We start from the raw sequence: 72,089 nt of genomic DNA, 5'->3' as shown, positions 1-72,089 counted from the left end.
AACACAGATAGGCAGTTAAATGAACTCAGAAACTCAATTAAAGAACAGCATGAGCATTTTACGAAAGAGATTGAAATTTTAAAAAAGAACCAAATAGAATTTCTGGAGATTAAGAACTCAATAGAAGAAATTAAGAATGAAATATCCAGCTTAGATAGTAGAGTTGACCAGATGGAGGAAAGAATCAGTGACATCAAAGATAGAAACCTGGAAATGACACAGATAGAAGAAGAAAGAGACTTGAGACTTAAAAGAAATGAAAGAACTCTACAAGAGTTTCTGACTCCATCAGAAAGAGCAATATAAGAATAATGAGCATACCAGAAGGAGAAGAAAGAGAGAAGGGAACAGAGAATATATTCAAACAAATTGTCAATGAGAACTTCCCAAATTTGTGGACACAACTGGACCCTCGAAGCCAAGAAGCAAATAGAACACCTAGTTACCTCAATCCCAACAGGCCTTCTCCAAGACACATTGTATTGAAGCTGTCTAAAATCAATGACAAAGAAAGAATCCTCAAGGCAGCCAGGGAAAAGAAGACGGTAACTTACAAAGGAAAGCCCATTAGATTATCATCAGATTTTTCAGCAGAAACTCTACAAGCCAGGAGGGAGTGGAACCAAATATTCAAACTATTGAAAGAGAGAAATCATGAGCCAAGAATAATATATCCAGCAAAGATATCCTTTAGATATGAAGGAGGAATAAAGACCTTTCCAGACATACAGAAGCTGAGGGAATTTTCTAATACACGACCTGCACTACAAGAAATACTAAAGGAGGCTATTCGACCACCATCAACAGGGACAATTTGTGGCAACCAAAACTCAAAAAGGGGGAGAGTAAAGGCCTGAACCGGAATATCAAACTTTTTTTTACATAAACTTAAGGGTAACCACTCAAAATAAATCCAGAACTGAAATATATACTGTAATAAAAGAAGAAACAGAGGGAAACATCATAGAATACCACCACACTAAATAATCGGCAACAACAAAAAGGCAAAGAAACAATGGAGACACAGCCTTCCCGGAAAACTAAAGATAGAATGACAGGAAATCCTCACATATCAATAATCACCCTAAATGTAAATGGACTGAACTCACCAATAAAAAGGCACAGAGTAGCAGATTGGATCAAAAAACTAAACCCAACCATATGCTGTCTCCAAGAGACACATCTCAGCTACAAGGACAAGCATAGACTCAAAGTGAAAGGGTGCAAATTGACACTCCAAGCAAATGGTATCCAGAGAAAATCAAGTGTAGCCATAATGATATCAGATGAAACAGACTTCAAGGTGAAAAAGATAACAAGAGACAAAGATGGACATTTCATAATGGTGAAGGGGACTGTACAACAAGAAGACATAACAGTCATCAATATTTATGCCCCCAATCAGGGACCACCAAAATACACCAAGCAACTACTAACAGAACTAAAGGGAGAAATTGACCAAAACACAATTCTACTAGGGGACTTAAATACATCATTGACAGCTATGGATAGATCATCCAAACAGAAAATAAATAACGAAATAGTAGCCCTAAATGACACATTAGATGAAATGGACATAATTGACATTTACATAGCATGTCATCCTAAAACATCAGACTATGCATTCTTTTCTAGTGTACATGGAACATTCTCAAGGATAGACCATATAGTGGGACATAAAACCAGTCTCAACAAATTTAAGAAGATTGAAATCATACCATGCATATTCTCTGATCACAAGGATTTGAAATTGGATATCAACTGTAAAAAGAAAGCGGGAAAAAACACAAATACATGGAGACTAAACAACATACTTCTAAAGAAGGACTGGGTCAAAGAAGAAATTAGAGGAGAGATCAAAAGATACATAGAAACAAATGACAATGAAAATACATCCTACCAAATTTTTTGGGATGCAGCGAATGCAGTTTTTTTGTTTGTTTGTTTGTTTTGTTTTTAAATTTTATTTTATTAAATTTATTGGGGTGACAATTGTTAGTAAAATTACATAGATTTCAGGTGTACAATTCTGTATTACATCATCTATAAATCCCATTGTGTGTTCATCACCCAGAGTCAGTTCTCCTTCCATCACCATATATTTGATCCCCCTTATCTTCATCTCCCACCCCCCACCCCCCTTACCCTCTGGTAACCACTAAACTATTGTGTGTCTATGAGTTTCTGTTTCTCATTTGTTTGTCTTTTTCTTTTGTTGTTTTTGGTTTAACATTTGTGACAACATTGATGGATCTTGAGAGTGTAATGCTGAGCGAAATAAGTCAGACAGAAAAAGCAGAGAACCACGTGATTTCACTGCTGATTCATTTCTACTAAGCCTCTACCTACACTTTACAAAGGAAGAGTCTGAGTCCAGGGAAAAGAAAATCAGAGTGAGCCTTAGTCCAGCCATCATTCTCTGTCCTGAACCACTGAAACCGTTGCTCAACCAGTTTTCCCTGTCTGTCTGACCATTATCTTCTCAAAATATGAATCAGATGATGTTCATACTGTTACAGTAGGCAGAAAGAATAGGACAATGGGAGAGAGGGGAGAGTAAAGGAATGAGGAAGTAAGGGGAGACAAAGGAAGGAAGAGATGAAGTCATTCTTAAGAAAAGGTGCAGCTACCAGACCAGCCAGGACTAGATCTTGGTAATAACTCAGGACACCATCTTGCCCCTCAAAGTGAACTCTAGCTAATTGTAATGGATTATAATGGTATATAAATTAACATTGCAGGCAGGGGATAATCTCTACCTCTTCTGTCACCATGACTGTTCTGACAAGGGCCAAATAAGGACAAAGGAATCCCACCTCCTGACAGGAAGGAATGCAAAGTGAGAACTCACCTAGGAATGCCTATAACACCACCCCTAAATCTTGAATATTTTGTGCCGTCATTGTAATAAAATCCTAAACCTCTTTGTTCTTCAGGGCAGTTGCTCTTCTCTGCACCTACCCGCTCTCACACCATCTTTTATTTTATTTTATTTTATTTTATTTTATTTTATTTTATTTTATTTTATTTTATTTTGTTTTATTTTATTTTATTTATTTATTTATTTAAAAGATTTTCTTGGAGAAGGGGAACAGGACTTTATTGGGGAACAATGTGTACTTTCAGGACTTTTTTCCAAGTCAAGTTTTTGTCCTTTCAATCTTAGTTTTGGAGGGTTCCATTCAGCTTCAAGTTGTTGTCCTTTCAGTCTTAGTTGTGGAGGGCGCAGCTCAGTTCCAGGTCCAGTTGCCCGTTGCTAGTTGCGGTGGGCTAGCCCACCATCCCTTGTGGGAGTTGAGGAGTCGAACTGGCAACCTTGTGGTTGAGAGGATGCGCTCCAACCATATGAGCCATCCGGGAGCTCAGCGGCAGCTCAGCTCAAGGTGCCGTGTTCAATCTTAGTTGTGGGGGGCATGGCCCACCATCCCTTGTGGGACTCAAGGAATCGAACTGGCAACCTTGTGGTTGAGAGCCCACTGGCCCATGTGGGAATCGAACCGGCAGCCTTCGGAGTTAGGAGCATGGAGCTCTAACCACCTGAGCCACCGGGCAGGCCCGACGATAATCTTTTTCGACAAAGAGTTTCAGAAACTAATACTTTAGTTCATAAAAACATAAAGCATTAAAACAGAGTGCTGTGCAAAACTGTTGCTGATTTTCCCATTAATGGGCAGCTAACAAAAAGAAACCAAACTGTCATGACTATATTAAGCACACAATTATAAGGAGAAAAATTATCAGCAGTCAGGATGGAAATTTCAAAGATAAAAGAAGATTGTAGAGATGTCATGAAATAAGGAATTGAAAAGTTAGGTTATACTGGCCTCATCAAGATATTACTAGCTTACTGACAAAAAAAAAAAAAAAAAGAAAGAAAGAAAGAAAGAAAAAAACCAAATAGGGGCAGTTTGGAAAAGAACCTGATAGTCCTGCCTCCCTGCTTCCACATGGTCATTGGTCACTCAGAGAACAACATCTTGTGGACTTCGTCTTCCACTCGGACGCTGAGGATTCACATCTAAAAGAGAAGCTGAGTCAATGAAAAGCTGTGTGGTTTAGTCCACGTGACCACTTCCCCTCTCATGTGACAGGTGGTGCCACCCCTGCACTTCCTTGGCCTTCCCAGTTCTCTACATTCTCCCTAGAGCAGCAGAATGAACACATCTCAAGGTATTACTTGATAGAAACTGAAGTGAACTTCAAGTTAGAACAAGAAGACTGATTGAGAGTAGAGGACAAATTTCTAAATGGGAGTTATTCAGGCAACACAGTATAACACTTATACCTGAGAAATCAAACAATCAACTTATATTTAACCAGCATAAAGTCAAGTATACAAGAAAGTTGAAATAGCAACTAAAATGGAAGTTTAACCCAAGGGAAAACAGAAGTAATATGCTAATTTGATCAGTGTTTGTGTAGTAAAAATTAGGTACTGCCCAATTAATAAATAATTAACAGAGTCATCATTGAAATGGCAGCGTGAGGTGAGGCTCTGTAAATCTCCCCAGGAATTTACAACTAATTGAAAAACTATAACTCCACAAAGGGCTCCCTGCACAGCAGACAAGCAAGACGAAGAGGCCCACTACTGAATTCACCTAAAGGTGGACGAATCACGAGAGCGGGGGTGGGGGGAAGGGAAAAGTGCAGAGACAAACCTGCGCAGGCGCAGGATGCAGACCTAGCTCAGTGCTCCAAACTTGCTGCATCCCGGAACTACCTCAGCTGCGGGAGAGGGGAGAACTCGGACTGCTATGGCTCCATTTATGGCCCACAGGGCTGAGGGGACAGCATATAACATGGCTGAATCCAACGCTCACGTCAGAGACCTCGAAGAAAAGACTGAGGTAAGAAGAGTTAAAATGGTGGTTTAAGCCCTCACTGATGAGAAGAGAACGGAAGCCATAGGCACTAAGACAAGCCGCCCCCTCCCAGATCTCACCCGGACACCACCTGCCCAGTGCTAGAAGCAGAACAGTAGCAGTGTCAGATCTAAAGACCAGAATATTTGTTGTTCTGAGAACAGTGGACTGCAGACACAGGTTCGCAGCCCAACTAGTTCCGGCAAAGGGAAGGGAGCTGTGAAAGCAAGACTGGTTGTGGTGGTGGTTGCCACCATTGCTCTGGGCCACCTCTCACAACTCACACCGCCCCTGGTCCCACCTATATGGGCAGATCCCTGTATGAGAAAACAGAATTGCTGAAAAATACGGGCTCTGAATCTGGAGCAGGAAGAGCTTTGGAACTTCAAAACCTTTCCGCATACTCAAACGGACACTGCGCCCTGTGACCCAGGCAAACTATTAACAGAGGAGAAGACCATCTCCCAAAGAATCCCCCTATTGTGTGAGAAGCTGGAATAGTGCAGAGAAAACATAGCACTACCATGTGGGAGAAGAAAAATAAGCTGCTGTGGGAGACAAAATAAAACATTCTACCAACACGTACTGGAAAACAAAAGAAAGACCGCTTCCTATCAACCTGTTGCAGAAGCAACTCCTGTAGATGTCTAGGAAGAGAAATAATAAATCAGTAATTGCCATGAATAACAAAGGCAACAAGACAGCTCAGAAAGAAAGTGAAAAGTCTCCAGAAAAGGAACTTAAAGATATGGACATATGTAACTTAAATGACAGAAAATTCAAGATTGCAGTTCTGAAAAAACTCAATCAGAAGGAAGACAACACAGAAAGGCAGTTTAATGAACTCAGAAACACAATCAAAGAAAAACATGAGCATTTTACGAAAGAGACTGAAATTTTAAAAAACAACCAAACAGAATTTGTGAAGATTAAGGCTCAATAGAAGAAATTAAGAATGAAATAGCCAGCTTATGTAGTAGAGTTGACCAGATGGAGGAAAGAATCAATGACATCGAAGATAGAAACCTGGACATTACACAGATGGAAGAAGAAAGAGACTTGAGACTTAAGAGAAATGAAACAACCCTATAAGAACTTTCTGACTCCATCAGAAAGAGCAATATAAGAATAATGGGCATACCAGAAGGAGAAGACAGAGAGGAGGGAACAGAGAATATATTCAAACAAATTGTCAATGAGAACTACCCAAATTTGTGGACAGAACTGGATCCTCAAATCAAAGAAGCAACTAGAACACCTAATTACCTCAATCAGAACAGGCCTTCTCCAAGGCACATTGTATTGAAGCTCTCTAAAGTCAACGAAAAAGAAAGAATCCTCAAGGCAGCCAGGGAAAAGAAGACAGTAACTTACAAAGGAAAGCCCATTAGGTTATCATCAGATTTTTCAGCAGAAACTACAAGCCAGGAGGGAGTGCATCCAAATATTCAAACTATTGAAAGAGATAAACAATAAGTCAAGAATAATACATCCAGCAAAGGTATCCTTTAGAAATCAACGAAGAATAAAGATCTTTCCAGACATATAGAAGCTGAGGGAATTTTCTAATACATGACCTGCACTACAAGAAATACTAAAGGAGGCTATTTGAACACCATCAACAGGAACAATTTGTGGCAACCAAAACATAAAAAGGGGGAGAGTAAAGGCCTGGACCGGAATGTGGGAATGGAGAAAGTAAGCGTGCTGAAGAAAATGGATTACTCTAAATATCAAACTTTCTTTTCTCCTTCCATCACCATATATTCGATCTCCCTTACCCTCATCTCCCACCCCCCACTATGTAATCTTACTAACAATTGTCACCCCAATAAATTTAATAAAATAAAATTAAAAAAAACAACTTACTTTTACATAAACTTAAGGGTAACCACTCAAAAAAACAAACAAACAAACAAACAAAACACACACACACACAAGAAAACCCAGAAGTGAAATAAATACTGTAATTAAAGAAGAAACAGAGGCAGAAATCATAGAATACTACCACACAGAAATAATAGACAACAACAAAAAGGCAAAGAAACAATGGAGACACAGCCCTAACAGAAAACTAAAGATAGAATGACAGGAAATACTCACATACCAATAATCACTCTAAATGTAAATGGACTGAATTCACCAATAAAAAGTCCCAGAGCAGCAGATTGGATAAAAAACTAAACCCAACCACATGCTGTCTCCAAGAGACACATCTCAGCTACAAGGACAAGAATAGACTCAAAGTGAAAGGGTGGAAATTGACACTCCAAGAAAATGGTATCCGGAGAAAATTAGGTATAGCCATACTGATATCAGATGAAACACACTTCAGGGTGAAAAAGGTAACAAGAGACAAAGATGGACATTTGATAGTGGCAAAGGGGACTATAGAACAAGAAGACATAACAGTCATCAATATTTGTGCCCCCTATCAGTGAGCACCGAAATATACCAAGCAACTACTAACAGAAATAAAGGGAGAAATTGACCAAAACACAATTATACTAGGGGACTTAAATACATCATTGACAGTTATGGATAGATCATCCAAACAGAAAATAAATAACGAAATAGCAGCTCTAAATGACACATTCGATGAAATGGACATAAATGACATATATAGAGCACATCATCCTAAAACATCGAACTATACATTTTATTCTTGTGTACATGGAACATTCTCAAGGATAGACCATATAATCAGGGATAGACCATAAAATCAGCCTCAGCAAATTTAGGGAGATTGAAATAATACAAAGCATATTCTCTGATCACAAGGCTTTTAAATTTCTTATCAACTGCAAAAAGAAATCAGGAAAAAACATGAATACATGGAGATAAAACAATACATTTTAAAGAACAACTGGATCAAAGAAGAAATTAGAAGAGAGATCAAAACATAGATAGATACAAATGACAATGAAAATACATCCTACCAAAATTTTTGAGATGCAGCAAAAGCAGTTTTAAGAGGGAAATTTATATCATTGCAGGCTTATCTAAAGAAATAAGAAAATTCCCAAATAAATATCCTCATGATACACCTTAAAGAACTAGAAAAAGAAGAACAAATGTAACCCAAAGTCAGCAGAAGAAAGGAATTAATGAAATCAGAGCATAACTAAATGAAATAGAGAACGAAAAGACAATAGAAAAAATTAATGTGACAAAGAGCTGGTTCTTTGAAGAGATCAACGAAGTTGACAAACCCTTGGATAGACTCACTAAGATAAAAACAGAGAAGACACTAATTAACAGAATCAGAAATGAAAAAGTGAAATTTATCACGGACACCACAGAAATACAAAGGATCATCCAAGAATAAAATGAAGGACTATATGCCACCAAATACAATAACCTAGAAGAAATAGACAAGTTCTGAGAAACATATAGCCATCCTAGGCCTAAACACGAAGAACTGGATAATCTAAACAGACCGATCAGCAGTAACGAAATTGAATCAGTCATCCAAAACCTTCCCCAAAGAAAAGTCCGGGATGAGATGGCTTCACTACTGAATTCTACCAAACCTTCAAAGAGGATTTAATACCAATCCTGCTCAAACTCTTCCAAAATATTGAAGAAAAGACCGTATCCCTAACTTCTTTTGAGGCCAACATTACCCTGATACGAAAACCTGGTAAGGACAACACAAAAAAAGAAAACTACAGACCAATATCTCTGAAGAATATAGCTGCAAAAATCCTAAACAAAATTCCAGCAAGTCGAATTCAACAATACATTAAAAAGATTACTCATCACAACCAACTTGGGTTCATCCCCGGGGCACAATGAATGTTCAACATCCGCAAAATCCATCAATGTGATACACCACATAAACAAAATAAAGGACATAAACCATATCATTGTATCAATTGACGCAGAAAAAGCATTTGGCAAGGTACAACATCCATTTATGATTAAAACACTTAGTAAAACAGGTATAGAAGACAATACCTTACCATAATAAAAGTCATATATGACAAACCCTCAGCTAATCTCATAATTAATGGTGAAAAACTGAAGCCCTTTGCTCTACGTTCAGGAACACAACAGGGATGTCCCCTATCACCTCTGCTTTTCAACATGGTGTTGGAAGTCCTTGCCAGAGCAATCAGCCAAGAGAAAGAAATAAAAGGCATCCAAATTGGGAACGAAGAAGTTGAATTGTCACTCTTTGCTGATGACATGATGCTTTGTACAGAAAACCCTAAAGACTCCACCAAAAAGCTAATAGAAACAATCAACAAATACAGCTAAGTTGCCAGCTACAAAATCAATGTAGAAAAGTCCATTGCATTCCTATATACTAACAGTGAAATCTCAGAAAAAGAAATACAAAAAACAATTCATTTTGCAATTGCAGCAAAAAGAATAAAATACCTAGGAATAAACTTAACCAAGGAAGTGAAAGACCTATATGCTGAAATCTATAAGACATTTTTGAAAGAAACTGAAGAAGACACAAAGAAATGGAAAGACATTCCGTGCACATGGATTGGAAGAATCAACATAGTTAAAATGGCCATATTACCCAAAGAAATATAAGATTCAATGCAATCCCCATCAAAATCCCAATGGCATATTTTAAAGAAATAGAACAAAAAATCATCAGATTTTTTTGGGAACCACAGAAGACCCCGAATAGCCAAAGCAATCTTAAGAAAAAAGAACTATAATGGAGGTATCACACTTCCTGACTTTGGCTTGTACTACAGGGCCACAATAATCAAAACAGCATGGTATTGGCAGAAAAACAGAAACATAGACCAATGGAATAGAATTGAGAACCCAGAAATAAAACCACATAAATATGGACAGATAATTTTTGATAAAGAAGCTAAAAACATACAATGGAGCAAAGATAGCCTCTTCAATAAATGGTGCTGGGAGAATTGGATAGCCACGTGCAAAAGAATGAAACTGGACTGCTATTTGTCACCATGTATCAAAGTTAATTCAAAATGGATCAAAGACTTAAGCCTAAGACCTGACACAATAAACTGTATAAAAGAAAACATAGGTACTAAACTTATGGACCTTGGGTTCAAAGAGCATTTTATGAATTTGATTCCAAAGGCAATGGAAGTAAAAGCTAAAATAAACGAATGGGACTATATGAAACTTAAAAGCTTCTGCACAGCAAAAGAAACCATTGACAAAATAAAGAGGCCACCAACTGAATGGGAGAAGATTTTTGCAAACAGTGCCTCCGATAAGGGGCTAATATCCAGAATATACAAGGAACTCATGCAACTCAACAACAAAAAAACAAACAACCCAATTGAAAAATGGGCAGAGGACTTGAAGAGACATTTCTCCAAAGAGGACATACAAATGTCCAATAGACATATGAAAAAATGCTCAACATCACTAATCATCAGAGAAATGCAAATCAAAACCACAATGAGATATCACCTCACCCCAGTCAGAATGGCTATCATCAACAAGACAAATAGTAACAAATTTTGGAGAGGCTGTGGAGAAAAAGGAACCCTCATACACTGTTGGTGGGAATGCAGACTGGTGTAGCCGTTATGGAAGGCAGTGTGGAGGTTCCTCAAAGAATTACGGAATAGAATTGCCATATTACCCAGCAATCCCTCTCCTGGGTATCTACCCAAAAAATCTGAAAACATTTAGAGATAAAGACACGTGTGCTCCAATGTTCATTGCAGCTTTGTTTACGGTGGCAAAGACATGGAAACAACCAAAATGTCCTTCGATAGATGAATGGATAAAGAACTTGTGGTATATATATACAATGGAATACTATTCGGCAGTAAGATAAGATGATATAGGAACATTTGTGACAACATGGATGGATCTTGAGAGAGTAATGCTGAGCGAAACAAGTCAGACAGAAAAAGCAGAGAACCATGTGATTTCACTGATATGTGGTATATAAACCAAAAACAACAAAAGAACAAGACAAACAAATGAGAAACAGAAACTCATAAACACAGACAATAGTTTAGTGGTTGCCAGAGGTTAAGGGGGGCGGGGGGTGGGGGTTGGGAGATGAGGGTAATGGGGATCGAATATATGGTGATGGAAGGAGAACTGACTCTGGGTGATGAACACACAATGGGATTTATATATGATGTAATACAGAATTGTACACCTGAAATCTATGTAATTTTACTAACAATTTTCACCCCAATAAATTTAATAAAAAAAAATATATATATAACCTACAGTAACATGTACTTTCCAGGAACGTACTATGTGCTAACACTTTGTGTATCTGGATATGCTTATCTTTGAGATTTTGAAAAATCTAAAATGCATTACGCTTATGAATTATCCTTTTTGAGATACCCACATTGAAAACATTGTTTTAAGACAATACTTGCACTGCCTTCTACTTTCTTCAGTGATATGCCACACTTTTCCACATACTATTTTGCAGAGCATTTACTCGCAAAGAATTTGTCACTGCTTTCATATTTTAGATATTGATTTACAGAAAATGTATACACATTTGGAAAGTTCTGGGCAAGGGTTGTAAACATTTGTTCAAATCTTTCTTAAATTAAATATGTGTGCATGATACAGAGGAAGTTAATTGTGTTGCATACAAAACACCATTGCAAGTTGCAAGGTGTTTCAGGGAAACGGGAATGCAGCTAATAAAAACATTCATAAATCCAAAATGTCAGATGAACTCTCAGGATTCTATTATAGAACCTTTGCATAGCAAAGCAAATTGAAACATTTAGATACATCAGTAATAAAAAATTCTAACACTATTTCACTGTGTGTCAGTAGCACAAAATAAGGGATCTTTATTAATTCCTGATAGAGACAAAAATCAGTGCCACAGAATCAGAGAGTGGGAAGAGATCTGAAGAGGTTAGGATGCCTAGCCTCAGGCTCTTAAAATAAATTGTACTCATCTGAGATAAAACTTTTGTACCACCATCATTATCTGAAGCATTATCAGCTAATTCAAATGGAAATACCTAATTCAGAATTTTTGATGATCAAAATGGATTTGGGACTGAAGTTTGCCTTTGTAATCACTGTGATAAAAGATTTTCTATGTAATTAAGGTTTTGAATAATCAGATAACAGGGAATGTTTGGGTTTGATAAGCAAGCACACTATTCAAGCCCTGTTTTAAAAAATCACTTTATTGTTTTTATTTCCCTATCATAACAGCACTATGGAAAACTTAGGGGGAAATACAAAAGCAGAAAAAGAAAAAGAAAAATATCCCATAATGAAATAACTCAGAGATACACACAAATAACTCAGAGATACACACAAATTAAAGAGCAGGGATCAACAAACTTTTTCTGTAAAGGGCCAGATAATAAATATTTTAGTCTTTGTGAGCCACATAAGTTCTCTATTTTGCTTGTAACAACTTTTTTAAAATAGAAAAACCATTCATAACTGAAAGGTCATACAAAAACAGACCCTGGGACTGGACTTGGCCCATGGGCTGCAGTTTGCCTACCACTTTTCAGTGTATATCCCTAACCATCATTTTTCTTTTACAGATTATTATTTTCTGTACAAAATATTTTAAATAGTCAAAAACAATACAGTTGTCCCTCAGTATCCTCAGGGAATTGGTTCCAGGACCCCCTCGGATACCAAAATCTGCAGGTGCTCAAGTCTCTTGTATAAATATGGTGTAGTGTTTGCATATATCCTATATACACCCTCCTGTATACTTTAAATAATCTCTAAGAGTATTTATAATACCTAATACAATGTAAATGGAATGTAAATAGTTGTTGTACTGTATTGTTTAAGGAATAATGACAAGAAAAATAGTCTGTACATATTCATTACAGATACAACCATTGTCAGCCTAACTACATAGTATATCTCAGCAACAACATAATATTTTTTAAAAAGTATTTTCAATCTGTGGTTGGTTGAACGTATGGATGTGGAACCACAGATATGGAAGGCTGACTGTATTTAGAATATTTACATTTTCACATTACCAATTTTTAGTATTAAACTTTGCCACATTTTATTTTAAATTTTCCTTCAAAAAGAATTCAATATTACAGATGCATCTAGTCTCACCCCCTTCCCAGCAACCAAATACTAGAGGTTTCATTATCCTGAAGTTATAAATATATTATTCCTGCACATTATTTTTAGGCTTTTACTACTTATATATGTACCCACAGTGATATTGTCTTGTGTGATTTTTAAATTTCATGAAATAATTGTATTATATGTACCTTGGTTTTTTCACTAAACATTATGTTTTTTAGATGTTTCCAAGCGTTTTCTCCCATTTAATCCCCTGGATAATGCTATGTGCATATGTATAGTTATTATAATTCATTCTAACCTATTTTAGAGAGCTTGCATTTGGCAATACTCTTAACAATTAGTCTGTATTACTGAATGCATTAACCTTACATCTTATATAACATAGTTTAGAGTTGCGGGGACTCAGAGACTATCTAGTCCAACTCCCTCATGTTACAAATGAGTAAACAGGCCCAATAAGAGTAACTGGAACATCTAAGATCACAAGCAAGTTATTATCATATTCAGAACTAGAACCTATATGAATATGGTCTAGGTTTGTGCTTGCCCATTCTTAAAAGAGTGATTATTACAACCCATGTGCTCCCATGACATGCAAATTTTGCATCATAATCAGGACACAATAACAATAACAAAGTACTTCTCAGGCCTTGCTGGCACTTGTAGAATTGCTGGAACACCTGCTCCCTTCAATTTGCTCCAATTTGGTAAGTCCCTGAAGAATATCTCACGTGAATTTGAACATGTTCATTGCTTAATTATCACATGGTGTCAACCATGTTCCTTTCAGATGCCCTCCAGATCATAGTCCTCTAGAGGATAATCTTTTTGGATAAGTTCTGCTATTTTCTTCCCCTAGCTGCGATAATTGATAGCTCTCACTTGCCATTACACATGCTCAAATGGGATGTTGTCCTCTATGGCTTCTTTATGCACTCTGTAAGCTGGTTTGGTTTGTTGTTCAGGGTGCTGTGCACATGTTGTATTCTAAAAGTGACCAAAAATGAAGAACATATCTGTCATATTATTTTTTCTCTGTCCTACAGAGATTTAGCGAAGTAGATGTTTTTTGCAGCTTCAAGATTGTTTAAATTAAATTGATTTGAGTGACAATGGTTAGTAAATTATATACCATACACATGGCCAACAGATAGATATGAAGTAGATTTTTAAGAATTTATTGCAGCTCTTCTCCTTAGGACTCTGGCAGAAGAACATGAATACTAGACTACAGAATAATGAAAACTATTACCAGAATAAACTAAAACAGAGTCCAATCACTTGGCACATTTATAGCCAAATAAACTGACACCAGGTCATAGTGAAGAAAAGAAGGATTTATTGTAAAGCACTATAGAGTGGAGAACTGGCAGCTTGTGCAGGAAAAACCCAAACTCCTCGTCCACTTATTGGCAGTTGCTTTTAAAAGGCGAAATTGGTAGTAGGAGTTTTAAATTTGTGTTCAGCTCATGAGTATCTCCTGATTAGTAAGAGCAGGAGTTAAAAATACTCTTTTAGGATTTCTGGTCATCAATCCTCTGGCACCATCTAGTCTGGGGTTTACGTGACTGTGGTCAGTAATTTTCTATCTTGTTGGGGTTTCAGGTTCCTGTTTAAACAACTCAAGTTATATGTCAATATGTTATCTGTGATTCCAGAGGGTGAAACAATGCCCCAGACCCTGATTTATGTCTCAGAAAGTTGACTTAGGTGAAGGTAAGGAAAAGGGACTAGTGTCTGGTTTCCTTCAAACAAGAAACTGGTATGGTCGGGGGGTGGGTGCTTTGTGGGAAGACATTCTGGCTGGGTTTCAAAGTGACAAAACCAGTTACCCATAGGAAACTGACTGTTGTCCTTTGGACAGATTTATTTGCCATAATTTTCTCTTTGCTAATGATGAGCCCCATCCCCACTCCCAAATCCAGGATACTCCACGATCCTTCATGAAAACAGTTTTCTTGCAAACCTATTCAACCAACCTTTCAGATATGGCCAGATAGTATAGCTCCTAGGATGATCAGTCTATTTCTCAAACTAAGATTTCCTGGTATATTACATTTAAAAATTTCTATAGAAACGTTTTTAAAAAATTAATTTAGTCCATTCTTCCTACATCTTTCTTATTCTGAAAGATTTAGAAGAGTACATTTACTTCCTCTAATCCAAGAACTACAGTCTGTCTCCCCACCCTCTGGCTTACTGGAGATAAAATTTACATATAACGTTGTGTAAGTTTCAGGTGTACAATGTGATGGTTTGATACACAGAGGGTGCCAAAAAATGTATACAATTTTCAGAAAACTATATTAAAATTGTAATACTCAAAATATACCAATAATGGATTATGTCATAGAATGGTGGCATGAAGTGAGCCTCTTGATATCCCCCCTGGAATTTACAACAAATTGAACAACTATAATTCCACTAAGGAATCCCTGCACAGCAGACAACTAAGATTAAGAGATACACAGTTGAAATGATCTAAAGGTGGGCAAATTGGATGAGTGTGGGAGGACTGAAGGGGGAAGTGTGGAGACACAGGCTGTGCACAGGCCACAGGACACAGATCAGAGCTCTGAGCTCCCAGATCCCTGCATTCTGGAGCTATAGCAGTGATGCGAGAGGAAAGAATTCACAGTCCTACCTGAAGGATCAGCATATAACACGGCTGAACCCAATGCTCATGGCAGAGACCTCAGAGCAAAGACTGAGGGAAAAAGGTGAAAACAATGCCTTAAGTCTTCACTGCCAAACAGAGGATGGAAGGCATAGGCACGGAGCCTAGCCAAACCCTCCCTACGCTTCCAGAGCTCGCCCGTCCCCACCAGCACAGTACTAGAAGGAGAATGGGCGGTCCAGAAAAATGGCGGCGTGAGGTCAGCCTCTGTAAAGCTCCCCTGGAATTTACAAAGAATCGAACAACAAAAACTCTACAAAGGACTCCATGCACAGCAGACAGGCAAGACGAAGAGGCCCACTACCGACTGAAATCACCTACAGGTGGGAGATTCGCATGAGTGGGGGGAGGAGGAAAGGGAGAAGTGTGCGGAGACGGAGCCGCGCAGACGCAGGATGCAGACCTAGCTCAGGGCTCCGAGCTCGCTGCTTTCCAGAACTACCGCAGCTGCAGGAGAGGGAAGAACTCGGACTGCTAGGGCTCCACCAGGGCTCCACAGGGCTGAGGGGACAGCATATAACACAGCTGAACCCAACGCTCACGGCAGAGACCTCGGAGAAAAGACTGAGGGAAAAAGGTTGAAAACGGTGGATTAAGCCCGCACTGCCAAGCAGAGAACGAAGCCTTAGTCACTGAGACTAGCCGCCCCCTCCCTCCCCTCCCAGAGCTCGCCCCGCCCCCACCTGCCCGGTGCAAGAAGCAGAACAGTAGCAGTGTCAGATCAAAACAACAGAATATTTGCTGTTCTGAGAACTGTGGACCACAGACACAAATTCGCAGCCCAACTAGTTCCGGCAAAGGGGAGGTAGCTGTGGAAGCAGGACAGGCTGTGGTGGTGGTCGCCACCATTGCTTTGGGCCACCTCTTACAACTCACACCTCCCCTGGCCCCACCTATCTGGGCGGATCCCTGCAGGAGTAAACAGAGCTGCTGAAACATACGGGCTCTGAATCTGGAGCTGGAAGAGCTTTGGAACATCAAAAGCTCTCCGCATACCCACCGGGACACTGCGCCCTGTGACCTAGATGAACTATTAACAGGGGAGAAGCACGTCTCCCAGGGAATCCCCCCATTGCGTCAGAAGCTGGAATAGTGCAGAGAAAACATAGCATTACCGTGTGGGAGAAGAAAAATAAGCTGCAGTTGGAGAAAAAATAAAACATTCTATTAACAAGTACTGGAAAACAAAAGAAAGACCGCTTCCTATCAACCTGTTGCAGAAGCCACTACTGTAGATGTCTAGGAAGAGAAATAGTAAACCAGTAATTGCCATGAATAACCAAGGCAACAAGATAGCTCAGAAAAAAAGTGAAGAATCTCCAGAAAAGGCACTTAAAGATACAGAAATATGTGACTTAAATGACAGAGAATTCAAGATTGCAGTTCTGAAAAAAATCAACAAGATGCAAGAAAACACAGATAGGCAGTTAAATGAACTCAGAAATACAATCAAAGAACAGCATAAGCATTTTACGAAAGAGATTGAAATTTTAAAAAAGAGCCAAATAAAATTGTTGAAGGAAATGGAATACTCAAATATGTAGCTTTTGTTTATATGAACTTAATGGTAACCACTCAAAAAGAAAATCCAGAACTGAAGTGTATAATATAAAAACAGAAGAAACAAAGGGAAAAATCGTAGAATACCATCACACTGAAATAACAGACAGCAATAAAAAGGCAAAGAAACAATGGAGACACTGTCCTACAAAAAACAAAAAAAGAATGATAGGAAATCCTCATAAATCAATAATCACCTTATGTAAATGGACTGAATTCACCAATGAGAAGACAGAGAGTAGCAGATTGGATCAAAATACTAAACCCAACCATATGCTGCCTCTAAGAAACATATCTCAGCTACAAGGACAAACTAGACTCAAAGAAAAAGGGTGGAAATTGACACTCCAAGCAAATGGTATTCAGAGGAAAGCAGGTGTATCCATACTGATATCAGAGGAAATAGACTTCAGGATAAAAAAGGTAATAAAATACAAAGATGGACATTTCATAATGATAAAGGGGACTATACAACAAGAAGACATAACAGTCATCAATATTTATGCCCCAAATCAGGGAGCACTGAAATATACCAAGCAACTACTTACAGAACTAAATGGAGAAATTGACCAAAACACAATTATACTAGGAGAGCTAAATACATCATTGACAGCTATGGATAGATCATTCAAACAGAAAAGAAATAAAGTAATATCAGCCCTAAATGACACATTAGATGTAGTGGACATAATGGACATTTATAGAGCACTTCATCCTAGAATATCAGACTATACACTCTTTTCTAGTGTACATGGAACATTCTCAAGAATATTTGGAAATAAAACTAGCTTCATCAAATTAAAAAAAAAAAAAGGAAATCATACCAAATATATTCTCTCATCACAAGGCTTTAAATTTGATATCAACAGCAAAAACCAAAACCAAAACAAAAACAAAAAAAGCAACCCACAAATATATGGAGATTAAACAACGTAGTTTTAAAGAACGACTGGGTAGAGAAGAAATAAAGGGAGATCAGAAGATACATAGAAACAAATGAGAATGAAAATGCATCCTATCAAAATTTTTTGGATGCAGCAAAAGCAGTTTTAAGAGGGAAATTTATATTATTACAGGCTTATCTCAAGAAAGAAGAAAAATCCTAGATAAATAACCTCACGTTACACCTGAAAGACTTAGAAAAAGACAAATATATGAAATCCAAAGTCAGCAGTAGGAAGTAAATACTAAAAATCAGAGTGAAAGTAAATGAAATAGAGAACAAAAAGACAGTAGAAAAAATTAATGCAACAAACAGCTGGTTGTTTGAAAAGATTAATAAAATGGACAAACCCTTGGCTAGACTCACCAAGCTAAAAAGAAAAAAGACACGAATAAACAAAATCAGAAATGAAAGAGGGGAAGTTACCATAGATGCCACAGAAATACAAAGGGTCATCCAAGAATACTATGAAGGATTGAATGCTACCAATTTCAACAACCTAGAAGAAATGGACATGATCTTAGAAACATATAGGCTTCCTAGGCTGAATCACGAAAAACTGGAAAATCTAAATCAACCAGTAAACAGTAGGGAAGTTGTTATCAGTCATCTGAAACCTTCCCAAAAGCAAAAGTCCAGGACCAGATGGCTTCAATAGTAAATTCTACCAAACATTCAAAAAAGATTTTACTTAAACTCTTGCAAAAAATTGAAGAAGAAACAATACTCTCTAACTCATTTTATGAAGCCAACATTACCCTGATACCAAAACCTGGTAGGGATAACACACACAAAAAAACATTCTAGAACAATATCGCTGATGAATAGAGATGCAAAAACCCTGAACAAAATTCTACGAAATCTAATGCAACAATGTAATAAAAGTATTATACATCACGACCAACTGGGGTTCATCCCAGGGGCACAAGGGTTGTTCAACATATACAAATCCATCAATGTGATACACCACGTAAACAAAATAAAGGATAAAAATCACATGATTAGGTCAATACATGCAGAAAAAGAATTTAACTAGATAAAACATTTACTTATGATTAAAACACTTAATAAAATGGGTATAGAAGGAAAATACCTCAACACAGTAAAGGCTATATATGACAAACCCTCAGCTAATGTCATAATTGTTGGTGAAAAATTGAAGCCCTTCAATCTATGTTCAGGAACATGACAGGCCTGTCCCCTATCATGTCTGCTTTAAAACATAGTATTGGAAGTCCTAGCCACAGCAATCAGGCAAGAAGAGAAAGAAATAAAAGGCATCCAAATTGGGAATGAAGAAGTTAAGTTGTCGCTTTTTGCAGATGAGATGATGCTATATATCAGGGGTGTCCAAACTGCAGCCCGCGGGCCAGCTGCGGCCCGCAATCCATTTTTTACTGGCCTGCAGCAAATTCCAAAAATATATTTAGTTTACTTAAATAAACCAAATGGGGCAATACATACTTCACCTCGAGTGAGTGGCCCAGGTGTTTGTGTATTTTACTGCCTTTGGCCCTTGGTAAAAAATGTTGAAAAATGTTTGGACACCCCTGCTATATAAGGAAAACACTAAAGACTCCACCAAAAAACTGTTAGAAACAATAAACGAATTTGTTTATTCGTCAAGTTGCCAGCTACAAAATCAATGTACAAAACTCCATTGTATTCTTATATACTAACAATGAAATCTCAGGAAAAGAATTTATTTAAAAAACTATTTTTTTTTGCAATTGCAACAAAAAGAATAAAATACCTAGGATTAAACTTAACCAAGGATGTGAAAGACCTATACACTGAAAACTATAAGACATTTTTAAAAGAAATTGAAGAAGACACAAAGAAATGGAAAGATATTCCATATTCATGAATTCAAAAAATCAACATTGTTAAAATGGCCCTATTACCCAAAGCTATATACAGATTTATTGCAATTCCCCTCAAAATTCCAAAGGCATTTTTAAAGAAATAGAACACAAAATCGTCAGATGTGTACGGAACCAGAAAATACCTGAAATAGCCAAAGCAATCCTGAGAAAAAAGAACAACACTGGAGGTCGCCAACTACCTGACTTCAGCTTGTACTAAAGGGCAATAATGATAACAACAATATGGTTTTGGCATTAAAACAGACACACAGACCAATGGAATAGATTTGAGAACCCAGAAATAAACCCACATAAATATGGACAGATAATTTTCGACAAAGAAGCCAAAAATATACAATGGAGAAATAGTGCTGGGAGAATTGGAGTCATGTGCAAAAGAATGAATCTAGACTGCCATCTGTCACTGTGCACCAAAATTAACTCAAAATGGATCACACAGCAAAACATAAGACCTGAAACAATAAACTGCATAGAAGAAAACATAGGTACTAAACGTATGGACCTTCGGTTCAAAGAGCATTTTATGAATTTGACTCAAAGGCCAGGGAAGTAAAAGCTAAAATAAATGATTGGGACTAAATCAAAGTAAAAAGCTTCTACACAGCAAAGGTAACCATTGACAAAACAAAGAGGCAACCAATTGAATGGCAGAAGATTTTTGCAAACCATGCATCCAATTTGGCTAATATCCGAAATATATAAGGAAGTCATACAACTCAACAACTACAAAACAATCAAATTAAAAAATGGGCAGAGGACCTGAAGAGACATTTCTCCAAAGAGGACATACAAACGGCCAGTAGACATATGAAAAAATGCTTAACCTCACTAATCGCCAGAGGAATCCAAATCAAAACTACAATGAGATATCATCTCACACCAGTTAGAATAGTTACCATCAACAACACAAATAATAAATGTTGGAAAGGCTGTGGAGAAAAAAGAAACCTCACACACTGTTGTTGCATATGCACGTTGGTGCAGCCGCTATGGAAGGCAGTGTGGAGGTTTCTCAAAAAATTAAGAATAGAATTAACATGTGACCCAGCAATCTCTCTCCTTGGAATCTACCCAAAAATATGAAAACATTTATCTATAAAGATATATGTACTCCAGTGTTCATTGCAGCTTTATTTATGGTGGCCAAGACATGGAAACAACCAAAGTGTCCTTCAGTAGATTGTTGGATAAAGAAGTTGTGGTGTATATATACACAATTAAGTACTATTCTGTCATAAGAAAAGATTAAATAGTGTCATTTGTGACAACCTGGATTAATGTTGATATTATCATTCTAAGCGAAATAAGTCAGACAGAAAAAGTTGAGAACCTTATGATTTCACTGATATGTGGTATGTAAAACTGAAACCAAGAAAGGAACAAGATAAACAAATGAAGAAACCAATACTCATAGATACAGACAATAGTTTAGTGGATACCAGAGTGTAAGGTGGGAGGGGGTGGTCGATGAGGGTAAAAGGGATCAAATATGTGGTGATGGAAGTAGAACCGGCTCTGGGTGGTGAACACACAATGTGATATATAGATGACGTATTACAGAATTGTACAGCTGAAATCTATGTAACTTTACTAACAATTGTCACCCCAATAAACTTTAATTTAAAATAACAGCAAAAGAAACCGATAACAAAAAAAATCAATACAAGTTGTGTTTGACTTCCGCAATTGCAAGAGGTTGTCAAAGTCGTTACCATCAGCATCTAGACACTTCTGATTAAGGTGAACTACTGCTTTAGCAACGTTGACCAAAATGTCCATTTGTATACATGTTTGTGGCACACTTGGTATGTATATATTGCAAAACGTTTGCCACAATAAGGTTAATTATCACATTCTTCACCACACATAATTACTATTTTCTTGTTGTGCTAGTGGTTGAAACATTAAAGCTCTACTCTTATAGAAACTTTCAAGTATAAAATACAGTATTATTATCTATAGTCATCATGCTGAACATTACATCATCTTATACCTGGAATTTGTTAACATTGATAAGTATCTCCCTATTTTCCCTGCCCCTCAGCCCCTGACAAACACCATTTTACTCTGTTTCTATGAGTTCAATGTTTTTAGATTGCACATATAAGTGTGATCTTACAGTATTAGTCTTTCATTGTCTGACTTATTTCACTTAGCATAATGCCCTCAAGCTCCATCATGTCACAAATGATAGGATTTCCTTCTTTTATATGGATGAATAATATTCAAATATATATAACAGAGGGTGTCAAAAATGTCTAAACATTTTAAGAAAGGAAAAAACTGTATCAAAATTGTAAATGGGATCAAATATGTGGTGATGGAAGGAGAACTGACTCAGAGTGGTGAACACACAGTGTGATATATAGATGATGTATTATAGAATTGTACACCTGAAACCTATGTAATTTTACTAACCATTGTCATCCTAATAAACTTTAATTAAAAAGAAGAAAAAAATTGTAATAATAAATACCAATAACAAAAGATAAATACATGTCATGTTTGATGTCTGCAATTATAAGAGGTGTCCAAAGTGATTACCATCAGTGTAATTTTAATACGGTTTTTTTCCTTTGTAAAATGTGTATACATTTTTTGGCACCCTCTGTGTGTGTGTGTGTATATATATATACACATATATATATAATTATATATATATATATATATATAATTATATATATATAATCACGTTTATATATATAATCATATATATATATATATATATTCACGTTTTCTTTATCCACTCATCTGTCCATGGACACTTAGTTTGTTTCCATGCCTTTGTTATTGTTAATAATGCTGCAAGAAACACAGAAGTGTAGCTGTCTCTTTAAGATAGTGATTTCATTCTCTTCAGATATACATCCAAAAGTAGAATTAGAGATCATATGGTAATTCTATTTTTAGTTATTTGCGAAACTTCAACATTGTTTTCAATAGTGGCTATACCAATTTACATTTCCTCCAACAGCAAGCACTCCATTCTTGATCCCTAGGAAATGTCATGTGAGAACTCAGTATTTAACTGCTATTATTATGAATGAAAATTTAACTGTGCTATGTTAAAATTTCTCCCTTTCCTTCTTAATAACAGGTCAGGATTAATGTAATATGCATAATAATGGTCCCCCCAAGGTATCCATGTCCTAATACCTGGAACCCAAGTATATGCTACCTTAATTGGTATGAAATACTTTGCAGATTTGATTAAGGGCAAGAATCTTGAGATGGGAGATAATCCTGGATTCTCTGGGTGGGCACAATATAACCACAAATTTCCTTAAAAGTGTAGAACCTTTCCAAAATGTAGTGAGAGGGAGATATGAGTACAGAAAAATTGCTGGCTATGTGTGATATTGCTTGCTTTAAAAAATGGGAAAAGGAGACACAAGCCAAAGAATTCAGGCTGCCTCTAGAAGTTGGAAAAAGAAAGTAAATGAATTCTCACCTAGAGTGTCCAGAAAGGAATGCAGCCCTTCTGGTACCTTGAGTACCAGAATGCTTGAATCCTATTGAGGCCTGTGTTGAACTTCTGACCCACAGAACTATAAGATAACTAATTTATATTGTTCAAATCATTGCACAAACTGTTATGGCATCTGTTATAGCAACAGTAGTTAAGAACCAATCCAGTTAACAACCTATTTACAGGCTATGTTTATTAATAACCTGCTTTGTTCTTAAAAGGCTAGCATAGAAGGATGTATACCATAAAACATAACAGGAAAAATTAAACGTAGACATGAAAGGGGAGAAAAGCAAATCAAAGATAGCAACATAAAATGAATCCTAAGAATGACGCTAACACAAAAACATGCCATATATACATATATTACAGGTAAGCTCTAGTTTTCTAGTATCCAAGCAAAGAGGAAAATCTGATCAGTTCTATTATTCATTTTATCATAAGTATTCATTTTATAACAATTGATGATTTGCTCAGAAAATCAACTTCACTTGAGACTTGGATCAGATATATATTATATATCTGATATATATCTGATATATATATATATATATATATATATATATATATATATATATATATTTATCTGATCTAATATATATATCAGATCTGGTATATATATATATATATATATATATATATATATATATATATATATATTATATATCTGATCCAAGATATATAAGATGTTCTTCTGATAATTTATAATATATTATGCAATGATAATATCCCCACCCAAATCCATGAGATAGATACAAGTCTATGTTAAATTGTAGTGTTATATTTTGATGAATACAATTTGGTTCACAATTTACCCAAATCAGTGTAACAATGATCTAAGTTACAAATCCTCACAAGCTTTATTTTTAATACTTGAATCATTTGGAATTCTAGTTCCTAAATTCAAGGAAATTTAGGGCCTACTAACCATAAATATCCATCTACTTTGACTCTATACCTCTACAGAAGAGGTAATGGAAAGTCAGAGTGACATATCCAAAATCACACCACACAGAGCTAGGAATAGAATGCAGGTACTTCCACTTTTGTTGTTTCCTTCCAAATTTACTTCCTTAAAAGATGAGGCACAGTGTTTTGTTTTTCAGTTTGTTTGTTTGTTTTTAATAAAGGCATAACTTCCCTATTTTGACATGTTCTTCATCATTATTTCAAAGGGTATGTTTTATTCCTCTAATTCAAGCACTGAATTCTTGATACACAGGCAACTCACAAACATTACCTGTGGTTCTTTCAAAAGTGGCAGAGTTAACTGGGAAATGAATTCTGTTCTTTAAGTAGACTTAGGTTCCTTCCACAGCGGAACAGAATTTCTTTTTCCCTGTATACTTCTTTTTCCCTGTATACTTCTAAAAGTAGAAAATTCAGTGTAGGTAGAAGAGACCACAGGTAGTAGAGGGGGAAAAAAGAAAAATGGGTTAACACTGAAGAAATGTTAGGTACTTATAACTCATTGAGAAAAATGTCTTTTAGGTCAGCAAAATCACTGTGTGGCTGCATTTAGTCATGCAATTCTGCCTGAAATCTTCCTGGTAAAATAACAATAGTAACAGATTGGCCTCAACCAGAATTCAGAAAGATCTCGGATCTTATCTCATGCATTATCTCCCATCTGAATACAGAGATCCTTTTAAAGACAATAAATTAATACATGGTAGAGAGAAATGAGTGACAGAGCAACAAAAAAAATGTAAAGGGTTGCTATTGATTTGTATTACTGGATGTCAGCCTTTGTTTTGATTATATTTGATAGATGAAAATTCATTGTTTTTATTGAATATTTAAATTCTATTGTCTATTTCAATACTATAAACAACTGAAATTTTTAAATAATGGGAATGGATAAATTAAAGTTAGGAAAAAGTTATTGCCTTTAAAAATATGCAGCTACATTTTCATACTCAGGGAGTTTCTATTATCTCTAAAACAGTGTATTCCATTGTTTAACATTCTAGAATCAGAAATATTGCATCAACCATGCAGATGAAGAAAGCACAATGAAATCGATAAAGAAAAAGTCGTAAAAAAAAAAAAAAGTCGTTATCAAAGAGCCATAGGGATGAATGAACACATAAGGGGCAGAACATGCTAGTTCAGAATTGACAGATTGCTAAGAATAAAACTAAGCAATAGCTGAGACAAGGGAATAACCAAAGTGTCCTTCAATAGATGACTGGATAAAGAAGATGTGGTATATATCCACAATGGAATATTACTCTACTGTAAGAAAAGATGAAATACTGTCATTTGCGACAACATGGATGGATCTTGAGATTATTATGTTAAGCAAATTAAATCAGACAGAAAAAGTCAAGAACCATATGACTTCACTAATATGTGGGATATAAAACTGAAAGCAATAAAGGAACAAGACAAACAAACAAAGAAACAAAAACTCATAGACACAAACGTCAATTTAGGGGTTACCAGAGGGTAAGGGAAGAGGTGAGTGGCAGAAGACGGAAAAGGGGATCAAATATATGGTGATGGAAGGAGAACTGACTCTGGGTGGTAAACACACAATGCAATGTATAGATGATGTATTATAGAAATGTATACGTGAAACCTATATAATTTTGCTACCAATGTTACTTCAATAAATTTAATAAACAAACAAACTAACAAATAAATAAATTGAGTAATAGCAATAAGATGATATTCTTTTCCAATAGTTTTTTCAAGTCATGTTTGTACTTATAGACTCTGAGACTCTGATATGTTTTGCATACACACTTAGCCACCTTCCCAGGGGCCAAACAATTGACCTTCTGGGACTATTCTGCCTTGTTTGTTACCAGATAACCTAGACCCCCCCCAATCGATTCCTAAAACCTCAGACAGTACCAAACCCTATAGATACTATGTTTTTCCTATACATGCATACTTTTTCATTTAAAAGAAGCACTTTACGGCTTCTCTTTGGCATATCCAAATTGCGAGCATCACTACTGTTGCACTTTGGGGTCATTATTAAGTAAAATAAGGGCTACTTGAACACAAGCACTGTGATACTAAAACAGTCTATTTGATAACTCAGAGGGCTACTAAGTAACAAATGGGCAGGTAGTGTATACACCTTGGATAAGCTGGACAAAGGGATGATTTTTGTCCCAGCCTGGAAGGAACAAGTTAGCGGGAGATTTCGTCATGTTTCTCAGAACAGTGTACAATTAAAAATGTATGAATTGTTTATTTCTGGGGTTTTCCATTTAATATTTAAAGACTGCGGTTGACCACGGGTAACTGAAACTGTGGAAAGCAAAACCATGGATAAGGAAAGACTACTGTATAGTTTTTATCTGATTCCTGAAAGAATATGTTACCCCCAAACCTTAACCATTATTGACTTTTTTGTGTTTTTTTTTTTTTTTTTTTTTTTTTTTTTTTTTTAATAAAGAGGGTGCAGCTCACAGTGGTCCATGTGGGGATTGAATCGGCAACCTTGGTGTTATTAGTATCATGCTTTAACCAACTGAGCTAACCAGCCACCCCTTAACCATCATTGATTTAGAGTCTATATATATATATACAGTTACTTGTACTTGACTTTGGAGATACAAAGATATAGAATAACGATTATAGTACTTACAATGCCTTATATACAATCACACACTAAATATCTTACAAACTACGTTGACACAAGGTTCTATCCTTAAAGAGCTTATATTTCACTTGGGACAAGAAACATACACTTCAATTGTTTAATTAATATTTATTGTTTCTATGCACCAGATTCTGTTCTAAGCACTAAAAAACACCAGTTAATAAAACAAAGATATCTGCCCTAGAAGATCATTATACATTCTGCATTTAACAAATGTAAAACATTAGTATGGCTCAAAGGCAATATATGCATGCAAAGTGAATAGCAAAATGCTTACAGGTAGCAGAGTAAAGAACTTCCAGTTAAAGCTTTACTCTTAAAAATAGCACTGTTGTATATATCAGAAATACCTTGCCTTGCACACTGCTTGCTACTTTCAAATAACGTTAAGAAATGAAGTTTGAAACTTGCCTTGCCCTCAATCCTAGACTAGCCTTAATAATCATGAATATTTTTCATTATGGATCTTCTCATTTAGATTGATTGTAGAAACATCTGGTCTATTTCAAGAGCAAAGCATAGAGGTGAAAGTGACAACGATTTATTTTTTCTTGCCTTTTTTCCTAGAAAAAATACATTATTTCATAGTGCTACAATCTTAGACCGTGTATATTATTGAGTATCTCTTCTGTTTGGACTTTATCCCCTGCTAGCACTGTGCCTAGTACAAGTGGTAATCGTTTTTTTGTGTTTTTTTTCTTTTCAATTAATCAGAAGTTACCGATTTATTTATAGGAGCACGGAAAATAGAATGTACATATTTATTTAAGTTGTGAATAATACCAAGAAAATAGCATTACCTGACAAAGCCTAAGAAATTTGGATGGTGATGTATATTAAACTATGAAAAAGAAAGAAATTTTAATTAACCATATTACTTATTCAATAAAGACATTCATGCCTGAGAAGGAAAAGCTGATATAGTAAAATATTATGATAATGTTTAATTATAAGTATTACATTACTAAATATTCTTACTAGTAGACTTTTGATCTCTTAGTCTGGACTAGTTAGTCTGCCTAATGGAAACTCGAGTACAGAATTGCCAATTTGTTCCTGTTATAAGCCATTTGACAATCAGAGAAAATCTCTTTTCCCTTGTTACAGGCTAACCCCTTACCAGCTACTGGACAAATGCATGTACTTAGGGGAATGTGGATGGCTCAAAACAGAGTATGCCTTTTCTTAGGAGAGAAACAACAGTACTCCTAATAAATGAGCCACAAATACATCTTCATATACAAAAGACAGTATGTATTGTCTTTGAACCACACTAAGGACTTTGAGGTTGCCAGAAACCTTGCCGCTTTTCTTCCTTCCATCCACCACTCTTCTACATAGAGTATGTATTCATTTAGCCCTGAATTCTAAATTCCTGTTATCACAGAAGGTGTTAATCTTTTACCTAAGGTTCATAAATCGTTATGGTAAATCATAAGGGAAGAATTGCTTTGGGAAGAATTGCTGTAACTGCTGTTCTAACAAAGTTTGTTGTGCCTTTGTATCAATGGAGGTAAGGGAAATTTTCCCTTTATAAATCGCATTTCCTTCTCTTTAGAGTAACAGTTTCATTTAGTAGGACTATTTTTTTCTTTTTTTTTAAATTTTATTTTATTAAACTTATTGGTGTGACAATTGTTAGTAAAATTACATAGATTTCAGGTGCACAATTCTGTATTACATCATCTATAAATCCCACTGTGTGTTCATCACCCAGAGTCAGTTCTCCTTCCATCGCCATATTTTCGATCCACCTTACCCTCATCTCCCACCCCCCAACCCCCACCACCCTTATCCTCCGGAAACCACTAAACTATTGTCTGTGTCTATGAGTTTCTGTTTCTCATTTGTTTGTCTTGTTCTTTTGTTGTTTTTGGTTTATATACCACATATCAGTGAAATCACATGGTTCTCTGCTTTTTCTGTCTGACTTATTTCGCTCAGCATTACTCTCTCAAGATCCATCCATGTTGTCACAAATGTTCCTATATCATCTTTTCTTACCGCCGAATAGTATTCCATTGTGTATATATACAACTTCTTTATCCATTCATCTATCGAAGGACATTTTGGTTGTTTCCATGTCTTGGCCACCGTAAACAAAGCTGCAATGAACATTGGAGCACACGTGTCTTTATCTCTAAATGTTTTGAGATTTTTTGGGTAGATACCCCGGAGAGGGATTGCTGGGTCATATGGCAATTCTATTTGTAATTCTTTGAGGAACCTCCACACTGCCTTCCATAACGGCTGCACCAGTCTGCATTCCCACCAACAGTGTATGAGGGTTCCTTTTTCTCCACAGCCTCTCCAACACTTGTTACTATTTGTCTAGTTGATGATAGCCATTCTGACTGGGGTGAGGTGATATCTCATTTTGGTCTTGATTTGCATTTCTCTGATGATTAGTGATGTTGAGCATTTTTTCATATGTCTATTTGGCATTTGTATGTCCTCTTTGGAGAAATGTCTCTTCAAATCCTCTGCCCATTTTTCAATTGGGTTGTTTGTTTTTTTGTTGTTGAGTTGCATGAGTTCCTTATATATTCTGGATACTAGCCCCTTATTGGAGGCATTGTTTGCAAAAATCTTCTCGCATTCAGTTGGTGGCCTCTTTATTTTGTCAATGGTTTCTTTTGCTGTGCAGAAGCTTTTAAGTTTCATATAGTCCCATTCGTTTATTTTAGCTTTTACTTCCATTGCCTTTGGACTCAAGTTCATAAAATGCTCTTTGAACCCAAGGTCCATAAGTTTAGTACCTAAGTTTTCTTCTATGCAGTTCATTGTATCAGGTCTTATACTTAAGTCTTTGATGCATTTTGAATTAATTTTGGTACATGGTGACAAATAGCAGTCCAGTTTCATTCTTTTGCACGTGGCTATCCAATTCTCCCAGCACCATTTATTGAAGAGGCTGTCTTTGCTCCATTGTAAGTTTTTAGCTGCTTTGTCAAAAATTATCTGTCCATATTTATGTGGTTTTATTTCTGGGATCTCAATTCTATTCCATTGGTCTATGTGTCTGTTTTTCTGCCAATACCATGCTGTTTTGATTATTGTAGCCCTGTAGTACAAGCCAAAGTCAGGAAGTGTGATACCTCCATTATTGTTCTTTTTTCTTAAGATTGCTTTGGCTATTCAGGGTCTTTTGTGGTTCCAAACAAATCTGATGATTTTTTGTTCTATTTCTTTAAAATATGCCATTGGGATTTTGATGGGGATTGCATTGATCTGTATATTGCTTTGGGTAAAATGGCCATTTTCACTATGTTGTTTCTTCCAATCCATGAGCACGGACTGTCTTTCCATTTCTTTGTGTCTTCTTCAATTTCTTTCAAAAATGTCTTATACTTTTCAGCATATAGTTCTTTCACATCCTTGGTTAAGTTTATTCCTAGGTATTTCATTCTTTTTGCTGCAATTGCAAAAGGAATTGTTTTTTGTATTTCTTTTTCTGAGAGTTCATAATTGGTATATAGGAAGGCAATGGACTTTTGTGCGTTGATTTTGTAGCCGGCAACTTTAATGTATTTGTTGATTGTTTCTAATAGCTTTTTGGTGGAGTCTTTAGGGTTTTCTATATATAGCATCATGTCATCTGCAAACAGTGATAATTTAACATCTTCGTTCCCAGTTTGGATGCCTTTTATTTCTTTCTCTTGCCTGATTGCTCTGGCAAGGACTTCCAACACGATGTTGAAAAGCAGAGGTGATAGGGGACATCCCTGTCATGTTCCTGAATGTAGAGCAAAGGGCTTCAGTTTTTCTCCATTAATTATGAGATTAGCAGAGGGCTTGTCATATATGGCCTTTAATATGTTAAGGTATTTTCCTTCTATACCCATTTTATTAAGTGTTTTAATCATAAATGGATGTTGTATCTTGTCAAACGCTTTTTCTGCATCCATTGATATAATCATTTATTTTGTTCATGTGATGTATCACAAAATTCATTTGCGTACGTTGAACCATTCTTGTGCCCCGGGGATGAACCTCACATGGTCATGGTGAATAATCTTTTTAATGCATTGTTGTATTCGATTTGCTAGAATTTTATTTAGGATTTTTGCATCGGTATTCATCAGAGATATTGGTCTGTAGTTTTCTTTTTTTGTGCTGTCCTTACCAGGTTTTGGTATCAGGGTAATGTTGGCCTCATAAAATGAATTGGGGAGTACTGTTTCTTCTTCAATTTTTTGGAAGAGTTTGTACAGGATTGGTATTAGATCCTCTTTGAAGGTTTGTAGAATTCACTAGGGAAGCCATCTGGTCCCGGACTTTTGCTTTTGGGAAGGTTTTGGATGACTGATTCAATTTCGTTACTGGTGATCGGTCTGTTTAGATTTTCCAGTTCTTCATGGTTCAGCCTTGGAAGGCTATATGTTTCTAAAAACTTATCCATTTCTCTAGGTTGTTGAATTTGGTGGCATATAGTCCTTCACAGTATTCTTGGATGATCCTTTGTATTTCTGTGGTGTCCGTGATAACTTCCCCTTTTACGTTTCTGATTTTGTTAATCAGTGTCTTCTCTCTTTTTATCTTAGTAAGTCTAGCCAAGGGTTTGTCAATTTTCTTAATATTTTCAAAGAACCAGCTCTTTGTCACATTAATTTTTTCTATTGTCTTTCTGTTCTCTATTTCATTTAGTTCTGCTCTAATTTTTATTATTTCCTTTCTTCTGCTGACCTTGGGTTTTACTTGTTCTTCTTTTTCTAGTTCTTTAAGGTGTAACATGAGGTTATTTATTTGGGAGTTTTCTTGTTTCTTGAGATAGGCCTGTAATGAGATAAATTTCCCTCTTAAAACTGCCTTCACTGCATCCCAAAAATTTTGGTAGGATGTATTTTCATTGTCATTTGTTTCTATGTATCTTTTGATCTCTCCTCTAATTTGTTCTTTGACCCAGTCCTTCTTTAAAAGTATGTTGTTTAATCTCCATGTATTTGTGTTTTTTCCCGCTTTCTTTTTGCAGTTGATATCCAATTTCAAAGCCTTGTGATCAGAGAATATGCATGGTATGATTTCAATCTTCTTAAATTTGTTGAGACTGATTTTATGTCCCAATATATGGTCTTTCCTTGAGAATGTTCCATGTACACTAGAAAAGAATGTATAGTCTGATATTTTAGGATGAAGTGCTCTATAAATGTCAATTATGTCCATTTCATCTAATGTGTCATTTAGGGCTACTGTTTCGTTATTTATTTTCTGTTTGGATGATCTATCCAAAGCTGTCAATGGTGTATTTAAGTCCCCTAGTATAATTGTGTTTTGGTCAATTTCTCCCTTTAGTTCTGTTAGTAGTTGCTTGGTGTATTTCGGTGCTCCCTGATTGGGGGCATAAATATTGATGACTGTTATGTCTTCTTGTTGTACAGTCCCCTTCACCATTATGAAATGTCCATCTTTGTCTCTTGTTATCTTTTTCACCTTGAAGTCTGTTTCATCTGATATCATTATGGCTACACCTGATTTTCTCTGGGTACCATTTGCTTGGAATGTCAATTTCCACCCTTTCACTTTGAGTCTATGCTTGTCCTTGTAGCTGAGATGTGTCTCTTGGAGACAGCTTATGGTTGGGTTTAGTTTTTTGATCCAATCTTCTACTCTGTGCCTTTTTATTGGTGAGTTCAGTCCATTTACATTTAGGTTGATTATTGATATGTGAGGATTTCCTGTCATTCTATCTTTAGTTTTCTGGTAAGGCTGTGTCTCCATTGTTTCTTTGCCTTTTTGTTGTTCTCTATTATTTCTGTGTGGTGGTATTCTATGATGTTTCCCTCTATTTCTTCTTTTATTTCAGTATATATTTCAGTTCTAGATTTATTTTGAGTGGTTACCCTTAAGTTTATGCAAAAGAAAGTTTGATATTTACAATATTCCATTTTCTTCAGCATACTTACTTTCTCCATTCCCATATTCCGGTTCAGGCCTTTACTCTCCCTTTACTTTACTTTTTGAGTTTTGTTTGCCACAAATTGTCCCTGTTGATGATGGTCAAATAGCCTCCTTTAGTATTTCTTGTAGTGCAGGTCGTGTATTAGAAAATTCCTTCAACTTCTGTATGTCTGGAAAGGTCTTTATTCCTCCTTCATATCTAAAGGATATCTTTGCTGGATATATTATTCTTGGCTCATGATTTCTCTCTTTCAATAGTTTGAATATTTGGTTCCACTCCCTCCTGGCTTGTAGAGCTTCTGCTAAAAAATCTGATGATAATCTAATGGGCTTTCCTTTGTAAGTTACCGTCTTCTTTTCCCTGTCTGCCTTGAGGATTCTTTCTTTGTCGTTGATTTTAGACAGCTTCAATACAATGTGCCTTGGAGAAGGCCGGTTGGGATTGAGGTAACTAGGTGTTCTATTTGCTTCTTGGATTCCAGGGTCCAGTTCTGTCCACAAGTATGCAAAGTTCTCATCGACAATTTGTTTGAATATATTTCTGTTCCTTTCTCTCTTTCTGGTATGCCCATTATTCTTATATTGCTCTTTCTGATGGAGACAGAAAGTTCTTGCAGAGTTCTCTCATTTCTTTTAAGTCTGAAGTCTCTTTCTTCTACCATCTGTGTCATTTCCAGGTTTCTATCTTTGATGTCACTGATTCTTTCCTCCATCTGGTCAACTCTACTACCTAAGCTGGTTATTTCATTCTTAATTTCTTCTATAGAGTTCTTAATCTCCAGAAATTCTATTTGGTTCTTTTTTAAAATTTCAATCTCTTTCGTAAAATGCTTATGCTGTTCTTTATTTGAGTTTCTGAGTTCCTTTAACTGCCTATCTGTGTTTTCTTGTATCTCGTTGAATTTTTTCAGAACTGCAATCTTGAATTCTCTGTCATTTAAGTCACATATTTCTGTATCTTTAAGTGCCTTCTCTGGAGATTTTTCACTTTCTTTCTGAGCTGTCTTGTTGCCTTGGTTATTCATGGCGATTACTGGTTTACTATTTCTCTTCCTAGACATCTACAGGAGTGACTTCTGCAACAGGTTGATAGGAAGAGGTCTTTCTTTTGTTTTCCAGTGCTTGTTGGTAGAATGTGTTATTATTACTCCAACTGCAATTTATTTTTCTTCTCCCACACGGTAGTGCTATGTTTTCTCTGCACTATTTCAGCTTCTCACACAATGGGGGGATTCCCTGGGAGAAGGGCTTCTCCTCTGTTAATAGTTTGTCTAGGTCACAGGGCGCAGTGTCCTGTTGGGTATGCGCAGAGCTTTTGATGTTCCAAAGCTCTTCCAGCTCCTGATTCAGAGCCCGTATGTTTCAGCAGTTCTGTTTACTCCTGCAGGGATCCGCCCAGATAGGTGGGGTCAGGGGCGGGGTGAGTTGTGAGAGGTGGCCCAGAGCAATGTCAGCGACCACCACCACAGCCGGTCCTGCTTCCACAGCTCCCTCCCCTTTGCCAGAACTAGTTGGACTGTGAATTTGTGTTTGCAGTCCACAGTTCTCAAAACAGCAAATTTTCTGTTGTTTTGATCTGACACTGCTACTGTTTTGTTTCTAGCACTGCGAGGTGGTGGCGGGGAGAACTCTGGGAGGGGTGGGAGGGGGCGGCTAGTCTCAATGCCTAAGGGTCCGGTCTCTGCTCGGCAGTGCGGGTTTAAACCACCGTTTTCAGCCTTTTTCCCTCAGTCTTTTCTCCGAGGTCTCTGCCATGAGCGTTGGGTTCAGCTGTGTTATACGCTCTCCCCTCAGCCCTGTGGAGCCCTGGCGGAGCCCTAGCAGTCCGATCTCCCGCAGCTGCGGTAGTTCCGGGAAGCAGCGAGCTGGGAGCACTGAGCTAGGTCTGCGCCCTCCCCCGCGCAGCTCCGTCTCCGCGCACTTCTCCGTTTCCTCCTCCCTCCACTCGCGTGAATCTCCCACCTGTAGGTGATTTCATTCGGTAGTGGGCCTCTTCGTCTTGCCTCTCTGCTGTGCAGGGAGCTCTGTGTGGAGTTTTTGTTCGATTCTTTGTAAATTCCAGGGGAGCTTTACAGAGGCTCACCTCATGCCGCCATTTTTCCGGAAAAATAGTAGGACTATTTTAAAACTATTCTTTAGAAAGTGATATCTGTCATTCTTTATAATATTTAATTCTTATGGGACTAATTGTGCAGGTTTCCCAGTGCCACTTTCTATCTGTGTGACACACAAACAACATTTTATCTTCTCTATTTTCACATCCTTAATAGGTCTATATTCTGTACTGCAAAACTATTTTTACTTTTGCTTTAAATTATGTTCTATCCCTTTATCTGTTGTTACCTTTAGGTCTATCATGAAATCATTTTAAATCCAATAAATAAAATCTAATTGTAAAATTTCTCAGTTCTCAGAGTTGGAAGAATGTTGTTACTGAGAAACTAGCTATCAGAACCTACCTAACATGATCTTGAGGGACCTCAACCCTAATAAACCAGAAGAGCCAGAGGTAAGTGTCCCCAACTTAGCACTTCACATGAACTTACCATTGCAGTCAATGACCTCTTTGACTCCTATCCAGCTGCTCAGGTGCATGGAGCAATCTGTTCAGGCTGCCATAACAAAACATCACAGACTGGGTGGCTTAAAAAACATAAGTATATTTTCTCACAGTCTGGAGGCTGTACAAGATCAAGGTGCCAGCAGGGTTGATTCTTGCTGAGGGTTCTCTTCCTGGCTTGTAGACAGGCACTATCTCACTATATCCTCATATCATCTTTCCTCTGCATGGAGAGAGAGAGAGAGAGAGAGAGAGAGAGAGAGAGAGAGAGAGAGAGAGAGAGAGAGAGAGAAAGAGAGAGAGAGAGAGAGAGAAATCTTCAGTGTCTAATTCCTCTTCTTAAAATGCCACCAATCTTATCAGATCAGGGACTCACCCTTATGATGTCATTTAAACTTAATTTTTTTTCTACTACATTTGACATTCAATATTATATTAGTTTCAGTTGTACAGAATAGTGGCTAAACATTTATATAATTTATGACGTGATTCTCCCATAAGTCTAGCACCCACCTGTCACCATACATAGTTATCACAATATTATAGATTATATTCCTGATGTTGTACTTTACATCCATGTGACTATTTTTGTAACTACCAATTTGTACTTCTTAATCCCTTCTTGTTTCTCACCCAGCCCCTCAACCTACCTCCCATCTAGTAACTATCAGTTCGTTCTCTGTATCTGTAAGTCTATTTCTATTTTGTTTGTTTGTTTATTTTGTTCTTTAATTCCACATATAACTGAGATCATATGGTATTTGTCTTTCTCAGTTTGACTTATTTCACTTAGCACAGTATCCTCTAGGCCCATTCAAGTTGTCGCAAATGGTAAAACTTCATTCTCTTTTGATGGCAGAGTAAGACTCCATTGTATATATGCACCACGTCTTCTTTATCCAATTGTCTATCGATGGGCATTTCAATTGCTTCCAAATCTTGGCTATTGTAAATAATGCTGCAATGAACATAGGGATGCACATATCTTTTCAAATTAATGTTTTGGATTTTTTTGAATAAGTACCCAAAAGTGGAATTACTGGGTCATTAAGTAGTTCTATGTTTAATTTTTTGAGGTTTCTCCATACTGTTTTCTGTAGTGGCTGCACCAATTTGTAATTCCACCAACAGTGCACAAGGGTTCCCTCTACTTCACATCCTCCCCACCACTTGTTTTTTGTTGATTTATTGATGATAGCCATTCTGACAGGAGTGAGGTGACATCACATTGTGGTTTTAATTTGCATTTCTCTGATGATTAGTGGTGTGGAGCATATTTTCAAATCTCCATTGGCCATCTCTATGTCCTCTTTGGACGAATGTCTATTCAGGTTTTCGGCCAATGTTTTAATTGGGTTGTTAGTTTTGTTTGTTTGTTTTTTGGTGTTCATCAGTAGTTACCATTCTGTTCAGATTTTCTGTTTCTTCTTAACTCAGTTTCGGAAGATTCTGTATTTCGAGAAATTTATCCATCTCTTCCAGATTGTCCAATTTGCCGGCATATAGTTTTTGTGGTATTGTCCTGTAATCCTTTGTATTTGTGTGGTGTCAGTTGTCCCTTCTTTTCCATTTCTGATTTTATTGGTTTGGGTCCTCTATCTTTTTTTTTTATTGGTGAATCTGGTTAAAAGTTTGTCAATTTTGTTTATCTTTTCAAAGAAACAGCTCTTGCTTTCATTGATCTTTTGTATTGTATTTTTAGAAATTATTTGTTTATTTTTGCTCTAATCTTTATTATTCTCTTCATTCTACTCACTTTGGCTTTGTTTCTCCTTCTTTTTCTAGTTACTTTAGGAGTAAGGTTAGATTATTTATTTGAGATGTTTTGTTTTTGTTTCTTGAAGTAGGCCTGTATTGCTATGAATTTCCCTCTTAGGCCTGCTTTTGCTGTGTGAGGTCATCTTCATTTGTCTTCATCTTCCTTAATTTTCATCTTCATTTCTCGCAAGTTATTTTCTTCCTTGATCTCATTTTAAACCCATTCATTGTTTAGTAGCATGGTATTTAGCCTTCATGTGTTTATGTGTTTTTCTATTTTTTTCTTGTAATTGTGATAGGAGAAGATACTTTACATAATTTAAATCTTCTTAAATTTATTGTGACTTGTTTTGAAGCCTAACATGTGGTCTATCCTGGAAAATGCTATATGTGCACTTAAAAAGAATGTATATTCTGCTGCTTTGGTAGGAAATGCTCTAAAAATATCAATGAAATCCATCTTGACTTCATTTAACCTTAATTACCCTCTTAAAGTCTTATCTCCAAATATAGTTGTGATGGGGTTTAGTGCTTCAACATATGAATTTCAGGGAGACAAAATTCAATGCATAACAGTACTATTCTACTCTATCCTTGAGTCTCTACTCTGAGGATTCAGTTCTCATCCCTCCCCCTCTCCACAGTATAACTTATTTGGCATGACTCTTGAGTGACTTTAATTTATTTGACTTTTCACCTTGTTTTGTCTATATTCCTGTTTCCTGGTTCCCTTTCCTCCTTTTTCAGGTACCACTTCTGTAAATCTGACTGTGTATTTAGACCATTCAATGAGTTACCTTCCCAGTTATCACCTCAGAAGAGAGTCTTTTCTAAGAAATTATAAAATGGTTTTCATTTAATGTTAACATTCTAATTGAATTTCCTTAAAGATTGATGAACCTTACCCACTACTTAATTTTTACATACCCACTCAATCCCACGTAGACACAAGGTCTGCTCCTCCCTGTCCTGGCCACAGTCAATTGCTGTAACACTAAACTCCAGTGAGGAGGCCCTGCCTTGTCTTGCCTGACTTCTTTGAATTCCATATAAACATCGAGCAAATCATGTACCTTATATGTTTGTTTTGTTTTTGTTTTTAATAATAACCAGTTACCAGTGCCTTTCAGTGGTGACCCCCCACCAAAAAAAAAGGTAAATTCACGTTTTTTGAAGGATAAAATAAAGTTATTTTAACATTGAAACTGAATGTAAACAGCTGAAGTCAATCACTGACAACACTGTTATGAGATTTGTTTAATTTTTTTGCATATTTTATTAAATTATAATATATCATTGTGCCCACTCCCATCAATTACATTTTCTTTAAATTAAGCCATGTATGTCGAATGATACATCTCCAAGTTCTAAACCCTTATGTAACAAAGTAAGTGTCTTCATTGTTTAGTGACATTTCTTCTGTAACAGTTTTTGGACTTTTTTCACTATCAAGTTTTGTGAAAATTTCAGGTAAATGGCTTACATTTTTGAGGGAAAACATTATTTTATTTACACTATCAAGTTTAGTGAAAATTTCAGGTAAATGGCTTGGATTTTTGAGGGGTAGAGGTGGGGTTGGTAAAGAAGAGAAAGTATTTCTAATAAGAAAAAGAATCCTATGAATAACTTTGTATGGCAGTGATTCCCAAAGAGAAAATTGAAATTGATGTCTCTGGGGCAAAACAGCTCATATAGCCATAGGCAAAATTCTACCGACCTATCTGAACACATCTAGTTGATGAGAGAATATGTTGCTTGAGATTCTTCTGTATTCCCAAATGTGCTTAACTTAGATTTCTATACCCTTTGTGCTTTCAGTGGAAGTATTCCAGGAAGAATTGCAGATTTAAAAATAGGCACTTGCCACACTTTTCCCCCCATATTTCTGTGGCAACTGACTGCAGATTATTTGAGGAATTTGAATTCCCAAATATCCTAAACCAGCATTGAAAACAAGCAAACAAAAAATCTATGAGTTCTGTGTCTTCACTGTTAGTGTACAGCACCTGAAAACCAGAATTTTGTATGCATCTGTCCCCAAATCCTGAAAAAACATCAGTGCTTGATGCTTCAATGTCTAAACAACTGCCTAACGTGGAAAGATGAATAAAATTAATCTTCAGGATTACTATTTCTTTATAGCATATAATTTCTTTAATTGAAACAATTTTTAAAATAACATACATTACAAGAAGATTGCTGTGCAAAAACCTTTTTGTATGGATTCTTTTTTTCTTTTTAATGCTTTCCGCATCAATTTTAAAAATCACATATACTGATTTTGTAAATTTTGTAAAGATGTATAAAGAAAAATAATGGTCTTTTCATAAACCTGCTATCTTTAGATGATCACTGTTAATTTTTCAGCAAACACCTTTCAAAATAGTTTAATAAATTTTATACAGTTGAAATATATTATGATTTTTATATCAGCTTATCATAAGATTATACTTTATATTCTTATATTATTAAAAAGTTTTTCATTATAATATCAAATGGCTATGTAATATTCCATCATAAGAACATTTGTTAATTTTTAAACATTTCCTAACAGTGAGAATTTAAGTTGCTCTTAATTGTTTTCATTACTATAAATAGCATTATAATAAACATCTTGATATTTAAATTTCTGAACAATTTTCTCATTATTTCCTCAGGGTGAATTTTTACATATGGAACTATTGAATGAATAAAAAATTATTTTTAAAAACTGAAAGCATAATTCTGAAATTTTTAACCTCTTTGGGTTTGCAGATACCTCTGAGAATTTTATATAAATTTTGCCCTCTTCCAGAAAATGTTAATAATTATATTGTTTCCTTCACATAAACATAATATAAACTTTTAAAGCATATCTCTCTCATGCATGAAAACATTCCAAATCTAAAGACAAAATGCAAATTTTATTTTAGCTCCAAAGTACATTTCAATGAGAATGCCTTTTTTTGTTTTGAATACGAATTTAAAATTCAGATGACAACACATGCAATTTGAGTCACCAAATGACTTTTGATGGCCACAAGTGCTAAAAACTCTGACTCACAAAATTATATAGAATAACAATTTGAATCACATAGCTTTCACAGATGAGAATAAACTTGTCATAGACCCTCAGAATTCTCCAAGATTCTCCAATTGAAATCATGTCCCAACATGTCCTTTGTTCTCAAACCAAATCTTTTGGCAGAATTTCCATTTTTGATTCTGTGCATTTTACTAAGGGAGGAATTATAAATCAATGCTTCAATTTCAACATCACCTGAGCAGGAAATGTAACGTAATTTGGTAATGGGTTTAGGTATGCACAAATTTCTGCCCATAGATAAATTGTCCAAGCTTCAGCAGTCTGGATCTACCCATACAAGGTGTTTGTCCAAGTTTATAAAGTTTGTAAAGTTGCCTGATTCCAATCACTACCTGCAGAATAGCAAGCTTGGCAAAAATAAAAACAATAACAACGAAATATGTAAATTTTTCCCATGGCAAACTAATGGTGATTGCAGGACCTTGAATGAAAAGATTTCTCTTATCTGTATGGCCAAAAGTCATCAAATGAGTCAAACGTCATTCTGTAACAAATAAATAAATAAATAAATAAATAAATAAATAAATAAATTGATTAATTAACTTCTCCATGTATTTCAATTAAGCACTTTAGGACTTGTTTAGGCCAGCAAAACCATGTATAGACAAACATTTCAAATTCTGTTATTTCTTCACAAGACCTCTTTAAAAAGGTGATTCAAAGCTCAGGCTTTCAGGAAGTTGAAAAATTCTACAGTACCATAGGTCTGAGGTGTTTAATTTAGCTGCCAATTTCTTCATGTCTGATTTCAAAATATTAGAATAAAAATATCAATTATGGAGTCAATGGATTTGACAGAAACACCACCAGCATTTGCATTGTTTTCTCTAAGTCACAATCTAGTTTTATCTTTTCCAGAGCACATGGCTTCACCATAACCCTCAAAGAATATGCGGCTTCTTTTGGCTGGCAATGTGACAAGCAATCTTATATGAAAATACTAAAAAAAACAACAAAAACAAACTCTTGTGTTGATGCAAATTCAAATCTTGATTATTTCCTTGACATTTCTTTTTATTAGTTTCAGGTGTACAAAGCAACACAATAGTTAGACATTTACACATTTCACAAAGTGATAGCCCCCAATCTATTACACCTCTGCTATTGCATATAGCTGTTACAATACCATTGACTATATTACCAATGCTGTACTTTACATCCCATGAATACACACACACACACACACACACACACACACACACACAAACACACACACGGTGCCAAAAAATGTATACACATTTTAAGAAAGGAAAAAACTATTAAAATTGTAATACTCAATATATACCAATAACGAAAGATGAACACAAGTCACATTTGACTTCTGCAATTACAAGGGGTGCTCAAAGTGCTTACCATCAGCATAATTTTAATACAGTTTTTTCCTTTCTTAAAATATGTATACATTTTTGGCTCTCTCTCTCTCTCTCTCTCTCTCTCTCTCTCTCTCTCTCTCTATATATATATATATATATATATATATATATATATATATATTTTTTTTTTTAAATTATAGTGGACAATCAGTATTATTCTACTTCAGCTTCAGGTGTATAGCACATTGGTCAGGCATCTACACAGTCTAAGAAGTGATCCCCCTGATAAGTCCAGTACCCATCTGCTACCCTACATAATCTTTACATCATTGATTATATTCCCCATACCATATTTCATATCCCCATGACTACATTGTGACTACTAATTTGTACTTTCTAATTCCTTCAACTTCTCCCCCATCCGCACTCCCAACCCATCTAGCAACCATCAACTTTTTTCCTATATTTCTGAGTCTTTTCTGTTTTGTTTGCTCATTTATTCTGTTCTTTAGATTCCACATATATGTGAGATTATATGGTGTTTGTCTTTCTCAGTATGACTTACTTCACTTAGCATAATATTCTATAGCATAATATTCTAATGTTATTACAAATGGTAAGAGTTCACTCTTTAATGGCTGAGTAATTCTCCATTGTATAAATGTACCACAGTTGCTTTATCCAATCATCTATAGATGGGCTTTCGGTTGCTTCCATATCTTAGCTATTGTGAATAGTGCTGGAATAAACATAGGGGTACATATATTGTTTTCAAGTTAGTGTTTTGGATTTCCTTGGGCAGATATCCAGGAGTGGAATTTCTGGGTCATAAGGTAGTTCCATTTTCAATTTTTTGAGGAACCTCCATACTATTTTCCATAGTGGCTGCACCAATCTGCAATCCCACCAACAGTGCACAAGGGTTCCCTTTTCTCCACATCTGCCTCAACATTTGTTGTTTGTTGATTTATTGATGACAGCCATTCTGACAGTAGGGAGGTGGAATCTAGTTGTGTTTTTTATTTGCATTTCTCTAATGATTAGTGGAATTGAGCATCTTTTCATATGTCTATTTGCCATTTGTATGTCCTCATTGAAGAAGAGGTCCTCTTCAGGTCCTCTGTCCATTTTTTAATTGGATTGCGTTTTTTGGTTTGTTTGTTTGTTTTTTGGTTTTGATTTTTTTTGGTTGTCTGATTTCCTTATATATTTTGCATATTAGTGCCTTTTTGGAGGCGTTGTTTCCAAAAATCTTCTTCCATTCAGTTGGTTACCTCTTTATTTTGTCGATGGTTTCTTCGGCTGTGCAGAGCTTTTTAGTTTGATATAGTCCCATTCATTTATTTTGCCTTTCACTTCCCTTGCCTTTGGAGTCGAATTCATAAAATGCTCTTTGAACCCAATGTTCATAAGTTTGGTACCTATGTTTTCTTCTATGCAGTTTATTGTTTCAGGTCTTATGTTTAGGTCTTTGATCCATTTTGAATTAATTTTGGTACATGGTTACAGATAGCAGTTTAGCTTCTTTCTTTTACACATGGCTTTCCAATTCTCCCAGCACCATTTATTGAAGAGGCTGTCTTTTCTCCATTGTAAGTTTTTAGCTTCTTTGTAAAAAATTATCTGTCCATATTTGTGTGGGTTTATTTTGGGGTTCTAAATTCTATTCCATTTGTCTGTGTGTCTGTTTTTCTGCCAATACTATACTGTTTTGATTATTATTGCACCATAGTACAACCTGAAGTCAGGGAGTGTGATACCTCCAGCTTTGTTCTTTTTTCTTAGGATTGCTTTGGCTATTAGCGGTCTTTTGTGGTTCCGTACATATCTGATGATTTTTTGTTCTATTTCTTTAAAAAATGCCATTGGGATTTTGATGGGGATTGCATTCAATGTTTATGTTGCTTTGGGTAATATGGATATTTTGACTATGTTGATTCTTCCAACAGATTAACACAGGATGAGTTGCCATCTTTGTGTCTTCTTCAATTTCTTTTAAAAATGTCTTATAATTTTCAGTGTATAGGTCTTTTACATCCTTGGATAAGTTGAGTCCTAAGTGTTTTATACTTTTTGTTGCAATTGCAAAAGGATTTTTTATTTATTTATTTTTCTGAGATTTCATTGTTAGTATATGGGAATGCAATGAACTTTTGTATGTTGATTTTGTAGCTGGCAAGTTGACTTAATTCCTTAATTGTTTTCTAATAGCTTTTTGTTGGATTCTTTAGGGTTTTCTATATATAGCATCATGTCATGTGCAAAGAGTGACAGTTTAACTTCTTCATTCCTAATTTGGATGCCTTTCATTTTTTCTCTTTTTGAGAAAGAAGATTACTCTGGCTAGGACAATCCAACACTATGTTGAAAAGCAGAGGTGGTAAGGGACAGCCCTGTCGTGTTTCTGAACATGCAGCAGAGGGTTTGTTTTTCAACATTAGTTATGATATTAGCTGGGGGTTTGTCATATATGGCCTTTATTATGTTTAGTTGTTCCCTTCTATACCGATTTTATTTAATGTTTTCATCATAAATGGATGTTGTATCTTGTGAAACGCTTTTCCTGCATCTATCGATATAATCATATGATTTTAGACTTTATTTTTTTATGTGATGTATCACATTGATGGATTTGCATTTGTTGAACCATTCATGTGCCTCTGGGATGAACCCCACTTTGTCGTGATGTATAGGCTTTTTAATGTATTGTTGCATCCTTTTTGCTAGAATTTTGTTTAGGATTTTTGCATCTGTATTTATCAGAGATATTGGTCTGTAATTTTCTTTTTTTTCTATTATCCTTACCAGGTTTTGGAATCAGGGTAATGTTAGCTTCATGAAATGAGTTGGGGAGTAGTGTGTCTTCTTCAATTTTTGGAAGAGTTTGAATAGGATGGGTATTAGATCCTCTTTGAATATTCGGTAGAATTTACTAGAGAAGCCATCTGTTCCCTGACTTTTGCTTTGGGGAAGTTTTCCGATACCAGATTCAGTTTCCTTACTTGTGATTGGTCCATTTAGATTTTCCAGTTCTTTGTGATACAGCCTAGGAATGTTATATGTTTCTAAGAACTTGTCCATTTCTTCTAGCTTATTGAATTAGGTGGTATAAAGTCCTTCATAGTATTTTTGGATGATCCTTTGTACTTCTGTTACATCCGTGATAACTTCGCCTCCTTCATTTATGATTTTGTTTATTTGTCTCTTTTCTCTCTTTAGCTTGGTGAGTCTAGCCAAGGGTTTAACAATTTTGCTAATCTTTCCAAATTATGTGCTCTTTTTCGGATTAAGGTTTTCTACTCTCTTTTTGTTCTCTATTTCATGAAGTTCAGCTCTGATTTTTATTATTTCCTTCGTTCTCCTGACTTTGAGTTTCATTTGTTCTTCTTTTATAGTTCTTTAAGGTGTAACATGGTGCTTTCGCTGCATCCCAAACATTTTCGTAGGATGTATTTTCATTCTTATTTGTTTCTATGTATCTTTTGATCTCTCCCATTATGTGTTCTTTGACCCAGTCTTTCTTTAAAAGTATGTTTCCTTTTTTAAATTTTATTTTATTAAATTTATTGGGGTGACAATTGTTAGTAAAATTACATAGATTTCAGGTGTACAATTCTGTCTTACATCAGTGTGTTCATCACCCAGAGTCAGTTCTCCTTCCATCACCATATATTCGATCTCCCTTACCCTCATCTCCCACACCCCACCCACCACCCCCCTTACACTCTGGCAACCACCAAACCCTTGTCTTGTCTATGAGTTTCTGTTTCTCATTTGTTTGTCTTGTTCTTTTGTTGCTTTTGGTTTATATAACACATGTCAGTGAAATCACATGGTTCTCTTATTTTTCTGTCTGACTTATTTCGCTCAGCATTACACTCTCAAGATCCATCCATGTTGTCACAAATGTTCCTATATCATCTTTTCTTACGGCAGAATAGTATTCCATTCTGTATATATACCACAACTTCATTATCCATTCATCTATGGAAGGACGTTTTGGTTGTTTCCATGTCTTGGCCACTGTAAACAAAGCTGCAATGAACATTGGAGCACACGTGTCTTTATCTCTAAATGTTTTCAGATTTCTTGGGTAGATACCTAGGAGAGGGATTGCTGGGTCATATGGCAATTCTACTCGTAATTCTTTGAGGAACCTCAGCACTGCCTTCCATAACAGCTGCACCAGGCTTCATTCCCACCAACAGTGTATGAGGGTTTCTTTTTCTCCACAGCCTCTCTAAAATTCGTTATTATTTGTCTTGTTGATGATGGCCATTCTGACTGGGGTGAGGTGATATCTCATTGCGGTTTTGATTTGCATTTCTTTGATGATTAGTGATGTTGAGCATTTTTTCATATGTCTATTTGCCATTTGTATGTCCTCTTTGGAGAAATGTCTCTTCAATTCCTCTGCCCATTTTTCAATTGGGTTGTTTGTTTTTTTGTTGTTGAGTTGCATGAGTTTCTTGTATATTCTTGATACTAGCCCCTTATCAGAGGCACTGTTTGCAAAAATCTTCTCGCATTCAGTTGGTGGCCTCTTTATTTTGTCAATGGTTTCTTTTGCTGAGCAGAAGATTTTAAGTTTCATATAGTCCCATTCGTTTATTTTAGCTTTTACTTCCATTGCCTTTGGAGTCAAATTCATAAAATGCTCTTTGAACCCAAGGTCCATAAGTTTATTACCTATGTTTTCTTCTATGCAGTTTATTGCGTCAGGTCTTATACTTAAGTCTTTGATGCATTTTGAATTAACTTTGGTACATGGTGACAAATAGCAGTCCAGTTTCATTCTTTTGCACGTGGCCATCCAATTCTCCCAGCACCATTTATTGAAGAGGCTGTCTTTGCTCCATTGTATGTTTTTAGCTTCTTTGTCAAAAATTATCTGTCCATTTTTGTGTGGTTTTATTTCTGGGTTCTCAATTCTATTCCATTGGTCTATGTGTCTGCTTTTCTGCCAATACCATGCTGTTTTGATTATTGTGGCCCTGTAGTACAAGCCAAAGTCAGGAAGTGTGATACCTCCATTATTGTTCTTTTTTCTTAAGATTGTTTTGGCTATTCGGGGTCTTTTGTGGTTCCAAAAAATCTGATGATTTTTTGTTCTATTTCTTTAAAATATGCCATTGGGATTTTGATGGGGATTGCATTGAATCTGTATATTGCTTTGGGTAATATGGCCATTTTAACTATGTTGATTCTTCCAATCCATGAGCACGGAATGTCTTTCCATTTCTTTTTGTCTTCTTCAATTTCTTTCAAAAAAGTCTTCTAGTTTTCAGCATATAGGTCTTTCACATCCTTGGTTAAGTTTATTCCTAGGTATTTTATTCTTTTTGTTGCAATTACAAAAGGAATTGTTTTTTGTATTTCTTTTTCTGATATTTCATTGTTAGTATATAGGAAGGCAATGGACTTTTGTACGTTGATATTGTAGCCAGCAACTTTACTGTATTCGTTGATTGTTTCTAATAGCTTTTTGGTGGAGTCTTTAGGGTTTTCTATATATAGCATCATGTCATCTGCAAAGAGTGATAATTTAACTTCTTCATTCCCAATTTGGATGCCTTTTATTTCTTTCTCTTGCCTGATTGCTCTGGCAAGGACTTCCAACACTATGTTGAAAAGCAGAGGTGATAGGGGACATCCCTGTCGTGTTCCTGAACGTAGAGCAAAGGGCTTCAGTTTTTCTCCATTAATTATGAGATTAGCAGAGGGCTTGTCATATATGGCCTTTATTATGTTAAGGTATTTTCCTTCTATACCCATTTTATTAAGTGTTTTAATCATAAATGGATATTGTATCTTGTCAAATGCTTTTTCTGCATCCATTGATATAATCATATGATTTTTGTCCTTTATTTAGTTTATGTGATGTATCACATTGATGGATTTGCATATGTTGAACCATCCTTGTGCCCCGGGGATGAACCCCACTTGGTCGTGATGAATAATCTTTTTAATGCATTGTTGTATTCGATTTGCTAGAATTTTATTTAGGATTTTTGCATCGGTATTCATCACAGATATTGGTCTGTAGTTTTCTTTTTCTGTGCTGTCCTTACCAGGTTTTGGTATCAGGGTAATGTTGGCCTCATAAAATGAGTTAGGGAGTACTGTCTCTTCTTCAATTTTTTGGAAGAGTTTGAGCAGGATTGGTATTAGACCCTCTTTGAAGGTTTGTTAGAATTCACTAGTGAAGCCATCTGTTCCTGGACTTTTGCTTTTGGGAAGGTTTTGGATGACTGATTCAATTTTGTTACTGGTGATCGGTCTGTTTAGATTTTCCAGTTCTTCATGGTTCAGCCTTGGAAGGCTATATGTTTCTAAGAACTTGTCCATTTTCTTCTAGGTTGTTGAATTTGGTGGCATATAGTCCTTCATAGTATTCTTGGATGATCCTTTGTACTTCTGTGGTGCCCGTGATAACTTCCCCTTTTACGTTTCTGATTTTGTTAACCAGTGTCTTCTCTATTTTTATCTTAGTAAGTCTAGCCAAGGGTTTGTCAATTTTTTTAATCTTTTCAAAGAACCATCTCTTTGTCATATTAATTTTTTCTATTGTCTTTTTGTTCTCTATTTCATTTAGTTCTGCTCTAATTTTTGTTATTTCCTTTCTTCTGCTGACCTTGGGTTAAACTTGTTCTTCTTTTTCTAGTTCTTTAAGGCGTACCATGAGGTTATTTATTTGGGAGTTTTCTTGTTTCTTGAGATAGGCCTGTAATGAGATAAATTTCCCTCTTAAAACTGCTTTCGCTGCATCCCAAACATTTTGGTAGGATGTATTTTCATTGTAATTTATTCTATGTATCTTTTGATCTCTCCTGTAACTTCTTCTTTGACCAAGTCCTTCTTTAAAAGTGTTTTGTTTAATCTCCATGTGTTTGTGTTTTTCCCACTTTCTTTTTGCAGTTGATATCCAATTTCAAAGCCTTGTGATCAGAGAATATGCATGGTATGATTTCAATCTTCTTAAATTTGTTGAGACTGATTTTATGTCCCAATATATGGTCTATCCTTGAGAATGTTCCGTGTACACTAGAGAAGAATGTATAGTCTGATGATTTAGGCTGAAGTGCTCTATAAATGTCAATTATGTCCATTTCATCTAATGTGTCATTGAGGGCTACTATTTCGTTATTTGTTTACAGTTTGGATGATCTATCCATAGCTGTCAATGATGTATTTAAGTCCCCTAGTATAATTGTGTTTTGGTCAATTTCTCCCTTAAGTTCTGTTATTAGTTGCTTGGTGTATTTTGGTACTCCCTGATTGGGGGCATAAATATTGATGACTGTTATGTCTTCTTGTTGTACAGTCCCCTTCACCATTATGAAATGTCCATCTTTGTCTCTTGTTATCTTTTTCACCTTGAAGTCTGTTTCATCTGATATCATTATGGCTACACCTGGTTTTCTCTGGGTACCATTTGCTTGGAGTGTCAATTTCCACCCTTTCACTTTGACTCTATGCTTGTCCTTGTAGCTGAGATGTGTCTCTTGGAGACAGCATATGGTTGGGTTTAGTTTTTTGATCCAATCTGCTACTCTGTGCCTTTTTATTGGTGAGTACAGTCCATTTACATTTAGGGTGATTATTGATATGTGAGGATTTCCTGTCATTCTATCTTTAGTTTTCTGGTAAGGCTGTGTCTCCATTGTTTCTTTGCCTTTTTTTTGTTGTCTATTTTTTCTGTGTGGTGGTATTCTATGATGTTTCCCTCTGTTTCTTCTTTTGTTACAGTATATATTTCAGTTCTGGATTTATTTTCAGTGGTTACCCTTAAGTTTATGTAAAAGAAATTTTGATGTTTAGAGTATTCCATTTTCTTCAGCACGCTTACTTTCTCCATTCCCATATTCCGGTTCAGGCCTCTACTCTCCCCCTTTTTATGTATTGGTTGCCACAAATTGTCCCTGTTGATGGTGGTCGAATAGCCTCCTTTAGTATTTCTTGTAGTGCAGGTCGTGTATTAGAAAATTCCCTCAGCTTCTGTATGTCTGGAAAGGTCTTTATTCCTCCTTCATATCTAAAGGATATCTTTGCTGGATATATTATTCTTGACTCATGATTTCTCTCTTTCAATAGTTTGAATATTTGGTTCCACTCCCTCCTGGCTTGTAGAGCTTCTGCTGAGAAATCTGATGATAATCTAATGGGCTTTCCTTTGTAAGTTACCGTCTTCTTTTCCCTGGCTGCCTTGAGGATTTTTTCTTTGTCGTTGATTTTAGACAGCTTCAATAAAATGTGCCTTGGAGAAGGCCTGTTGGGATTGAGGTAACTAGGTGTTCTATTTGCTTCTTGGATTCGAGGGTCCAGTTCTGTCCACAAATTTGGGAAGTTCTCATCGACAATTTGTTTGAATATATTCTCCGTTCGCTTCTCTCTTTCTTCTCCTTTTGGTATGCCCATTATTCTTATATTGCTCTTTCTGATGGAGTCAGAAACTCTTGTAGAGTTCTTTCATTTCTTTTAAGTCTCAAGTCTCTTTCTTCTACCATTGTGTCATTTCCAGGTTTCTATCTTCGATGTCACTGATTCTTTCCTCCATCTGGTCAACTCTACTACCTAAGCTGGTTATTTCATTCTTAATTTCTTCTGTTGAGGTCTTAATCTCCAGAAATTCTATTTGGTTCTTTTTTAAAATTTCAATCTCTTTCGTAAAATGCTCATGGTGTTCTTTGATTGAGTTTCTGAGTTCATTTAATTGCCTATCTGTGTTTTCTTGTATCTCTTTGAGGTTTTTCAGAACTGCAATCTTGAATTCTCTGTTTTTTATGTCACATATTTCTGTATCTTTAAGTGCCTTTTCTGTAGATTTTTCACTTTCTTTCTGAGCTATCTTGTTGCCTTGGTTATTCATGGTGATTATTGGTTTACTATTTCTCTTCCTAGACATCTATAGGAGTGACTTCTGCAACAAGTTGATAGGAAGAGGTCTTTCTTTTGTTTTCCAGTACTTGTTGGTATAATGTTTTACTTTTTCTCCGACTGCAGGCTTTTTTTTTCTCTCTCACAAGGCAGTGCTATGTTTACTCTGCACTACTCTAGCTTCTCACACAATGGGGGGATTCCCTGGGAGACGGGCTTCTCCTCTGTTAATAGTTCATCTAGGTCACAGGGCGCAGTTTCCCGATAGGTATGTGGAGAGCTTTTGATGTTCCAAACCTCTTCCAGCTCCTGATCAGAGCCCGTATGTTTCAGCAGTTCTGTTTACTCCTGCAGGGATCTGCCCAGATAGGTGGGGCAAGGGGCGGGGTGGGCTGTGAGAGGTGGCCCAGAGCAATGGCGGCGACCACCACCACAGCCGGTCCTGCTTCCACAGCTAACTCCCCTTTGCCAGAACTAGTTGGGCTGTGAATTTGTGTCTGCGGTCCACAGTTCTCAAAACAGCAAATTTTCTGTTGTTTTGATCTGACACTGCCTCTGTTTCGCTTCTAGCACCGGCCGGTGGGGGCGGGGCGAGCTTTGGGATGGGACGGAGGGGGCGGCTAGTCTCAGTGCCTAAGGCTCCGTTCTCTGCTCGGCAGTGCGGGCTTAAATCACCGTTTTCAGCCTTTTTCCCTCAGTCTTTTCTCCGAGGTCTCTGCCGTGAGCGTTGTGTTCAGCCGTGTTATATGCTGTCCCCTCCGCCCAGTGGAGCCCTGGCGGAGCCCTAGCATTCCGAGTTCTTCCCTCTCCCGCAGCTGTGGTAGCTCCGGGAAGCAGCGAGCTCGGAGCACTGAGCTAAGTCTGAGTCCTGTGCCCGCGTGGCTCCGTCTGCACGCACTTCTCCGTTTCCTCCTCCCCCCACTCGCGTGAATCTCCCACCCGTAGGTGATTTCAGTCGGTAGTGGGCCTCTTCGTCTTGCCTGTCTGCTGTGCAGGGAGTTCTTTGTGGAGTTTTTGTTGTTCGATTCTTTGTAAATTCCTGGGTAGCTTTACAGAGGCTCACCTCACACCGCCATTTTTCCGGAATTGTCCCAAAAGTATGTTTCTTAAACTCCACATATTTGTGGTTTTTCCTGCTTGTGTGTGTGTGTTGTTGTTTTTTGTTTGTTTGTTTGTTTTCTGCATTTCTTTGTTTGTTTTGTTTTTGTTTTGTTTTGTTTTTGCAGTTGTTTTCCAATTTCAAAAGCCTTGTGATCAGAGAAGATACTTGGTATGATTTCAATCTTCTTAAATTTTCTGAGGCTACTTTTATGTCACAATATATGGTCTATCCTTTAGAATGTTCCATGTACCATAGAAAGGAATGTATAGTCTGGTGTTCCTGGATGAACTGTTCTATAAATGTTGTTATGCCCATTTCATCTAACGTGTCGTTCAGGGTAATGTTTCTTTATTTTCTGTTTTGATGATCTATCCATAGCTGTCAATGATGTATTTAGTTCTCCTACTTTAGTTTTGGTCAATTTCCCCCTTTAGTTCTGTTAGTAGGTGCTTTGTATATTTCTGTGCTCCCTGATTGGGGGCATAAATATTGATAACTGTTATGTCTTCTTGTTATATAATCTCCTTTATCATTATGAATTTCCATTTTGTCTCTTGTTACCTTTTTTATCCTGAAGTCTGTTTCATCTGTTATAAGTATGAATACACCTGCTTTTGTCTGGATGTCATTTGCTTGGAGTGTCAACTTCCATCCTTTCACTTTAAGTCCATATTTATCCTTGTAGTTGAGATGTCTCTTGGAGGCAGCCTATGGTTGGGTTTAGGTTTTTTTATTGTTATTATTTTTATTTTTTTATTATTGGGAAATATTGGGGAACAGTGTGTTTTTCCAGGATGTCAAATCGTTGTTGCTGTGTTTTTTTCAATCTAGTTTGGGAGGGGGGCGCCGGTCAGCTCCAAGTCAAGTCATTGTTTTCAATCTAGTTGTGGAGGGCACAGCTTGCTGACCCTTGTGGGACTCAAATCAGCAACATTGGTATTATGATCTAGTGCGCTCTAATCACTGAGCCAACTGGCCGCCCACTGGTGGCTGAGCTCCAAGACCAAGCCATTGCTTCTCACTGGACCATGTGGGAGTTGAACCAGCATGATTGGTGTTATGACCACTGCTCTCCAATTACTGAGACAACAGGCCGCCCACAGGTGGCTCAGCTACAAGCTCAAGCTATTGTTTTCAATCTAGTTGTACAGGGCACAGTTCACTGGCCCATGTCAAAATCAAATGGGCAAAATTGTTGTTAACAGCTTGCTTTGTAACCACCTGAGCCAACCATCTGCCTGAAGTTTAGTTTTTTGATCCAATCTGTTACTCTGTTACTTTTTATTGGTGAATTCAGTCCATTTACATTTAGGGTGATTATGCATATAGGAGGATTTCCTATCATTCTGTCTTTGGTTTTCTGGTAAGTCTATGTCTCCGTTGTTTCTTTTTGGTGTTGCCTTTTTGTTGCTGTCTTTTATTTCAGTGTGGTGGTATTCTATGACATTTTCCTTCTGTTTCTTCTTTTATTATGTTATATATTTCAGTTCTGGAAATTTTTTTTGAGTGGTTACCATTAACTTTATCTAAAAGAAAGTTTCATATTTAGAGTATTCCATTTTCTTCAGCATGCTTACTTTCTCCATTTCCGTATTCCGGTTCAGGCTTTACTCTCCCCCTTTTATGTTTTTATTGTCACAAATTCTCCCTATTGATGCTTGTTTAATAGCCTCCTTCAGTATTTCTGGTAGTGCACGTAGTATGTGAGAAAATTGCCTCATCTTCTGAATGTCTGGAACAGTCTTTATTCCTCCTTCATATCTAAAGGATATCTTTGCTGGATATATTATTTTTGGCTCACAGTTTCTCTCTTTCAATCGGTTGAATATTTGAGTCTATGCCCTCCTGGCTTGTACAGTTTCTGCTGAAAAAGCTGATGATATTCGAATGGGCTTTCTTTTGTAGGTTATTCTCTTCTTTTCCCTGGCTGCCTTGAGAATTCTTTCTTCGCCATTAATTTTTGACAGCTTCAACACAATGTGCCTTGGAGAAGGCCTGTTGGGATTGAGGTAATTAGGTGTTCTATTTGCTTCATATATTTGAGGATCCAGTTCTTTCACATAGTTTGGGAAGTTCACATCGACTATTTGTTTGAACATACTCTCTGTTCCCATCTCCATTTCTTCTCCTTCTGGTATACCATTTATTGTTATATTGCTCTGTCTGGTGGAGTCAGAAAGTTCTTGTAGAGTTCATTCATTTCTTTTAACTCTCAAGTCTCTCTCTTCTTCCATCTGTGTCATTTCCAGATTTCTATCTTCAATGTCACTGATTCTTTCCTCCATCTGGTCAACTCTACTAATTAAGCTGGCTATTTCAGTCTTCATTTCTTTTAACAAGTTCTCAATCTGCAGAAATTCTATTTGGTTCTTTTGTCAAAATTTCAATCTCTATGGTAAAACGTTCATGTTATTCTTTGATTGTGTTTCTGAGTTCATTCAACTACCAGTCTGTGTTTTCTTGCATCTCGTTGAGTTTTTTCAGAACTGCAATCTTGAATTCTGTGTCATTTAAGTCCCATATTTCCATGTCTTTACATTCATTTATTGGAGACTTTTCTTTTTTTTTTTTCTGAGCTGTCTTGTTATTTTGGTTAAACATGGGAATTAAGAAATTTTTATTTCTCTTTCTAGGCATCTACAGGAGTGAGTTCTGCAGCAGGTGATAAAAAAGAGGTATTTCTTTTATTTTCCTGTAGGTGTTAGTGGAACGTTTTATTTTCTCTCTGACTGCAGCCTTTAATTCTCTCTCACAGAGTAGTATTATATTTTCTCTGCACTGTTCCAGCTTCTCACACAATGGGGGAATTCCCTGGAAGGTGGGCGTCTCCTTTGTGATCAGTGCACCTGGATCATAGGACATCGCCTCTGTGGGGGGATGTGGAGATCTCATGAAGTTCCAAAGCTCTTCCTGCACAAGATTCAGAGCCTATGTGTTTCAGCGGCTCTCTTTTCCTCTGCAGAGATCTGCCCAGATAGGTGGGGACAGGGACTGGGTGGGTTGTGAGTGGTGGCTCTGAGCAATGGCAGCGACCACCACTGTAGCCAGTCCTGCACCCAGGGCTCCCTCCACTTCACTGGAACTAGTTGGGCTGCGAGTCCATGGCTGTGGGTCACAGTTTTTAGAACTGCAAATATTCTATGTTTTGATCTGACACTGCTATTGTTCTGTTTCTAGCACTGGAAGGGTGGAGAGGGGTGGTTAGGAGAGCTCTGGGAGGGTAGGGAGGGGGCAGCTAAGCTGAGTTCCTAAGCCTTCAGTTCTCTGTTGGGCAGTGAGAACTTAAACTGCAGTTTTCACCCTTCTTCCCCCAGTCTTTGCTCCGAGGTCTCTGCCATGAACGTTGGGTCCAGCCGTGTTATTTGCTGATCCCTCAGGCAGGACTGTGGGCCATGAGCAGAGCACTAGCAGTCTGAGTTCTTCCCCCTCCCGTGGCTGTGGTAGTTCTGGAATGCAGGGAGCTCAGAGCTCCAAGCTCAAGTCTGCATCCTATCCCGCACAGCCTGTGTCTCTGCAATTTCCACTTCCCCCTCCCATTTTGCCCAATTTTCCCACCTTTAGGTGATTTCAGCTGTGTGCCTCTTAGTCTTGCCTATCTGCTGCACAGGAAGTCCTTTGTGGAATTATAGTTGTTAAATTTTTGTAAATAACGGGAGATTTCAAGAGGCTCACCTCACGCTGCCATTTAATGAAGTCTCTGTGTTTTCATTTTCGTTTGTCTCAAGGTATCTTTTCTCTTCCTTATTCTCATTGTTGACCCTTTCATTATTTAGTAACGTGTTATTCAGTCTCTATATGTTTGTATGTTTTCCAGTTTTCTTCTTGCAATTAATTTCTAGTTTCATAGCACTGTGGTCAGAGAAGATGCTTGATATGATTTCAGTCTTCTTAAATGTAGTGAGACTTGTTTTGTGGCCTAGCATGTGGTCTATTTAAGTGGAACATTTTCCACGTGCACTTGAAAAGAATGTATATTATGCTGCTTTGGGGTGAAATGCTCTAAAAATATCAGTTAAATCCAACTGGTCTAATATGACATTTAAGGCCACTGTTTCCGTACTGATTTTCTGTCTTGAGGATCTGTCCATTGTTGTCAGTGGGGTGTTGAAGTCCCCTACTATGATTGTGTTACTGTGGATGTATGTCTTTATGTTGGTCAATATTTGTTTTATATATTTAGATGCTCCTCTGTGGGGTACATAGATGTTTACTAGGGTTAAGTCCTCTTCTTGGATTGATCCCTCTATTATTATGTAGTGGCCTTCTTTGTCTTTTATTACAGTCTTTATTTTAAAGTCTATTTTGACTGATATAAGAATTGCTACCCCAACTTTTTTCTCATTTCTATTTGCGTGAAATATCTTATTCCATCCCTTTACTTTCAGTCTGTGTGTATCTTTCGATCTGAGGTGGATCTCTTGTAAACAGCATATGCATGGGTCTTGTTTTCTTACCTACTCAGCTACCCTATGTCTTTTGATTGGAACATTTAATCCATTCACATTTAAAGTGATTATTGATAGGTACATAGTTATTGCCTGTTTATTATTCATATTTTTGGTCTTTGTTATTTTGTTTTCACTTTTCTTCTGCTTAAAGAGCTGCTTTAATATTTCCTCCAATTCTGGCTTTGTGGTAATGAATTATTTTAGCTTATTCTTTGCTGGACAGCTCTTTATCTCCTTCAATTTTAAATGATAACGTTGCTGGGTACAGCAATCTTGTTTGTAGGCCATTGTCTTTTATCATTTTGAACTTTCCTGTCACTGTCTTTTAGCTGCAACATTTCTGTAGAAGAGACAGACTCATGGGAGCTCCCTTGTAAGTAACTAGCTGTCTTTCTCTGCTGCTTTAGGATTCTCTCTTTGTGGTTTTAAAACCTTTGGCATTTTAACTATGATGTGTCTTGTGTGGGTCTATTTGGGATCATATTTTTGGAACACTCTGTACTTCCTGGGCTTGTATGTCATTTTCCTTCAAGAGATTAGGGAAGTTTTCAGTCATTATTTCTTCAAATATGTTCTTGATCCTTTGTTCCCTCTCTTTTCCTTCTGGTATTCCTATGACGTAAATGTTTTTGCCCTTGATGTTGTCCCACAGGTCTCTTAAACTGTTTTCATTGTTTTTAATTCTTTTTTTTCTTTTCTTTTTGGTTTCAATTGGGTGCATTCTGCTACCTTGTCTTCTACATCCATGATTCGATCCTTTACTTCATCTAATCTGCTGGTGATTCCTTCTAGTGCGTTCTTCACTGCACTTATTGTGTTCCTTATTTCTGATTTGTTATTTTTCGTGGTTTCTATATCCTTTTTTATGCTTGTTATCTCTTTGTTAAAATTCTCACCAAGTTCCTTAAGCACTCTTATAATCAGTGTTTTAAACTCTGTTTCGTGTAGGTTGTTTGCCTCCATTTCATTTAGTTCCATTTCTGGAGGTTTATTCTGTTCTTTTATTTGGGACATGTTTCTTTGTTTCCTCAGGCTGGCTGCTTCTATTTATTAGGTAGATCAGCTATGTCTCTCAGTCTTTACGGGGTGGCCTTATGTGGTATGTGTCCTTTGTAATTGAATTGTGCAGTCTCTCTAAACTCCTATGTCCATTTTCCAGAGGTGTCTCTTGTGTTGTGTATGTTTTCCTGTTGTAGTTCTGCCTTGATTGCTTTTAGCACATGAGTAGGTGGGATTGACTCTCAGGCTGACTGACTATGAGGATTGGCTACACCCACAGTGTATGCGCTGCTGTGTGAGGACTGACCTCTCAGCTGAGGCTTTGTCCCGTGGGCTCTTGTGACTGTTGAGAATCCCCTTTGGGTGTGCTGCTTGTCGGGACTCTGTTAATGCTCTGATGTGGTCTGAAGCTGGCTTCTGGGTGTGTCATTTCTGGTATCTCTTGGGTGGGGCAATTTCAACCCTGCCTGTTACCTGCCTGTGGATACCTAGTAGGTACCTCAAAGCTGTATGCAGTTGGCTGCTGCCCGTGCTGGACCTGGAGGCATGTGTGGGTACAGCCTCACTGTAAACTGAGGCTGGCTTCCACCAATATTGGGCCTGAGACAGGTTAACAAAAGACCCAGGGCCCCCTATGCCTCTTGCCAACTGTCAGCTACCCATAAAGCCCAACTGTTGAAAGAGGCTCGTTAGGAGCATGTGTCTGGCTTGTTGACCCAGTGTTGAGAGTGCCCTTGGTGTGGAGTTCAAGTGAGTCACAAGACGTGACCAGGGGTTTTTACAATGTTTATGATGATTTGGATCTTATGCCTGTACCTTGCCTGTGACCACCTTGAACCATGCCCTGAGAACACAGCAGTCAGCTTCCATCTCAGGCTTGCAAATTCCCAAGAGCTGCTCCTGAGTGGTTATGGTGCAGTTTTGGGGTCATTGTTCACCATCAAAATCTCCCCAGGCTGTTGCAGATTGTTTGCTGCTATAAAAAAAACCTTCCATGGTTTGTGGGGATAGGGCCAGTCACCCAGGCGCCCAGAGTGCCGCTGGCAATGCAGCTATAGGTGGGCAGGGAGGGGGTACATTGGACTGCAGGGTGGTCAGTGGTTTCTACAAATTCACTGTGGTCTCGGCTCCTGGACTGGTGCTGGAACTATGAACACCCCATAAAAAACAAAACAAAACCACCACCAACAACAAAAACCCAAATACACACACACACAAACAAAAATAAGAGACAATAAGAACAAACAAAACTACAAAAAATCCCAACAAAACAAACTGAAAAACACTAAAAAACAAAAGAAACCAAACAAAAGAAAAACAACAACAATAAAAAAACAGAAAAGGGAAGAAAAAGAAAAAGAAGAATAAAAAAGAAAGAAAAAAAATAAAAAGCAAAGAAAAATGCTGTCTAGCCACTGCCCCTTTATGCTGCAGTGCAGATCTGGGCTTAACACCCTCTAGCAATCGCCCCAGGATATGGGGTGTTGTTCTATTCTGTAAAAAAAAAAAAAAAGAAATAAACTCATCTGTGGCTTGCGGAGGTGGGGCTATCCATCAGGCCCTCAGAGTTCCCCTGGCAATGCAGCTCTATGTGGGTGGGACAGGCTTCCAGGGTGTTATGGGGTGTGGTCAGTGGTATCTCCAAAGTCAGTACAGTTTCTGCTCTGGCCTGCAAAAATGCGCTGAGAACACCATGGCCAGAGCTTCTGAAATCCCAATCCTGCCCCTGCAGTCCAACGCTGACTGTCTCAGGGGCTCTGGTTGCCCAACAGAGGATGGTGTGGGCTGTGAGAGGCGGATCTTGCGTTTGTGTCTCAGCCCCATAGCTCTTTCCTTATTGCCAGAGTGCACCGGACTGTTGGTGCAGTACTCAAGGTTGTAGATATTTTGTTCTTTAATCTGACACTGCTACCATTTCTTCTGGAGCCTGCTTATAACAGTGGGAAGGTGGGTGAGGGTCAAGCTCTGGGAGGGTGGGGGGGAGGCAGCCAGGCTCCATGCCTTTATTTTCTGTTTTCTGCCTGCCCATGAGGTCTTAAGCCAGAGTTCTTTCCTGAGGTCTCTGCCCGGAACGCTAGATTCAGCCATCTTATATACTGATCCCTCAGGGAGGACTATGGGCCACAGAGGGTGAGCCTGCATCCTGAATTCTTTCCTCTCCCACAACTGCAGTGAGCTCTGGATTGCAGTGAGTTCTGGTCTGCGACCTTTGGCCCCGCGATCCATATCTCTGCACTTCCCCCTACCATCCTCCCTCGCTCACCTGATTTGCCCATCTTCAGGTAATTCAATATGTGAGTCTCTCAGGCATACTCATGTGTTGTGCAGGAAGTTTTTTGTTGAATTATAGCTGTTCAATTTGCTGTAACTTCCAGAGGAGATTTCAAGAAGCTCTCCTCACACTGCCTTTTCTGTGACATCATCCCCCTTGACTTTTCAAATTGGGCTATCTTTTAAAAAATTCACACTGTTGGCTTTAAGTTTCCACTGACAAAATCTTCAACACATAGGAAGCATTATGACTTTGCACCACATCATGTTCTGTAATGACAGTAAAGCCAAAGTATACCTTAAGTATTTTAATACATTATTTTATTTTTTGGCATTTTTTGCATTACTCTATTTGGGGAAGATATAAACAACAATATGTCCTTTTTATAAACTAAGCTTTCTTTAATCTGAAACAACATTAAATTATATAAAAAGTCAGAACATTGTAATATTACCTGGTAGTGACATTTCATTTCACCCCATGCTTAATAACATAATTTGGATAAAATATTTCAACACAATTTTCACAATGAAGGGGAAAATACACACTCACACAAGTAGACACATCTATAGACACACATATATTTCATACCTATAATGGTTAAGATTATTTGAAAACAATTTTTTCACACAATTTTAATGTAATGGGAAAAATATTGAAGTTATATAGATATAGATATTTACACATATATGTTTATATATGCATATGTGTATATAATGTGTGTATACACCAACACATATACTTCTACACTGTTAACAGTTAACAGGAACAGCTATACACCTTAATATCTCCTATTGAGCATAACTATTTAATGGAGATCACAGAATATAGGTGTTCATCATGAGGACCCAGGCTCATTACCTAAATCGCAGTTATATTCAGTAGACTATAAACTCAGAGGATGAGTAATCCTTTCTATAAATATTCCATCAGAAATACTTTTTAAGGGGTGGCCAGTTAGCTCAGTTGGTTAGAGTGTGGTGCTGGTAGCACCAAGGTTGCTGGTTTGATCTCCACATGAGCCACTGTGAGCTGTGCCCTCCTTAAAAAATAAATAAATAAATACTTTAAAAAATGTACAGATGTGCTTCTTCAGTTTCCATTGGCTAGAACCATGTTATATTAAAAGCATCACAGTTTTTGTATTCTATCATGACCAGCAATGAAAGGAAATCCTTGTGTACTTAGACATTGTTGTTTTCTAACTTAAGCTAGGTTCATTGTAAAAAGAAAAAAAAAAGGCAATCATCCATGGTAATGATAGCTGGATGCATTTCCTTTTATTCTTAGCAAGGGAAATAATTGTAGATGTCATAATGTGGTAATAATAAGGACCATATAATAATGGTGCCTGGTTAGCATGCTATGCCACCTATATTAATCAGAATAGGCTATGCTGATGATGCAGTAACAAAAACCATATCTTAATAGCTTATCACAGAAAATGTTTATTTCTCATTTCCACAAAATCCAGTGTAGGTCGGGGCAGCTCTCAAGGACAGACTTCCTCCTTATCATGGTGATCCTAACAATTAGACTAGACCTCTGCAATAATTTGACTCAACAATTTTAATAGAAGTTTCCACAATTGCCAAAGAAAAGAAGTGAGAGCTGAGATTGTGCACTATGAAGTCAGACAATTAAGTTCACAAACTCATCCTAGAAAAAGTACTACATACCTCATTGCTGAATATCACTACGGTCACCTTCAAAGTACTCTATAGACTGACACAAGCACCTAGTCCATCCTTCAAAGCAATTTTGGAACTTTTTTTCTGGAATAGCCATTAGAGCTGTCATCGTATTACCCTTGATGTCCTGAATGTCATCGAAATGTCTTTTTTTCAATATTTCCTTTATCTTCAGGTAAAGAAAGAAGTCACTGGGGGCCAGATCAGGTGAGTAGGGTGGATGTTCCAATATAGTTATTTGTTTACTGGCTAAAAAAGCCTTACAGCAGCGGCGGGATGGCTCAAGTGGTTAGAGCACAGGTTCTTAACAACAGGTTTGCCAGTTCGATTCCCACATGGACTAGTGAGCTGAACCCTCCACAACTTAGATTGAAGACAACGAGCTGCCGGTGGGGCAGCCGGATGGCTCAGTTGGTTAGAGCGTGAGCTCTTAACAACAAGGTTGCCGGTTCAATTCCCACATGGGGTGGTGTGCTGTGCCCCCTGCAACTAAGGTTGAAAACGGTGACAGGACTTGGAGCTGAGCTGCGCCCTCCACGACTAGATTGAAGGACGACGACTTGACTTGGAGCTGTTGGGCCCTGGAAAATCACATGGTTCCCCAACATTCTCCAATAAAAAAAAATTAAAATAAAACAAAAAATCTGCCTCACAGACAGTGCCATGTGAGCTGATGCATTATTGTGATGTAAGAGCCATGAATTGTTGGCAAAAAAATTTCAGGTTGTCTAACATTTTCCACGCAAACTGTTCAGTACTTCCAAATAGTAAACTTGATTAACTGTTTGTACAGTTGGTACAAATTCATAATGAACAATGCCTTTGATATCAAAAAAGGTTAGCAACATCGTTGCAACCAGTTTGCGAACTTAATTGTCAGACCTCATATGTCATAAGTATTTCAGCCCAGGAGTAACACATACCATATCTGCTCAGCCTTTTAACCAGGAAGAGGCACATGACCCCACTTACTTGTGAGGGAAGTATAGTCTTCCAATTCCTCAGAGGAGAACAGAACTGAATATTAGTGATTAGTAATAATGTCTACTGCATCACTCTAGACTCTCCTAGAATGAAGTAATACCTTAATAATATTTTTCAAAGAAGTAGGAAGGAAACCAAAGACATCATGGCGATCTTTTGGACCTGAGTTAAAGACTCTTGATTTACTTTCTAAAAGGTATAAATCCAACTTTCACTTAACTGATTCCAATAAGAAACAAAATTGTTTAATTAATTTAACATGAATTTTGTATTCAATTCTGAATGCCACCTTTTATTAACTCTGTGAGCATGTGTTCTTGGAAAATTGACTTAATATCTTTGATCCTTAACTTTGTCATCATTAGAAGGAGGATGATAATGCCTAACTTCCGTGGTAGTTTTGAAGAGTAAATGAGGTAATGTGGAATACAGTAATGTGGAAAACTGGCACAGGCTCTAGCACACCAGATTCTTAATAAACACCAGTTCTTTTCTGTCTCCTCTTCTTTCTTCCTTCTTCATTCACCTTTCTAAATATTAGCACTTTCCAGGAGAAAGAAAAATTTTCTGTGCTTACAAGATTGAATTCTGAAAATATAATTTGCATCTTAACTGTCACTGATATGTAATCTTGGGAAAATTACTTAAATCTTTCTGAACAATGTACTCATCTGTAAAATAAGGGTCAAAATTGTGTCCACTTCATAGGACTTTTAGGGGATTAAATTATACAAGGGGATTAAATTAAATTAAATTACATGTAATAAATTTCTCAATAATTGTTAGTGATTATTATTATCATTATCATTATTAGCAATGCAACATATTTGTAGTTTCACATCAGAAGTTTGGCCTGCTTAAGCCAAGCTTTTCAGAATGTATTAATAACTAGTTATTCAAAATGTAATATATGGTCTGGCAGAATTGGCATATTTTAAGAGCTTGTTAGAAATGCAGACTCTCAGACCCTGCTCCAACCTTACAAAATCAGAATCTATAGTTTAAAAATATCCTCAGGTGATTCCTATACACACTGAAGTTTGAGAAACACTATCCTAATATATGAGGCAGCTGAGTGTTTTCATGTGATGTACATATTATCAGACAAGTGACAAACAAGACATCCAAGAAGATAACACAGTGTTTTGAAAAGGGCATCAGATTAGGAGTCAATAAATAAACATTTAAATTCTAACTTGTCTAATGACAAGCTGATTTACCTTATACAAATATTTTAATTCATTTTAGCCCTTTTCATCATTTACAAAATGAGAGTTAAGCTCTACTTATGATTCTTAACCAGGAAGACACATGGGAATTAATAGAAGGAGCTATCGCAAAGTCTCTAACTAGCCTGGAACATATGAAGTTTCTGATTCATTAGGTCTATCATGGCATCAAAACTAGGGGCAGCTGCCTTTGTATGGCAATCTCCAGAAGTGGGAGGAGTAATCACCTGAATAAGGGACATCTGTACAGTTGGCTCAGAAAAGAGCAGAGAGTGAGAACCTGGAAGCCAACATGCAACAGGCAACAGACAATAACAAGTACTCTGATGCAAGGACAAAATCCCCACAGTAGGGCAGGTTGGAGAGCTACTATGCTCAGTTTTTGTGGGAATGAAATAAATTATGTGGGGAAAGTGCGTGGCCTACAGCATAGCACAGAATAATAGACTCTCAATAAATTTCCTTCTCTTTCCTATTTCCCTCCTTAAAGAAGTTCCTAATTCATTTCAGAGGGATCCAACTGATTTCCAAACAGCACACCCTACTCTAACTCTCTTAGGTTCAACAAACTGAATATTCTTAAAAACAAACAAAAACACCTAGTAAATAATTTTGACAATTACAAAAGAACAATAAACACAATGTCTCACTTTATTAAGCAATAGTTTTGATGTTGTAATACCCAAACTCCACACTGGTCATATAATTCCAGGGGCCCAGTGCAAAATAAAAATGTGGGGATTCCTGTATCAAAAAGTATTAAGCATTTCAAGACAGTGAAAGCAGAGCATGACACAAAGTGTAGGTCTCTTCTGTGCACTGGACCCTGTATCAATGCATAGGTCACATGCCCTGCAAGACTAAAGGAACCCTGGCCTTGAAGTCTGAAGGCCTGTAATATACGCTAGATTGGCAACTTATTTGCTGGTTGGTCTGAATCCAATCACTTTACTTCTCTGGGCCTGAATTTCTACACCTGTTAAAACAGCTCTGCTATTCTATGACCTTGGATTTTCCTAGCTAATATGTTGCTTAACTTTTCATTCTGTTGAATACAGTTTTTTTTATTTTATTAAATTTATTGGGGTGACAATTGTTAGTAAAATTACATAAATTTCAGGTGCACAATTCTGTATTACATCATCTATAAATCCCATTGTGTGTTCATCACCCAGAGTCAGTTCTCCTTCCATCACCATATATTCGATCCCCCTTACCCTCATCTCCCACCCCCCACCCCCCGCCCCCCTTACCCTCTGGCAACCACTAAACTATTGTCTGTGTCTATGAGTTTCTGTTTCTCATTTGTTTCTCTTGTTCTTTTGTTGTTTTTGGTTTATACAGTTTTAAATTACATTGGGCCCATGAAACAAATTCATTCGGGATTTTGTTTCCCCCTCTGACCTGTCTTTTATAATGTGTGCTATTCTCCATAGAAGCCAGACAATAAAGGGGTAATACAACTAATAAAAATAAAAAGTATTTTTCCCAATATCTGAGTGCAAAGAGTCCAGATTTTCAGGTAATAGTAATATGAGTTATTGGGAGTTTCTGTGCAAGGCATTGCACGTCCCAGTGCTCCACTGGGACTTGCATGGAAAAACAGTGGAGATAAACACCAAGGTCTGACGATAATATGCATGTATTATTTGTACTCATCTCAATTACCTGAAATATTTGGTGTTACTAACAGCTCTATTCCTATTACCTTCAGTTCACTATAGAGTAAAAGAGTGACTGCTACAAAGTATAAGGCTACTTTTGAACCTTCATCCTCCTTCTCATTATCAAAGGCCTTCACTCTATAAACTAATCATAGAGGAGAATTTGGAAAAGTACCAGTGAGACACAAGCTTAGCATGTGTGACCAAGATTAACTAAAAATTACTGGAAGGGAGACAAAAAGGAAATAAATTAATCCATACCCCCTGCAAGGGATACAAAATGAACAAAAAGTTTGATTAAAATAAAATTCAAAGTGAAAAAGACTATTTGAACAAAAGCAGCAGTTGAACAAGATGAAACAGAATACCCCAGGCAGAACAGAAATGGCATCCATTGGAAAGCTGATGTTTCCCAAAGAGGGAAACTCCCCTGAAGTTCAGAACAAAGGTAAAGGCACAAAGAATCAAAGTGCACATTAAGAATATTAAATTCTATTAAGTGAATAAAGTGCTTGATGCATAAACAAGCACAGTAAGGAAGCTCTCTACCGAATATTATGTTCTGCTTGAAAATGCCGGCAATGAGCATATTCAAATAGGAATGAGTGGCCATGCAGAGACCAACACCTTATTATGATACTGTCTTTGGTGTTCATGGCATGGGATCATATTGTAAATGAAATGATCTCGCAATGGGGTTGCTATGGACTGAATTGTGCTTCCCCACACCAAATTCATATGTTGAAGCCCTAATCCCTACTGTGGTGGTATTTGGAAGCGGGGACTTTGGAGGTCATTAGGTTTAGATGAGATCATGAGGGTGGAGGCCCCATAATGGAATTATAAAACCAGACCTCTCTCTCTGTGCCATGTGAGAACACAGCAAGAAGATACTATGGACAAGCTGCAAGCAAGCTCTCAACGAGATACCTATAATCCTGGCAACTTGATGGTGAACTACCCAGCTTCCAAAAACTGTGAGAAATAAATGTTTGTGGTGTAACACACCCAGTGCATGACATTTGCTATAGCAGCCATAGTTGTTGAAGATAGGGGTGCTTTACATACTCGCAGAAATAACATCCACCCTCCACCACCTGAAATCTGGAGACATGAAAATAGAGCTAACTAAAACTTCTGTGTATGGTTTTTTTCTTGGTAATATCCTTTATTATTTTTAATATCTATAGTGTTTTTTTTAATTACAGTTTATTAGGGTGACAATTGTTAGTAAAGTTACATAGATTTCAGGTGTAAAATTCTGTATTACATCAGCATTAAATCCCTTTGTGTGTTCATCACCCAGAGTCAGTTCTCCTTCCATCACCATATATTTGATACCCTTTACACTCATCTCCCAACCCCCACCCCCTTTACCCTCTGGTAACCACTAAACTATTGTCTGTGTCTATAAGGTTTTCTTTCTCATTTGTTTGTCTTGTTCTTTTGTTGTTTTTGGTTTATACACCACATATAGTGCAATCATATGGTTCTCTGCTTTTTCTGTCTCAGTAATCTAGCTCAGCATTATAACCTCAAGATCCATCCCTGTTGTCACAAATGCTCCTATTTCATCTTTTCTTACCCCCAAATAGTATTTGATTGTGTATATATACCACAACTTCTTTATCCATTCATCTATTGAAGGACATAATGATAGTTTCCATGTCTTGGCCACTGTAAACAAAGTTGCAATGAACATTGGAGCACACGTGTCTTTATGTATAAATGTTTTCAGATTTTTGGGGTAGACACCCAGGAAAGTGACTGCTGGGTCACATGGTAATTCTATTTGTAACTTTTTGAGGAACCTCCACACTGCCTTCCATAACGGCTGCACCAGTCAGCATTCCCACCAAGAGTGTATGAGGGTTCCTTTTTCTCCACAGCCCCTCTAACACTTGTTAATATTTATCTTGTTGATGACAGCCATTCTAACTGGGGTGAGGTGATATCTCATCATGGTTTTTATTTGCATTTCTCTGATGATTAGTGATGTTGAGCAATTTTTCATATGTCTATTTGCCATTTGTATGTCCACTTCAGGTCCTCTGCCCATTTTTCAATTGAGTTGTTTGTTTATTTTGTTGTTGAGTTGCATGAGTTCCTTGTGTATTTTGGATATTAGCCTCTTATCGGAGGCATGGTTTGCAAAAATCTTCTCACATTCAATTGATTGCATCTTTATTTTGTCGATGGATTCTTTTGCTGTGCAGAAGCTTTTATCTTTGATATAGTCCCATTCATTTATTTTTGCTTTTACTTCCCATGCCTTTGGAGTTAAATTCATGAAGTGCTCTTTGAACCCAAGGTCCGTAACTTTATTACCTATGTTTTCTTCTATGCAGTTTATTGTTTCAGGTCTTATGTTTAGGTCTTTGATCCATTTTGAATTAATTTTGGTACATGGTGACAGATAGCAGTCCAGTTTCATTCTTTTACACCTGGCTTTCCGATTCTCCCAGCACCATATATTGAAGAGGCTGTCTTTTCTCCATTGTATGTTTTTGCTTCTCTGTCAAAACTATCTGTCCATATTTATGTGGTTTTATTTCTGGGTTCTAAATTCTATTCCATTGGTCTATGTGTCTGTGTTTCTGCCAGGACCATGCTGTTTTGATTATTGTTGCCCTGTAGTACAAACGAAAGTCAGGGAGTATGATACCTCCAGCATTGTTATTTTTTCTCAAGATTCCTTTGCCTATTCGGGGTCTTTTGTTGTTCCAAACAAATCTGACGATTGTTTCCTCTATTCCTTTAAAATACGCCATTGGGATTTTGATGGGGATTGCATTGAATCTGTATATTGCTTTGGGTAATATGGCCATTTTAACTATGTTGATTCTTCCAATCCATGAGCACGGAATGTCTTACCATTTCCTTGTGTCTTCTTCAATTTCTTTAAAAAATGTCTTATACTTTTCAGCACATAGGTCTTTCACATCTTTGGCTCAGTGTATTCGAGGTATTTTATTCTGTTTGCTGCAATTGCAAAATGAATTGTGTGTTTTTTTTATTTATTCTACTGAGATTTCATTGTTACTATATAAGAATGCAATGGACATTATTACCACATTCGTTGATTGTTTCTAATAGCTTTTTGGTGGAGAATTTAGGGTTATCTATATATAGCATCATGTCATCTGCAAAGAGTGACAATTTAACTTCTTCATTCCCAATTTGGATGCTTTTTATTTCTTTCTCTTGCCTGATTGCTCTGGCAAGGACTTCCAACACGATGTTGAAAAGCAGAGGTGATAGGGGACATCCCTGTCGTGTTCCTGAACGTAGAGCAAAGGGCTTCAGTTTTTCTCCATTAATTAGGAGATTAGCAGAGGGCTTGTCATATATGGCCTTTATTATGTTAAGGTATTTTCCTTCTATACCTATTTTATTAAGTATTTTAATCATAAATGGATGTTGTATCTTGTCAAATGCTTTTTCTGCATCCATTGATATAATCATATGATTTTTGTCCTTCATTTTGTTTATATGATGTATCACATTGATGGATTTGCATATGTTGAACCATCCTTGTGCCCCGGGGATGAACCCCACTTGGTCGTCATGAATAATCTTTTTAATGCATTGTTGTATTCAATTTGCTAGAATTTTATTTGGATTTTTGCATTGGTATTCACCAGAGATATTGGTCTGTAGTTTTCTTTTTTTGTGCAGTCATTACCAGGTTTTGGTATCAGGGTAATGTTGGCCTCATAGAATGAGTTAGGGAGTACTGTCTCTTCTTCAATTTTTTGGAAGAGTTTGTGCAGAATTGGTATTAGATCCTCTTTGATGGTTTGGTAGAATTCACTAGTGAAGCCATCTGGTCCCGGACTTTTGCTTTTGGGAAGGTTTTGGATGACTGATTCAATTTCGTTACTGGTGATCGGTCTGTTTAGATTTTCCAGTTCTTCATGGTTCAGCCTTGGAAGGCTATATGTTTCTAAGAACTTATCCATTTCTTCTAGGTTGTTGTATTTGGTGGCATATAGTCCTTCATAGTATTCTTGGATGATCCTTTGTATTTCTGTGGGGTCCGTGATAACTTCCCCTTTTACGTTTCTGATTTTGTTAATCAGTGTCTTCTCTCTTTTTATCTTAGTAAGTCTAGCCAAGGGTTTGTCAATTTTGTTAATCTTTTCAAAGAACCAGCTCTTTGTCACATTAATTTTTTCTATTGTCTTTTTGTTCTCTATTTCATTTAGTTCTGCTCTAATTTTTATTATTTCCTTTCTTCTGCTGACCTTGGGTTTTACTTGTTCTTCTTTTTCTAGTTCTTTAAGGTGTAACATGAGGTTATTTATTTGGGAGTTTTCTTGTTTCTTGAGATAGGCCTGTAATGAGATAAATTTCCCTCTTAAAACTGCTTTCGCTGCATCCCAAACATTTTGGTAGGATGTATTTTCATTGTCATTTGTTTCTATGTATCTTTTGATCTCTCCTCTAATTTCTTCTTTGACCCAGTCCTTCTTTAAAAGTATGTTGTTTAGTCTCCATGTATTTGAGTTTTTTCCCGCTTTCTTTTTACAGTTGATATCCAATTTCAAAGCCTTGTGATCAGAGGATATGCATGGTATGATTTCAGTCTTCTTAAATTTGTTGAGACTGATTTTATGTCCCAATATATGGTCTATCATTGAGAATGTTCCATGTATACTAGAAAAGAATGTATAGTTTGATGTTTTAGGATGAAGTGCTCTATAATTGTCAATTATGTCCATTTCATCTAATGTGTCATTGAGGGCTACTATTTCGTTATTTATTTACAGTTTGGATGATCTATCCATAGCTGTCAATGATGTATTTAAGTCCCCTAGTATAATTGTGTTTTGGTCAATTTCTCCCTTTAGTTCTGTTAGTAGTTGCTTGGTGTATTTCGGTGCTCCCTGATTGGGGGCATAAATATTGATGACTGTTGTCTTCTTGTTGTACAGTCCCCTTCACCATTATGAAATGTCCATCTTTGTCTCTTGTTATCTTTTTCACCCTGAAGTCTGTTTCATCTGATATCATTATGGCTACACCTGATTTTCTCTGGGCACCATTTGCTTGGAGTGTCAATTTCCACCCTTTCACTTTGAGTCTATGCTTGTCCTTGTAGCTGAGATGTGTCTCTTGGAGACAGCATATGGTTGGGTTTAGTTTTTTGATCCAATCTGCTACTCTGTGCCTTTTTATTGGTGAGTTTAGTCCATTTACATTTAGGGTGATTATTGATATGTGAGGATTTCCTGTCATTCTATCTTTAGTTTTCTGGTAAGGCTGTGTCTCCATTGTTTCTTTGCCTTTTTGTTGTTGTCTATTATCTCTGTGGTGGTATTCTATGATGTTTCCCTCTGTTTCTTCTTTTATTTCAGTATGTATTTCAGTTCTGGATTTTTTTTGAGCGGTTACCCTTAAGTTTATGTAAAAGTATGTTTGATATTTAGAGTATTCCATTATCTTCAGCACGCTTACTTTCTCCATTCAGATATTCCGGTTCAGGCCTTTACTCTCCCCATTTTTGAGTTGTGGTTGCCACAAATTGTCCCTGTTGATGGTGGTCGAATAGCTTCCTTTAGTATTTCTTGTAGTGCAGGTCGTGTATTAGAAAATTCCCTCAGCTTCTGTATGTCTGGAAAGGTCTTTATTCCTCCCTCTTATCTAAAGGATATCTTTGCTGGATAAATTATTCTTGGCTCATGGTTTCTCTCTTTCAATAGTTTGAATATTTGGTTCCACTCCCTCCTAGCCTGTAGAGTTTCTGCTGAAAAATCTGATGATAATCTAATGGGCTTTCCTTTGTAAGTTACCTTCTTCTTTTCCCTGGCTGTCTTGAGGATTCTTTCTTTGTCGTTGATTTTAGACAGCTTCAATACAATGTGCCTTGGAGAAGGCCTGTTGGGATTGAGGTAACTAGGTGTTCTATTTTCTTCTTGGATTCGAGGGTCCAGTTCTGTCCACAAATTTGGGAAGTTCTCATCGACAATTTGTTTGAATATATTCTCTGTTCCCTTCTCTCTTTCTTCTCTTTCTGGTATGCCATTATTCTTATATTGCTCTTTATGATGGAGTCTGAAAGTTCTTGTAGAGTTCTTTCATTTCTTTTAAGTCTCAAGTCTCTTTCTTCTTCTATCTGTGTCTTTTCCAGGTTTCTATCTTTGATGTCACTGATTCTTTCCTCCATCTGGTCAACTCTACTACGTAAGCTGGTTATTTCATTCTTAATTTCTTCTATTGAGGTCTTAATCTCCAGAAATTCTATTTGGTTCTTTTTTAAAATTTCAATCTCTTTCGTAAAATGCTCATGCTGTTCTTTAATTGAGTTTCTGAGTTCATTTAACTGCCTATCTGTGCTTTCTTGTATCTCGTTGAGTTTTTTCAGAACTGCAAGCTTGAATTCTCTGTCATTTAAGTCACATATTTCTGTATCTTTAAGTGCCTTTTCTGGAGATTTTTCACTTTCTTTCTGAGCTATCTTGTTGCCTTGGTTATTCATGGCAATTACTGGTTTACTATTTCTCTTCCTAGACATCTTCAGGAGTGACTTCTGCAACAAGTTGATAGGAAGAGGTCTTTCTTTTGTTTTCCAGTACTTGCTGGTCGAATGTTTTACTTTATCTCCGACTGCAGGGTTTTTTTTTCCTCTCTCACAAGGTAGTGCTATGTTCTCTCTTCACTATTCCAGCTTCTCACGCACTGGGGGGATTCCCTGGAATCGGGCTTCTCCTCTGTTAATAGTTTGTCTAGGTCACAGGGCGCAGTGTCCTGGGGGGTATGCGGAGAGCTTTTGATGTTCGAAAGCTCTTCCAGCTGCTGATTCAGAGCCCGTATGTTTCAGCAGTTCTGTTTACTCCTGCAGGGATCCGCCCAGATAGGTGGGGCCCAGGGTGGGGTGAGCTGTGAGAGGTGGCCCAGAGCAATGGCGGCGACCACCACCACAGCCGGTCCTGCTTCTACAGCTCTCTCCCCTTTGCCGGAACTAGTTGGGTTGTGAATTGGTGTCTGTGGGCCACAGTTCTCAAATATAGCAAATTTTCTGTTGTTTTGATCTGACACTACTACTGTTTCACTTCTAGCACCGGGCAGGTGGGGGAGGGGTGAGCTCTGGGAGGGGAGGAAGGGGGCGGCCAGTCTCAGTGCCTAAGGCTCCGTTCTCTGCTCAGCAGTGCGGGCT

Source organism: Rhinolophus sinicus, chromosome 18 (genome assembly GCF_057876585.1).
Source record: "Rhinolophus sinicus isolate RSI-liver-muscle chromosome 18, RSI-T2T, whole genome shotgun sequence".
Lineage (NCBI taxonomy): Eukaryota > Metazoa > Chordata > Mammalia > Chiroptera > Rhinolophidae > Rhinolophus > Rhinolophus sinicus.
Note: the sequence above shows the minus strand (reverse complement) of the source record.